Raw genomic sequence first — 69,145 nt, 5'->3', positions numbered from 1 at the left:
ATGTCCAGCTAACTCACTTACAGGCACATCAGGAAGAGGGACCTCTCAAGACTGTTTTCTCACCAAAACTCTGAGGTTCTGGTTTCATAACTGTATTAGTCCATTTTCACGCTGCTGATAAAGACATAGCCAAGACTGGACAATTTACAAAAGAAAGAGGTTTAATTGGACTTACAGTTCCACGTGGCTGGGGAAGCCTCACAATCATGGTGGAAGGCAAGGAGGAGCAAGTCACATCTCATATGGATGGCAGCAGGCAAAAAGTGAGAGAGTTTGTGCAGGAAAACTCCCCCTTATAATAACCATCAGCTCTCGTGAGACTATCATGATAACAGCATGAGAAAGACCTGCCCCCATGATTCAGTTACCTCCCACTAGGTCCCTCCCACAACACGTGGGAATTCAAGATGAGATTTGGGTGGGGACACAGCCAAACCATATCAATAACATTCACATTCTTCAGGACACCCAATCAAGCCCTCCACATGGACCTGTGGGCTGCAGACTCTTGCAGACAGATCAGGGAGGAGGGCAGAAAAGGCCTCTCAGCAATTGCAGTTCTTTGTGCCTGCATTTTCAATTCAGATGAATGCATTAGAAATGGTACTAAAATGTATTTGAAAAAAACAGAACCATCTAACATCATTGGTCAGAGCTCCAAATGGTTTATAAAGAGGGGGAAAAATATGCTGACTTCTGAAAAATGGGAAGGGGGTTACATTGGCTTGATTGAAACCAGTTGAAGGAGGTTGTTTTGTGTTTTTCCCCCAAGTTTTTCTTGACTAATGATTGTTCAGGTCTTTAAATCAGTGTTGTCCAACTGTCCCCAAAGACTACATAAGGCACAGTTGAAATCTGTATTGTCCCTTGCTGTTACTGCCTCTCCACTGCCCTTAACTCACAGGATGAGGTATTATAGGTTATAGAATCCCTTGCTTTTTATTCCTTTATCACAGATGGATGAAGTGCTCAAATCTGAATCATTAAACCGACTTCTTTTGTACCTCTCAGACTGTTCACTGATTTAACGTTGTTTTAATGTATTCATTAGATTCAAACATTTACTGAACACTCACCATGTGCCAGGCCCTCTTAAAGGCACGGGAGATGCTAAGGCAAATGAGACACAGATCCTGCCTCCAAGGGCTCCAGTGTAGTGGAAGGGCAGAGAAATAGTTACTAACATATGGCAATGGAGGAGGGCAAGGAATGGAGAAAGGCTTTAAAGGGTGCACCAGGGACCTGGAGGTGACCTTCCAAGAGGGAAGAAAAAGACAGGAGCATTAGGAGGGAGAAAATTTAATTGGGAAAAAGAAGCAGCCAGCAGGTTGTTTTGAGAGAATCAATCTTTTGCTGTATGGCTGAAGGCAGCTGGTGATGTTGGTATTGATGAATTGCATGACATAATTATTTGGCACAGAAAGAAAAAAAGAAGGGAAGAAAGGAAAGAAAGAAGGGGAGGGAGGGAGGAAGTCACCTTCTATACTTGAGAAAATATCATCAATGAATCCATCTGCTTCTGTTCCATAATTCCAACCCCTTCTCTCAGGAGGAGCTGAGTGATTGGTCTATTAGAGGTTCTCTTTGGCTTCCATAAAATCTAACAAAAATACCCCACCAAGTTTATTGCTCTCCTTGTTTCTCAGAAGACTGGAGAATGGACTTGCCTTGGACCAAACCCTCGAGTGCACTGACGTAGGAAAGGCAATGGAAATAGATGTCTTTTGTTACAAGGGTGATATTAAGATTGATAAAATTAAATATATATTATTATCTGGTTTGAACATATAGTTAATTAGCATGTAGCTTTGAATTTGTTATGTTGGTGGCCAAACCTGTTAGAAACAGGTTGGAATGCTATTCTAATTGCCTGATTCTAAAAGTAGGTTTCCAGAGATGGGTCCTAGCATATAGCTCCACAAATGTAGTACTGCCCACAAGGAAAATGGAGGTGAGGGGCAGGAGAAAGATGTAGTAGCTACTGAATTAAAGCTCAGTTTAAGGACTACTTTTCAAATGAATTGGGAGCCAGTAGTAAAGTGCATATGGTGGCCAACTGAACCAGAGGAAGGGGAACGGGGGGCAAGAATTCTTCCTGAGAGCACCTGTGCCCTTCCAGAGCTGCGTTCTTCTGAATTTTCTCCTCTCCTTTCAGTAACTAATTGGGCTTAATTAATAGGATTTGGTTGATTTTATCTGCAAATCTCCTTTGTACATATCTGAAGACCTAAACAGTGGTGGTAAAAAAATTGACTCAAACTTTTTCAGTCCAGAGACCAGATGACTGAAATCATGTCTTACTCATCTTTGCAACCTGAGCACCCAGAGTAGATACTCCATATGTTCATTATGTAAATTAATAAGCTTCTTTACTGTACCTCGTTTTACCCTAGAAAACCTATTTCTTCAACAAATGTTTACTAATTATCTACTTTTGCCGGGTGCTGAGTCAGGCACTAGGGATATGAGTGGGCAAGAGAGAAAAGACCCTTCCTCCTGGAGTTTGCTGCCCATAAGGAAAGACAATAATTAAATTAAGCATTACAATAAATTATGATATCATCACAATATGGCAAGTGAATGCTAATAGAGCCAATACCAAGGGGCCACATTTGTTGGAGAGGTGGCTCAAGGGACACCTCCTTGTGCAGGTGACTCAAATTAAGTTAGCACTCTCAGCTCTAGTGGTGCTGATAATCTATCTGGAGAAAAAAAGAATATCATGCATGCAAAAGTAAGAAAGAGTACAGTGTAGGACACTCTAGGTTCAGTGTTACATTATGGATTATAGAGGGTAGAAAGGGGTGATATCAAAAAGGGTTTATGTAGGCTCAGAAGTTTGCAGGAGGAAGGAGCACTTGGACTGTCCTTGGAAGATGGGTAGAAGAGTGGAATAGAACAAGGGAGGAAAGACAGAAATAAGAATCCCACACAACGGGGGAAGTGAAGCCTCAATGGGTAGTGGCAGGAGACAGGCTGAAATCATGCAAGACCTGGTAAGTCAGTGGAAATGAAAGTGTAAGTGCAGTTCTATTATCATTATTATTCTTAATAATGTGATAAAAGCCACTGTACACCAAGTCCTAGTCTGGGTTAGGTGCTGGGTAGAAAATGTTAAACAAAAGGTCTACAATTCATTCTTTTTTGCTACCAAAGGGAAGTCCATGGGAAAGAAGGAAGGAAGGTAACTTAATCAAATCTTCACATGAACATACTAATGACAGGCCTCCAGATAAACACATTAATGATATTTGCTAGTGCAGGGTCCTTATCTATAGAATTCTTTTTAAAGGAGGTACCTGATCTGCCTGGGTTGCTCATTTGTAACAAATCTGAATCTATGCCTGTATTGGGTATGGGTTCTGAGAAAAGGTCAGGTCAATTATATAACTATCTGAGTATAATATGAAGATATTTATTGATGGTTCTTTTCTGTGTAGGTGATGTGCCACATACATGGCTTGAAGATCTTCTGTGTTAATCTGGGGAAGAATATCTTGATGTGGCATGGAAGGACTCAGGACACTGCATGGGTCCTAAGCCACTCCCTGCTTCATTTGTAATTGCTTGTTTTATTGAAATTATTAGCAAAGTGTGATACTGGGTAAGATCTCTATTATGTGAATCCACTTTGATAATCTGATCTTTTTGTGTTATGTTAGGTACTTTACTTAATATATTCTCTCACATCAACCCTACAAGGTAAGTGCCCAGAGAAATGAGTTAATGTGTCTAATATCACAGTGAGGAAGCAGCAGACTCCTAATTTAAACCCAGGTCAAACTCTGTGCTCTTCCCGCTACTCCATATCACCCACTGATATGGTTTGCCTCTGTGTCCCCACCCAAATCTCATTTTGAGTTGTAATTCCCAGTGTTGGAGGAGTGAACTGATGGGAGGTGATTGGATCATGGGGGCAGATTTCCCCCTTGCTGTTCTCATGACAGTGAGTGAGTTCCCACAAGATCTGATGGGGTTTAAAAGTGTGTGTGTGGCACTTCCCCCTTTGCTGTCTCTCTCTCTCTCCTTCTCCTCCATGTTAAGATCTGCTTGCTTCCTCTTAGCCTTCTGCCATGATTGTAAGTTTCCTGAGGCCTCCCAGTCATGCTTCCTGTTAAAACTGCAGAACTGAGTCTGTTAAACCTCTTTTCTTCATAAATTACCCAGTTTCAGGTAGTTCTAGAGCAGTGTGAGAATGAGCTAATACACCCACTTTAAAAAACATGTATAAAACAGAATAGAGCCTTGGGCCCCAGGAAGGCCCTAAGGACCATCAAGACCCACACAAGCCCTTTGAGGACCACTTACCGAAAGAACAGCTTTAATGAGAAAAGGCTTTCTGGTATAAAACTTGGCCGGGTGTGGTGGCTTATGCCTGTAATCCCAGCACTGTGGGAGGCCGAGATGGGCAGATCACCTGAGGTCAGGATTTCGAGAACCCCCTGGACAACACGGTGAAACCAAGTCTCCACAAAAAATTACAAAAATTAGCTGGGTGTGGTGGTGCGTGCCTGTAGTTCTAGCTACTTGGGAGACTGAGGCAGGAGAATCACTTGAACCCTGGAGGCAGAGGTTGCAGTGAGTAGAGATCACACCACTGCACTCCAGCCTGGGTGACAGAGCGAGACCCTGTCTCAAAAACAAAATCAAAAACTTGATTTATGTGAGACCCAAAAGGTAGTTCTTTTGTCACATTTTCCATGGAAATTCATTTTCACCAGAGGCAAATGCTTATATCTCCACTGGGAGTCTGCAACTCATAGAGTTTGTGTACTATCAGGGGAATAATAATACATTCTTTGAATGCAGAGAGAATAGCCAAAAGACTGCACTTGATCAGAATCAGATGATATGAATTGAAGTTTCTAATTCTATTTTTAGCCCTAAAGCAAGCTGAGCCTTGTGGGAAGGTTTACCAATCCCTGATGGGTGGGATCAGCCATATTTCACAGGGGCTTCCATTTTATAAGGATATTTGTATGCATTCATTCATGGCTCTGAGTTTTTTTACATGGTCCTTTGCAAAGCATTAAGATCAGCTTCTTGTCAGGGAACTTGAGGATCCATGAAAAAAGTAAATAAATAAAAAACAAAAACTAGTGTGTGAGCATGAGGAAGGAGGTAGGTCATGCTAAGGAATACATCTCTTCTTTTCTGCAAATATAAGTGGTTTAATTCTAGTTGCCTTGGGTTAAGGAGTCCCATTCCTCGGGGACAGCTGCCTAGCACAGTGCCTTAGTTCCTGTTTAAAGTGCCACAGGACATGTATAGCTGAGATGTGACAGACTGCCCCTGCCTGGACCTCTCTCTCAGGGCTGCCAGCATCTTTAATGGACAGATGGAGCTGTCTTCCCTTTCTTGGCTGTGGCTGTCTGATCAACTTTGGAGATAGCAGTCAAACTTCTAGTTAATAAAAGTGCTTAATAAGTATTCAAATTGTAATATCCCCAGAAAGATGGTTACCTTGGTAGAAAAACCTTCTGATAAAAGAGTACCAGAATCTCTATTTCAAGAATCAAAGCGGCTGGGCATGGTGGCTCACGCCTGTAATCCTAGCATTTTGGGAGGCTGAGGCGGGTGGACCACATGGTCAAGAGATCGAGACCATTCTGGCTAACATGGTGAAACCCCATCTCTACTAAAAATACAAAAATTAGCTGAGAGTGGTAGCACACACCTGTAGTCCCAGCTACTCAGGAGGCTGAGGCAGGAGAATCGCTCGAACTCAGGAGGCAGAGGTTGCAGTGAGCTGAGATCGCGCCACTGCACTCCAGCCTGGCGATAGAGCAAGACTCCATTTCAAACAAACAAACAAACAAACAAAAAAAGAAAGCAGACACACATAGACTTGATATCTATCCCTACCAATAGCTTGAGGGACACTTTAACTTGTGTCTTTACAAGAAAAGTAAAAAGCTTAGCTGAGGATTACGAAACCTATAGAGCTGAGTTGAGAAAAACAAGGTTCTGGTGTAGACCTTGGGTTTCTCTTTGGACCGCCTGATCCTTTTCTTAGCCTATGCTGTTGGTATCCTTCTCCAGTCTCCACCGGATAGTGCTTGCTTGCTTCTGGGCCCTTATCATCTTCAGAGTCCTCCATCTTTGTTTATACTCTTACCCAATATTCCCTTTATATACAACCTCTCTCCATTACAAAGGAGAATCTGATTCTCTCCAATACATGGCAAAATACTGGCTATTTACTTCATTACTATCAGCTTATTTCCTGATGATCCTGTGTCTTCTCAAACCCAGTGCTAGATGTTCTTTTTTGGTTTTGCACCCTGCTCTTTGTATTCTTTCTTTTGCCTATCATACAGTGAAGAAAAAGGGAAGTAAACACCTTTGTCTTTTGGAGGCAAGAATAAACTCCAGCTGAATATAGACTCCTGGCAATGCATCACAAAGCTATTTCTGTACTACCATAGTCTGTCTACTGTAATGATCTTGGCTACAAGTAAACACAATACCCAACTAAAAGTGGCTGAAACAACGAGGGGTCTATTTTCTGAGGGTGGTTAATAGAGCACAAAAGTTGCTACAATTCTTGATGAATTGATCTGTTCTCCTTTAGTTTCTCACCGTGGGTGAAGATGGCCGCCTAAGCCATCTTTGGCTGAACATTATGTCTTCACACAACTACCTCCAAAGGAAGACAGGGAAAGAGTCCATCCCATTAGAATGCTCTTTCTCTTTTTTTAAAAATAGGGAGGAAAAGTTTTCTAAGAATATACCCCCTAGCAGATTTTTTCTTAGGTACCACGGGCCAGGAGAGGGCCCCGTGCCTGTGCTCTACCTTCAGTGAAGCTGGGAAAAGTGATGAAGTTGGGAAAAGTGAGTGATTGGCTTCTATGGTGGAAGTGGACTTTATGTGTAAAGAAGGAAGAGGAGAAAAGCTGTGGGGTAGTCAACCACAGCCATTGAATACCTTCCTGAAGTGCAGCAGTCCAGGAATAGATTATATTTAATCATTTCACATTGCCGTCACATGGACCACACCTACAGTTAATATGGAGTCGTAGAAGAAAAAGAGACCTCAAGAGTTCACCTCTACTCCTCTGTGGATAGATGGTTGGCTACCACAAGCTTTCTTTTTTAATTGTAAAATATACATAACAAAATGTAAAATTTTAACCATTTTTATGTGTACAGTTCAGTGGCATTGCATACATTTATATTGTTGTGAAACCATCACCTTCATTCATCTTCAGAACTAGTTCCTCTTCCCAAAATTAAACTCTGTATCCATTAAAGAATGGATACAGATCCCACTGTCCTCTCCTCCCAGCCCCTGGCAACCACCAGGGCTACTTTCAGTCTCTGTGAATTTGACTGCTCTAGATATCTCATATAAGTACAATCATATACTATCTGTTCATCTAGCTTAATTTAAAGATATTTGGTCACCCCTCTTGAAGTGCCCTTCATCTTCCTCCACCTTCTCTTCCTCCTCTCCTCTTCTCAAAATCCTTTCCATCCTTCAATGCTCAACACCAAGATTTTCAGTTCCTCCAGCCCATGAGGCTCTCTCCCTATTCTGGACTCAGAGTGTTCTGTGTACTTGACTTTCCCACTTTCTTGACCTTATGTACACTGTCTTATGCCGTATCTTGAGTTATTATCTTTTACTTTTAACTTTTATTTTAGGTTCAGAGGTACATGTGAAGGTTTATTACATAGGTAAACTCGTGGCATGGGGGTTTGTTGTATAGATTATTTCATCACCCAGGTATTAAGCCCAGTACCAAATAGTTATCTTTTCTGCTCCACTCCCTCCTCCCCCTCTCCACCTTCAAGTAGACCCCAGTGTCTGTTGTTTCCTTATTTGTGTTCATAACTTCTCATCATTTAGCTTCCACTTATAAGTGAGAACATGTGGTATTGGTGACTTTCTAGTCCTGCATTAGTTTGCTAAGGATAATAGCCTCCGGTTCTATCCATGTTCCTGCAAAAGACATGATCTCGTTATTTTTTTTGTGGCTGCATAGTATTCCATGGTGTATATGTTCCACATTTTCATTATACAGTCTGTCATTGAAGGGCATTTAGGTGGATTCCATTTAGATCTTTGCTATTGTGAATAGTGCTGCAATGAACATTCGTGTGCATATGTCTTTATGGTAGAATGATTTATAATCCTCTGGGTATATGCCCAGTAATGGGATTGCTAGAAAATGGTAGTTCTGCTTTTAGCTCTTTGAGGAATCACCATACTGCCTTCTACAATGGTTGAACTGATTTACACTTCCACCAACAGTGTATAAGTGTTCCATTTTCTCCGCAACCTTGCCTGCATCTGTTATTTGTTGACTTTTTAGTAATAACCATTCTGACTGGTGTAAGATAGTATCTCATTGTGTTTTTGATTTGCATTTCTTTAATGATCAGTGATATTGAGCTTTTTTCATATGCTTGTTGGTTGCATGCATGTCTTATTTTGAAAAGTGTCTGTTCATGTTCTTTGCCCACTTTTTAATGGGGTTGTTTGTTTTTCTCTTGTAAATTTAAGTTATAGATGCTGGATGTTAGACCTTTATCAGATGCATAGTTTGCAAATATTTTCTCTCATTCTGTAGGTTGTGTGTTTACTCTGTTGATAGTTTCTTTTGGTGTGCTGAAGCTCTTAAGTTTAATTAGATCCCACTTGTCAATTTTTGCTTTTGTTGTGATTGCTTTCTGTGTCTTTGTCATAAAATGTTTGCCCAATCCTGTGTTCAAGATGGTATTGCCTAGGTTGTATTCCAGTGTTTTTATAGTTTTGGGTTTTACATTTAAATATTTATTTCATCTTGAGTTAATTTTTGTATATGATGTAAGGAAGAGGTCCAGCTTCAGTCTTGTGCATATGGCTAGCTAGTTATCCCAGCACCATTTATTGAATAGGGAGTCTTTTCTCCATTGCTTGCTCTTGTCAGCTTTGTCGAAGATCAGATGGTCATAGGTGTGCAGCCTTTTTTCTGCCCTCACTATTCTATTCCATTAGTCTATGCTCCTGTTTTTATATGAGTACCATGCTGTTTTGGTTACTGCAGTCCTATAGCAATAGTTTGAAGTCAGGTAATGTGATGCCTCCAGCTTTGTTCTTTTTGTTTAGGATTGCCTTGGGTATTAGGGCTCTTTTTTGGTTCCATATGAATTTTAAAATAGTTTTTTCTAGTTCTGTGAAGAATGTCATGGGCAGATTGATAGAAATAGTATTGAATCTGTACATTGCTTCGGGCAGTATGGCCATTTTAATGATATTGATTCTTCCCATCCATGAGCATGGGATATTATTCCATTTGTTTGTGTCTTCTCTGATTTCTTGGAACAATGTTTTATAATTCTCATTGTAGAGATCTTTTACCTTCCTGGTTAGCTGTATTTCTAGGTATTTTATTCTTTTTGTGGCAATTGTGAATGGGATTGCCTTTCTGATTTGGCTCTTGTCTTGGCTATTGTTGGTGTATAGAAATGCCAGTGATTTTTGTACACTGACTTTGTATTCTGAAACTTTACTGAAGTTGTTTGTCAGCTGAAGGAGATTTTAGGCTGAGACTGTGGGGTTTCTAGATACAGAATCATGTCATCTGCAGAGATAGTTTGACTTCCTCTCCTCTTATTTAGATACCCTTTATTTCTTTCTCCTTCCTGATTGCTCTGGCCAGAACTTCTAATACCATGTTAAATGGGAGCAGTGAGAGATGGCATCCTTTTCTTGTGCTAGTTTTTAAGGGTGAATGCTTCCAGCTTTTGCCTATTGAGTATAATATTGATTGTGGGTTTGTCATAGATGGCTCTTATTATTTTGAGGCATGTTTCTTCAATACCTAGCTTATAGAGAGTTTTTAACATGAGAGGGTGTTGAATTTTATCAAAAACCTTTTCAGCAACTGTTGAGATAATCATGTGGTTTTGTCTTTAGTTCTACTGTTTATGTGATGAATCACACTTATTGATTTGTGTATGTCGAACCAACTTCACATCCCTGGGATGAAGCCAACTTGATTAGCTTTTTTTTGATGGGCTGCTGGATTGGACCAAATGGATCTTATAGACCTCTACAGAACTCTCCACCCCAAAACAACAGAATATATACATTCTTATAATCACCAAATAGCACATACTCCAAAATTGACCACATAATTGGACATAAAAAATCCTCAGCATATGCAAAAAAGAAAAAACTGAAACCATACCAAAAGCACTCTTAGACCACAGTGCAATAAAAATAGAAGTCAAGATGAAGGAAATCGCTCAAATATGTGCAATGACATGGAAATTAAGCAACATGCTCCTGAATGACTTTTGGATAAATAATGAAACTAAGGCAGAAGTCAAGTTCTTTGAAATTAATGAGAACAAAGATATAACATACCAGTATCTCCAGGACACACCTAAAGCAGTGTTAAGAGGGAAATTCATAGCAATAAATGCCACATCAAAAGATTAGAAATATCTCAAATTAGCAACCTAATAATCACAACTGAAAGAACTAGAGAAGCAAGAACAAATCAATCCCAGAGCTAGCAGAAGACAAGAAATCACCAAAATCGGAGCTGAACTGAAGGAAATTGAGACACCAAAAGCCATTTAAAAGATCAATGAATCCATGAGTTGTTTTTTGGAAAAAACATTAATAGTATAAATAGGCCACTAGCTAGACTAATTAAGAAGAAAAAGGAGAAGATCCAAATAAACACAATTAAAGGTGACAAAGGCAATGTTACCGCTGACCCCGCAGAAGTAAAAATGACCATCAGAAACTACTACAAACACCTCTGTGCACATAAACTAGAAAAGCTAGAAGAGGTAAATAAATTCCTGGACACATACACCCTCCCAAGATTAAACCAAGAAGAAATTGATTGTCTGAACAGACCAATAATGAGCTCTGAAATTGAATCAGTAATAAATAACCTCCCAACAACAACAAAAGCCCAGGACCTGATGATTTCACAGCCAAATTCTACCAGATGTACAAAGAAGAGCTGGTACCATTCTTACAGAAATTATTCCAAAAAATTGAGGAGCAGGGACTCCTTCCTAACTCATTCTGAGGCCAGCATCATCCAGATACCAAAACTTGGCAGAGATACAACAAAAAAAGAAACCTTCAGGCCGATATCCTTGATGAACATTGATGCAAAAATCCTCAACAAAATTCTTGGAAACCAAATCCAACAGCACATCAAAGGAGTTATTGTATTACCTATCCTTTGTGAGTACGTCTTATCTTTCCAACTAGATTGGGACCTCTTGGAGAGCATAGACTATATGCATCTTACTTTTCTTTCTGTCCTCCAAAACCCAAGCCTTCTACACAACGGTCACTCAGTAAATAGGTGTCAGGTTCCATTCTTTCTTTAGGAAATCTGCATAAATTACCTTTATAACGAAGATGTTTTGTCTTAAGTATGATCATGCTCTTTGGGGTCAAAATTTAAGTCATTTTATTTCTTCTTTGATCTTCCCTAAGATGGAGAACAAATGTTCAGTGTCCTCCTTAAACCTGTAAATATACTAGAGGTAGGTTAATGTGTCACTTTAGCTTTCAGTTTTCTGGATTAAGCCAAGATAATGGGGCAGAACCATTATACTTACACAACACCTTTTCCTGAGAAATTCATAATACTTCCTTTACATTAAGATCAGGTTTTTCCATGGTCACAAGTCAGCATAAGTTTGAGAATCCAGGGAAGATTATCTCTTCTGTAGAAAAAGTCTTGAGCCTCTGGCAAGCTTTTATTTTTTACAAAGACTCACTTGGAGGCTGCTTAATATCTACTGAAACCCTGATGACTGACATACACACATACCCGATGCACACTCTATCCAAGGATTGTAATTTTGTATATTTAAAATTTTAAATTTAACAAGGGGTAGATGTGGCTTAGTCTTTCAGTATTGCTGATTAAGTGACTAAAGATTTTAGCAACTAGGAATTTGTAATGATGAAATATTGTTCTGTTAATACTAGCAAATTTAACTAAAGCAATTCTAAGGAATGGTGATTATGGATATATTCTAACCCACTTTACCCTTTTCAAAATGTAGTGAAAGGCATGAAACTCAAACTGCTAGGGAGGGCATGAAGAAGTTGGGGCTGCAGGCTGTATGCTTTTGTAAACACGTCCAGCTCCCTGCTCTGATGATGTGTCTGCAGGGTCATTTGGAGGAGTTGATATGAGGGAGCAGATGAATCTTCTCACTTAAAATATCCTGTAATGTCAAGAAAATCTATTTGAACCCCAGAAAGTTTATAAGCTAGTTGGATGTGTTAATTAATATTGGCTTGTTGAACTGGCTTGTTGAGGGGTGTCAGGAACCCTTCTTTCTTTTTGAAGAACCATAGAAACAACACAATGGGGCCAGGCATGGTGGCTCACATCTGTAATCCCAGCACTTTGGGAGGCCGAGGCGGGTGGATCACCTTTGGTCAGGAGTTCGAGACCAGTCTGGCCAACATGGTGAAAACCCATCTCTACTAAAAATACAAAAAAATTAGCTAGGCGTGGTGGTGAGCGCCTGTAATCCCAGCTACTTGGGAGACCGAGGCAGGAGAATCACTCGAACCCGGGAGGTGGAGGTTGCAGTGAGCCGAGATCGTGCCATTGCACTCCAGCCTGGGCAACAAAAGAGAAACTCCATCTCAAAAAAAAAAAAAAAAAAAGAAAGGAAAAAAGAAATAACACATTGGTTGGGTGAGTGGAGGATTACACCCAAGGCACCTGGGAGGGAAACTCTGTTTATTTCTTGAGATTTGCCTTTGGTTTGATTGTGTTTTTAAAGGATTGGGAAAAATTAAGAAATATTAAACCTGCTTCAGATTGGTTTATCAAACACTCACATAGTAATATAATAATTGTAAGGACAATAATTTCTAGTTTGTGTAAAATAGTTTTTATTGGATTCCTAATGTCCAAGTTCGGAGGGGCTGGTAAGCATTCTGGTAGGAAAGAGTCATTTCATCAATTAGAAGAAAGAGCGTCTTGGGACATATGGCATTTGGAAGTGAAGTATTTGATCCTAGTGTTTTGGCTGGCCATAAAGGAAAGCTTGTATAAGCAAAAAAGAAAATATGTTTTCTTGGTGAGAAAACAGAGTAGAAGGGACATTTGCAGTAGGAAATAAGGATGGTAAGAAGAGGCCAGGCGCAGTGGCTCACGCCTATAATCCCAGCACTTTGGGAGGCCGAGGCTGGCAGATCACCTGAGGTCGGGAGTTTGAGACCAGCCTGACCAACATGGAGAAACTCCATCTGTACTAAAAATACAAAATTAGCCGGATGTGGTGGTGCATGCCTGTAATCTCAGCTACTCGGGAGGCTCAGGCAGGAGAAGCACTTGAACCCGGGAGGCAGAGGTTGCAGTGAGCTGAGATCGTGCCATTGCACTCCAGCCTGGGCAACAAAAGCAAAACTCCGTCTCAAAAAAAAAAAAAAAAGGTAAGAAGAAAAATAACATTTTATCTTTGATAAGAGAAAGTAGAGCGTTATGGTGTTTTTATTCTATTTTGAAGTTCTAGAAACAATGCAGCCTCCCGAGGGAACTGCAAATGGGCCAGGCACTTTCATAATATTTACACTCATTTGTTCATCCATTTGCTGTCCATTTATCATTCATCCAAAATCATTTATTAGGGACCTCTTCTATTTCATGCACTGGGGCTATGATGATAAATGAATTCTTCACTTGGAGGAACTACACTCTACTGGAGGGAGGCCTACATAAATGGGGTTTAGGGTAAACCTGACAGGTGTTCTACTAGATCTAATAACAGATTTCTGTGGACATACAGAGAAAAGATCGCCCCTCTGGGTTGCTGGAAAAGATTCACAGAAAGTGATATTTGAAGTGAGTTTTGAAGGATAAGTGCATTCATCAGGTTAAGCCGTTGAGAAAGGAAAGCCCACTAGGGGACAGGCCTGTGCAAAAGCACTGAAGTGTGACTGGGTATGCAGAGAACAGGGAAGGTGGTGAGGTGGTGGGTGGAGGACCGGGTACAGAACCGTGGGAGAGGTGATGGGGAAGAGTGAAACTGAAACTGTAGGGCACCAGGCCATCGCCCTCCATGCATCCAAACTCAAGTGCCAGAAGGCACAACCTCAACCCATGGGTGGCAGCCCTACTGCCAACACAGATACACACACACACACACACAGACACCACACACCCCACCACACACACATACCATGCACCCCCCATTCCACCCCACAACCCACCACACACAGAGACACACACACCCCATTTCACACCCCACCACTTACACATCCTGCCACCAAACACATACCCTCCACCACATACACACATCTCACGCACCCTACTCCATACCCCACCCCCGACACAACCCCACACGCCAGCACACCCCTTCACACCACCACACTCCCCACACCACTGCACACACACACCCTACCACACACACCACATACCCCCCACACACCTCCCACATATACCTCACCACATATATTCTACATCCACCTCACACACACTCTCTCCCCACCACACATACCCCACCCCCCACACACCCCACACATACCACCACATACCCCTCCACACATCCCACCACACACCCCTCAAATCCTGCCATACACACACACCCCGTCACACACCCCACCACATACACACACAGAGACACACCCTACCACCACACCCCGAACAATCCACCACGTACCCCACACCTCACACCTGACCACACGCACTCTCCCCTCACACACACCTCACCTCATCACACACACACACACCCCCCATACACCCCCCACCCCACATACAGAAACAGTTGTTTTGGCTGACCCCCTCCTGAGAAAGCAGAGTTGACTCTGGGCTGCATCCCACAGAGCACAGCCCAGGATCCTGGGAACACTGTAAGGGACGTTGGTAAGGGGGATCCAGCACTGGTTTTTAAACATGGGAGTGCTACACACATCGTCTGTGGACTGTGAGTACATTGTGTCAGGACTAGATCTAACTCATACTCTGTTCGTTCCTCTGTGCCTAGCACCATGCTGGCATATAGAAGGTCCTCCTTAAATACTTGCTGCATGAATAAATGAACTAAACAAATAAGGCAATGTGGAGAATGGACTAGTGTGGAAGGAAACTACTGTCAGTTCAGAGGCTCTCACAAGAATCTAGGTGACTGATCACAGTGGGATTGGAGAGGAAGAACCAGAATGTAGACCAGCACTCTCCAACAGAACTTTCCACATGATGGAAATGTTCTATTCTGCACTGTCCATTATGCAAACCACTAGCCACATATGGCTCTTGAGCACTTGAAATGTAGCTGGTGAGGCTGAAGGACTGAACTTTTAATTACTTTAAATTTTTTTTCTTTTTTTCTTTTTTTTTGAAACAGAATCTCGCTCTGTTGCCCAGGCTGGAGGGCAGTGGCGTGATCTCGGCTCACTGCAAGTTCCGCCTCCCAGGTTCACGCCATTCTCCTGCCTCAGCCTCCCGAGTAGCTGGGACTACAGGCGCCCGCCACCACACCTGGCTAATTTTTTGTATTTTTTTTTAGTAGAGACGGGGTTTCACCGTGTTGGCCAGGACCTCGTGATTCACCTGCCTTGGCCTCCCAAAGTGCTGGGATTATAGGCGTGAGCCACCGTGCCCGGCCTAATTACTTTAAATTTAAATAGCCACATGTGACTATTGGCTACCACATTGAACAGCACAGTTCCAGAGATTTTTGTGGCAGAATCAAACAAACTTGTAACAAACTGGATTTATTCATTAATTTAATCAATACATATTTATTGATTGTTTACTTTGTTCTGCAGTGAAAACATGTGTGGCAATAGGGTGTGACACGCCAGGGTGTTTAGACTTTGTGAGGTGCTTGGTAAAGGAGACCCAACACCAGTGTTTAAGCATGAGCAGAGCAGGTGATGTAATTTCCCTGTAGAGATGACATTCTTCTGGGGGAAGGAGGGAAGGAAGGAAGGAAGGAAGGAAGGAAGGGGAGGGGAGGGGAGGGGAGGGAGAGAGGGAGGAAAGGAAGGAAGGGAAGGAAGGAAGAAAGAAAGAGAGAAAAGAAAGTTCTACGAAGAAAATGAAAACAAGTGATATAATGAGTGGAGGAGAGTGGACAAGCTATTTTAGCAGGATTGGTCAAGGAAATCCTCTCTGAAAGGTGACAAGTTGAGAGTTGAATAATGCAGAAGTTATGTGGATTAAGAAAAACAAAAACAAACAAAACCTCAAAACAAGAACTAAAATAATCATTGATGAGTAAAAGCAATAAAATTCATCCTGAAGACACCTGGTGCAAGAAGGGACCTATTTCATCTGCAAGTCAAACTCACTCACTTCCTTTCTCCAGAAAGAAAACTGAAGCCTGGAGAGGTAAAGAGACTTACCTAAGCCCAGTTGGCAAAAGACTCTTAACCTCCTGACCTCCAACTCCACTCCCTACTGGGTAAGTGTCTCTTAGCATCTTGAATTTCATTTTTCTTATTAGTAAAATGAGTTATTGATAGAAATGAAAAATGTAACATAGATAAGGTGCTAAAAATAGTAGCTATTTTCATTTTTGGATTTTTTTCTAATCATTGTATAGTGTGCCTCTCAAATAATTAACTATGTTATTATTTTAATAATATAGAAGTATTAATATAATATATAATTATGTATAATTAATATAATAGAGAAATTTAGTAATTGGATAATACAAAAAGCCTAAGAGAGGCAATGAGCTTCAAGTCCTGATTTTTCTTAGTCATCATTGTCTGGGGTAAATCTTAGCATTGGGCCTATGCAGTCAACCTCCATTACCACCTGCCATTCACCTGGAGGCAGCTGCTGGAGCTCTTCGAATGCTGTCAGAGAAGGAATAACCATCCCCCACACTGCTAGCCTGGCAACCCCCTCCTTATTAAGTGGTGGTATGTATCACAGTTCTAGGATACTTCTGAGGAGAGGAATATGTGTCTGTTTTCTCAACAGACACAGCTGTCATCAAGCTCTTTATGGAAAGCTGCTGTAGACAGGGGCTGAAAAGAAGATGAAGGCTTTAACAGGTTGTGAAATTGCAGTGACAAAAAGAGAGCACTAAAAGCATATGGCACTGGAAAGGATTTTCTGCATCCAAATTGAGAATCAGACCTTCATTTGTTTACTCTTCATTTTACTCCCACCACACCTCTGCTGTTTGAGCTGGTATTTTTGTAAATATTCAGATAGGACAAACAAGGTGATAAACGAGGTCATGGCTTTGCCAGAGGGACAGACAGTGCTGGAATATAAATGTTGGGTCTCCTTGACTTCTCAATGTCATTTGCCTTTTCTAGCCACACCCTTGGGTCTCAACCCAGGGTCTTGGACTATGAGCCCATGCTCTAGCCATTCTGCCGTGTTGCATCTGAGTTTGGTGTCTTTGGAGCCACTGGTTCAATAATCCTTAGCTGATAGTTTGATCTGACTATTGTATGATCACCAGAGTAACACTGAAAATGAGGCATTGAACACCTATGGGTTGCATGTGAGTGACCTGAGAGCCATGTCTGAGGCTTACTGCCCACGGCTCATGACCTCACTGTTGCAACCTGACCTGGTCAGGGCCAGGACCCTCTCACCAGGCTGGAGCATCATCTCCTCCCATCATTCCTGAATATCACAAAGACCCATTAGGATAATGCCTCTGTGCCTTTCAGCCCTCCCATGCTCAGCAATGCACCTTCCAGTGAACATAGTGGCATACAAATAACTGCAGAGATAGAAGGATCCAAGTCCTTGGCCCAAATCTAGCAGGTCTAGATACCAGACCTTGCTCTACCACTTAGTTCACTGTATGAGCTTGGGTGAATTACTTTATTTATCTAGACGCCTATTTCTTCAAATGCAAATGTGGAATATTATCTACCTCATAGAGGTCCAAGAATCAAAAAAATTTATTGTATATGAAAATGCTTTGAAAAATAGAAAGCACCAATCAAGTAAGTACAGGTATTATTCAGTAGTCTACATACACTACAAGGAATTTTTTGTAGAAAAAAATAAAACTTAATAAATATTAAATTATATTAATATCACTTTCATCCATCTATCCATTCATCCATCCATCCATCCATTCATTCAGTAAAGTTGTATTAGACAACCAGTCTGGGGCAGGCACTGTATTGGTGCTAGGTAGATACATGATTGTGAACAGCAAATATATTATTCCTTGGGTTAATTAGGGTTCTCCAGAAAAAAAACTAAAGGGAAATATATATCTCAAAAAGAGATTTATTACAAGTAATTAGCTCATGTGATTATGAAGGTGGGAAAGTCCTGAGATATGTGGGATGAGTCAACAAGTTGGAGACCCAGGAGAACTGATGGTTTAGTTCCAGTCTGAGCTTGGTGATCTAAAAACCAGGATTGATGGTGTAGCTGAAGGCCAGCAAGCTCAAGATCCAGGAAGTGCCAATGTTTCAGTTTTGAGTCTGAAGGCAAGAATAAAAGCCAGTGACCCAGTTCAAAGGCAGTCAGGCAGGAAGAATTCTCTCTTACCTGGGGGAGTCAGCCTTTTGTTCTATGCAGGCCTGCACTTGGTTAGATGGGGACTGTCACATTAGGGAGTGCACTCTGCTTTACTCAGTCTGCCAATCTGAATGTTAATCTCATCTAAAACACCCTCACAGAAACACCCAGAGTAAGTTTCACCAAATATTTGGGCACCACTTGGCCCAATCAAGTTGGCAGATAAAAGTAATCATCACCTTCCTAACAGAGCTTACTGTCTATTTGGGAGAGAAGGACATAGTAAAGCAATAATCATGCAAACAAATTTATAATGACAAAGTGTGCTGAGTGCTATGAAGAAAAAAGTACAGGCTCCCAGGAGTGATGATAACACTGGAGGCATATAAACATGAAACTTTAGTTGACTTGACTGATGTGGGACAAGGGGAGTGCATAGGGGAATTCCTTCAGATAGGACAGCACTCAGCAAATGAAATATCCAAAAGGTCAGTGTGGCTGAAACACAGGAAAGAAGAGGGATTATGTTGCCAATATGAGCAGACAGAGGGAAGGTCACAGACAACTCTTAGGGTTGTCTATGAGAAGGCTGAAAAGTTTGAGGCTGGTGAAGGAAGTATGAAATAGAAGTTGCCAGACTGAGAGAATGACCTTATTCATTGACAATGTAATGTAATAATATGGTTGTGTGGTCTGTTTAAGTTGAGCTAGAATAAATTCATAAACATTGTAATCTGTCAGGTTGCATGATTTTTTTTTTTTTTCTGAGAAGGAGTCTCGCTCTGTCACCCAGGCTGGAGTGCAGTGGTGTGATCTCAGATCACTGCAAGCTCTGCCTCCCGGGTTCATGTCATTCTCCTGCCTCAGCCTCCCAAGTAGCTGGGACTACAGGCACCCGCCATCATGCCCGGCTTATTTTTGTATTTTTAGTAGAGACGGGGTTTCACCATGTTAGCCAGGATGGTCTCAATATCCTGACCTCGTGATCCACCTGCCTCGGCCTCCCAAAGTGCTGGGATTACAGGCGTGAGCCACCACGCTTGGCCAGGTTGCATGATTTTTATAGCCTTTTGTTTGACAATTTGATGCAGACATATAAATTAATTTTAACATTGATTGTTGTGACTTTCCACTTTATACTATTTTGCATGAATATTTCCACGTTTGTTTTTCATAATTTTGTTATTTTTAATAGCTGTGTAGTATTCCGTCATGGTTTCCATCATGTTATTTCTCGCCCTTCTACACACTCCTGTGGTTTTTAGCTCTGTACACTGTTTTTTTGAAAAATAGATCTGCTGAGAATATCTTTTGGAACAGTGTTGTTTCTTATGAGCTATTTTTTTAGGTTGCATCCCCTCATGGGTTGCTTCTCTGCATGTCACAGCTTCTCTGTAGCGCACAGCGTCTGTGGTGTGGTGCTTTGTTTGTCTTGTCTGGGTGTGAGAAATTCCCATGGCACCAGCTGCTGCTGGGGAGTTGGCTGGGGAGGAGTAGTGACAGGCAGGAAGAGGATGACCCTCATTAGGAGTTCAGAGAATGCAGGTTATTGTGTTACTGCACTGTATCCTCCAGGATGTGGCCTCTGTGAGTGGTTTGTTCTGCACTGAGAACCTCCATGGCCCTTAACCTAACAGGGAGCTCTCTGCCTTTGCCACCTTCCCCGAGGGCCTATTAAGTTCCTGGTAAGTGTTGTTCTATGTAGAACAAAGAATATGTAAGGTAGTGGCAATAATGTAAATTATTGTTCATAAGTCTCTGGACTGTAATTAAATGAAACATGATTATATCATCTAAGGCAAATGGTTCCCTAGGTGCCATTATTTGTTTATTCCTTTATTTAATATATTCATTCTTAATTTCTACATATTATTGAGAAATTAGTAAGGGACCAGCTCATCAAGCCAAGCAGGTATCAGGGAAACTCATATAACATCCCTTCTTTGCTTAATCATAGTGCACCCACTCATTTGACCCAGTGTATCTCTTAAGCATTTAGTATTTTTAACACTGGTCAAAAAGTTAATGGAACAAAACAGAGTAACTGAACTCATTTGAGTTGGGACAAGGATAAAGTTTAAATTCGGTTTTCTGGGGGAAAAATTCTATTACTTTTGTCAAACATAATATCATACAGTAGTAATTTAGTTTAATGTTCTTGGCAATTGGAAAATAAGTTCCAAAGGATTCCTCTATTTTATCAAAGCAAAGAAAGACAAGTACGGAACATAATAACCATTTTGTCCTCTTACCCACAAAGGGTATGTAGGAGAGGAGGCAGGCTCCTGCTAGAATCTTAGTCATTTTGGTCAGAACCATCATCACTGATGGCAGCAATATCTGTAGTTAATAACAGCAATGATAGTAACAGATAAAAACCATGGAGTGTTAACTGTATGCTAGGCACAGTGCTTTATATTGCATCATTACCTCCCTCCCATGAAGTGGGTTTTCTCAAAATCACAAAGCTGGTGAATGATGGACTCAAGATTCAAACAGTAGACCCAAAGCCGGTGCTCCTAATCTCTCTCTACCCTGGTAATACAATGGTTGGAAGCAGTGGGGTGGCAGGAAAAACCCACACCAAGGGATCTCAGCATTGCATTGCGAAGCACATGCCATGTTAGCTTTGAATCTGTTATGTAAATTGAATTAAGTCACATTATGATTATTATTATTTTGAGACAGGGTCTTGCTCTGTCGCCCAGCTGGAGTACAGTGACGCAATCTCAGCTCACTGCAACCTCCATCTCCTGAATTCAAGGAATTCTCCTGCCTCAGCCTCCTGAGTAGCTGGGATTACAGGCATGCACAACCACACCCAGCTAATTTTTGTATTTTTAGTAGAGACGGGGTTTCACCATGTTGGCCAGGCTGGTCTTGAACTCCTGACCTCAGGTGATCCACCTGCCTCAGCATCCCCAAGTGCTGGGATTACAGGCGTGAGCCACTGCGCCCAGCCCACATAAACTTCCTGATGTTCCATTTTCTATAAAACAGAAGAGACGCTTGTATTTTTTAACTCCCAATGTGGGTAATGCTAGATAAGTGTGGAAGTTCTTTGACAACCAGCCAGAAAGTCCTACAGATATCTAAGGATTCATTACTTTGTATTGTGGTTGCTATGATGATGATGTGGCAGGATTCTTGTACTTAAAATATGAGACATGCAACAGCTGCTCTGGGGTGAGGCTACTCCAATGGGCTAAATTCAAATGTCTCATGCAGTGGAGTTGCGTTTCAATGAGTCATCTGATATGCTGATGTGCCAGGGAATCAGATACTTCACAGTCAGAAGGCAGCAGGAATCATGTGTGTTGTGGATGTGATGTGACTGACGTGGTGACAGATACATTCAAAGCATCAGCAGGCTCTCTAAACAAAGCTCCTTCTAGGAAAACTGATCACTGTGGCAGCCTCCCTCCAATGACTGCAGGCTGGGAATTGACCATAACAGATCATGATGTAGGTTCTAGAACAAGACTGAGGGGTGGAACAGGAGTCAGGTGGTCTTCAGAGTGATTTTATTGACATTAGCCCAACCAAGGCTCCACCATGCTTTGGGCAATCAGCACATCTCAGAGCTTGGGGTTCTGGATGTTGGAATACATTGCATAACTGGTGCAGCAGCAGGACATGAAGGCCAAGGCAGAAATTTCATCCGTACTTTATGTAAACCCAGTAGACTGGTGGTCTCAAACTCCAGAGAAACTAAAATCCAACTGTTGGGTACTACGCTTACTATCTGGGTGATGGGATTATTCATATCCCAAACCTCAGCATCATGCAGTATACTCATGTAATAAACCTACACATGTACCCCTGAATCTAAATAAAAGTTGAAATTATTTAAAAAACAATTGTTCAAATTCAGATTTCTGGTCTTCATTCCCAGAGTTCGCTATTCCACCGGTTTGGGGTGGGGGCTAATAATCTACATTCAACAAGCCCTTTAAGTGATTTTGATGCGGATAATGTACAATTTCCATTTTCAGGAAATAAAATGTAGTATATACAGGAAGGACTCTGGATGAGAATGACCATAATAAAAACCAAAAAGCTAACATGTATTGAGTATTTACTATGAACTGGGCACTCTTCAAAGTGCTGTACAGAAATTAACTAATTCTTATGCCATCCCATGAGCTAACCACTAATATTTCCTCCATTTTACAAATAGAAGACACTGGCATCTGTGATTTCATGTCCTGGTTTCCTGGTAAAATGTGAAAGTTTGAATGTGTCAGAAGAATTTTGTAAGGAAGGGATAGATTGCTCAAATTCCACCTAGAGGAACAGCATATATTGCCATCACTCTAGTGTTATAATATAGCCTGATTCTAATATGAAAAATTCACAGCAGCCTGGTAGCTTAGGGTAGGGATGGAGCTTAGGAGAAATTGCCCACTGTAGCATCTATCTCACAGGGTACCAACATTGAGACTGGAAGACATGAACTCCAATTATTCCTTGCCCTCTGAATGCTGAAATTGCCCTTACCCCAACCTTGTTTTTGGCTGGGACCTGTTGAAATGCTGCAAGCCTCCAGCTTGCTAATCAGGTTTACAGAAAAAAAGAGATTTTAAGCCTCTACTAATTAAAGATATAATGCTAGCCATCTATCACCAGTTAACAATCTATGACCAGTTAGCTCATTTAATTAGAGCCCACTGAGAATAAGAGTGAACTAATCGAACCTAACATTTACTTTCTATTACAGAAGAATTTATTTGAATCTCTCTTTTCCTTGGCTAAGAAGAATGAAGAGGCAGAAGACTTGGGGGACCCCTTAACTGCGGATAATTACTGGGAAAAATCAGCCAGCACAAAGAGGAGGTAATATTTGGATGGTTAGTTAGAAATATTCTTTGCTGATTTATTATTCATGTACTATGATTTAAAGAACCTTGAAGTTGTCTGAACATTGTTTAAAATTTTGGAGGTTTAGAATTCCAGATTTATGTTTCTAAGTGCCTGACTGCTAAGATGTTCCATTGGGTTGTTCAGCTAGTATCCCTTCCCCAAAACATATCCCAAATCAATCCCATCATACTCCCCACCAAGTCTCTCTTCTCTGGATGACACTACTTCTGTTCCTGATCACACTGTTCTTCCAGGTCTGGTTCAGAAACACAGCCATCTTTGAATCCACTCACCCTAGAGAGTTGGTTGTAAGATAAATTCACATGTTTTCTCAGGTTAGCTTTTGCTCTTCCAGCAAGAAGAGCATCACTATCACCCACAGTTCAATCCTTTTCATCTCATGGGGTCTGAACCACATTCTGGAGCTTTCCTGACCAACATCTTCTCCGTTTGTCCTGCAGCTTCTTCTTCCTACAGTGGCTCTGCCATATTGAAATATAATTCTTTAGCTCAAACTCTCTGTGATTTTTATTGCCTCCTAAATAAAGTTGAAATTTACTAAACTCAAAATCTGGTGTACAAGTCCTTCTATAATCTTTTCCCATACTATTTGTCTAGCCTTGTTTTCTATTAAGTCTTTAAAAATAATTTTACTACTCACAGGGCTGATTTACCTATTAGATACAGGAAGTACAGCACCTAGATCCCACGATGCTTTTAGAGGTCCAGGATCTTTTAATTTATTTTTCAATCAAAAGAAAAAAGAACACAATCCAAATTGTATTGTATGCATAATTATATTAACACAGTTGTAAAACATAATTTTAATATTTTTTGGACAAAGATACCTATGAAAGCAAAAGTGTCAAGTCCCACGAAAGTCATGTGACTTTCCCCGAAATAGAAAATATAGATTTAATAAATGAACTTTGGTGAAAGATTTAAAGACAAGTAATAAGGTATGCACTCATTAAATGTAAAATAAGTAAATAAAATCATCAACCCTGTCTCAAAAAATGTTTAACTTTCATTTGTTCGTTAATAACTCAATTACTCACTCATTCAATCAACAAATATTAATTGCACTCTTACTATTTTTCAGGCACTAAACAATCAGTCCTGGTCTCTGTTATCAGAGACTTTTGATGCTACCATTGGCGTCAGACAAGCAGACAAACATCAACAAAATGATTATAAACTATGACACGCTATGATGGGAAAGAAGGAGGCTGACAGAGAGGACATTGGCAGGAAGGAGCCCTACTGTAGATGTGGTGGTCAGAGAAGGGCCTTTGTGAGAAGCTGACACATAATCTCACAGTTGAAGTTGTGAGAAGGAGCTGGTCCTCCAGAGAGAAGTAGGAAGAGCGCTCCAGCAGAATCTCTGGGTGAGACTTGGACATCTGTGTTGTTGCTCTACTTTCTGGGTACATCTGATGAAGGAGGAGCCCCTGCTGTTGGTCTCATCCACGAATACGGTTTAAGCTCTTCATTTCCGTTGTTTTGTTCGTGCTGCTCCCTTGCCCTAGAATTCCTTCTCTTCTGCCTCCCTTTCTCTATCTTTCAAGCCATACTCATCTTCTAAGACCCAGTTCAAATGCCACCACCAAGCCACTGTCTCTATGCCAACTCCTCTGGCCAGACGCCTGCTCTCCTTTAAAGTCCCCACTCTAATGCTTAGCATTTGTCATCCCATACCCTCTTCTTCCATATGTTTTATCTCCACTACTTGGTGGCAATTTCTTAAAGGTAAAGACTGTGTTTTGTATCTTAGCATTCCTTGAACAACCTCCACAGTGACCTTCACACATTAGAAATTTAGTAAAAATTTTCTGGATACATGAAAAATGAATGAGTCATGATTCCAAGGTAGACTATGTATTCACATCATATTCTTGCAATCTTTCCCTTATTTCCTTTGCAGACAAGTGCAGCTACGACTGCTGCTGGGACCGCGATACTGTGATGAGACTTTGCATATTTAAAAGGATGTCGAGAGAGGAGGAGGAATGATAAATGAACTTGGGAAGATGTGATGTCTTCTGTGATGACACTAATAGATGGAATACAGAATTCAGCTCCAATACTTAGGGTTGGAAACCAAACATAAACAAGCAAGCAAGGAAAATGAAAAGGAATGTGTGTGTGTGTGTGTGTGTGTGTAGGTGTGGTGAGAGTATATGAAATACATGAAAAGATAAAAAGTTAGATGCTGCTAAAGGGACAGACATGTAGGAATTTTACATTAGGGTTGTTCTGATTTTCATTTTCTTGCCTTTTAAAATTTAATGATAAACAAGTCTCCAGAGATTTTTACAGCCTGGGAGACCACTGGTAAGACAACAATATAGGTGGTCCTCCAGCAGGATCTAAATCAGAGCCTTCATAGTGGTCTGTCGGGCCAGGTGCAGCTGTAGACAATGCATCTTCAGGAGTGGGGTGAAGAAATTTAATGGACTAGTAATGCAACAGGAGGTAGAAGAAAAGTGTTCTCTCACTAAAGCATGGTGGGTGTTTTCAAAATGTTTAAAAAACATTTTTAGGCCGGGCACAGTGGCTCACACCTGTAATCTCAGAGCTTGGGGTGGCTGAGGACCCAAAAGGAGGATCCCTTGATGCCAGGAGTTGTAGACCAGCCTGGTCTAACACAGCAATACCCTGTCTCTAAAAAAAAAAAAAAAAAAAAATTAATTAGCCAGGCAGGTGACAAGTGCCTGTAGTCCCAGTTACTCAGGAGGCTAAGGCAGGAGGATCGCTTGAACCCAAGAATTTGAGGTTGTGGTAAGCTATGATTGTGCCATTGCACTCCAGCCTGGGTGACAGAGTAAGACCTCAATTCTTTTTTTTTTTTTTTTTTTTTTTTTTTTGAGGCAGAGCCTTGCTCTGTTGCCCAGGCTGGAGTGCAGTGGCGCAATCTCGGTTCACTGCAAGCTCCGCCTCCCGGGTTCACGCCATTCTCCTGCCTCAGCCTCCTGAGTAGCTGGGACTACAGGCACCCACCACCACGCCCAGCTAATTTTTGGTGTTTCTGGTAGAGATGGGGTTTCACCATGTTAGCCAGGATGGTCTTGATCTCCTGACCTCGTGATGCACCTGCCTCGGCCTCCCAAAACGCTGGGATTACAGGCGTGAGCCACCGCGCCCGGCCAGACCTCAATTCTTTAAAAACCAATTGTGTTATGCTTTCGGTTGCTGGGTTCTTAGAAGGAGGTTCTCAAGGTCGCAAGTCAGAGACATTCTGTTCTGTCTGTCAGAAATGCAAAATAATGGAGCAAAATTCCAAAGATAAAGTGAAAAATATGGCAATCAGGATAGCAAGAGCTGAGTGAATGGTGTGAGTTTGAGGAGGTGTTTTCGATTAACTTGTTTTAACATTGAGCTGTAAAAAGAAGTTAAGATAGGGAAGGATGGGGTGAAATATTGCCTGGTCTCCGACTGAAACACATGGGCCTGAGATATGGTGAAGTTTTACTAATGGGATGAAAAAGTGGAGTAGGCCTGGTGTGGAGGAGCACAGCATCCTGAGCCTTGGAAGTGATTCAGGTTAAAGGGCCTCTAGGGCTACACTCTCAGAGCCTTGGAAGAGCTACCTGGCTTGAGCTCTACTCATAGCTACTTTTCTATCCCCTGGTTGTCAGCTCTTCAGCCCTTTATTCATTCAAAAAATATTTATTGATGGCCTACTAAATGACAGGCCCTGGGTGAACAGCTGTGAAAAAAAAAACCGGCAAATGTCTCTGCCCTCCTGGGATTCATATACTAAAGGGTCAAGAATATAAGAATTTATTAAAAGAACAGTCCATGGAGGAAAAAATGAAGCACAAGTATAATGGATCTATTGACCTGTGTAATGACCCCGGATCAAGACCCTGACCACCCCATTTACTTGGTGCCTGTTATTGTAATGTCTTCCGCCATCTGTTATTACTACTTACCACCTCTCCTCTGAGACGTATGGTCCAAGCCACATACCCTCAAAAAAAAAATCTGTATTGAAGTATAATTTATGTACCATAAGGTTCACCTATTTTGAGTGTATAATTCAATGATTTTTAATAAATGTATAGAGTTGTATGGTCTTATTACAATCCAGACTTAGAACATTTCTGTCAGCCTGAAATGTTTCTTTGTGCCCATTTGCAATCAATTCTGCTTCTACTTTCAACCCCAGGCAACCACTGATCTGTTTTCCATATCTATAGATTGGCCTTTTCTGGACATTTTACATCAATGGAATCAAACAGCATAAGTTGCGCATTCCTAACCCCCAAATCCAAAATGGTCAAACTTGAAAATTTTCAAGCATGACATGACACCACAAATGAGGAAAGAAAAGATGCCTGACCTCCTTACATATGCACACCACAAGTGGAAAATTTCACACATGACCTCATTCACATGATGAGTTGCAGTCAGTCAAAATGCAGGCATGTAACACACAGTTTATTCAGCCTTCTCAAGACAAATAGACCCACCCAGCCCCCATCAGCTGCAATACATCTTTTCTACCCAATGCCCAGATTCCCCCATGCAAGCACACTCACAAAGGGTAATAAAAATGACACACGTGCAGGCCGGATGTGCCAATAGCAGGTTCCCCATGATGCCCCACGGGGAGTCAAGATGGCATGTATTACTCATTGTGTTTTTTTGCTTATTCTCTGCTCTGTGATATAAAGATATTGTTGAAAATGTCAAAAAGGTCTGCATATGGGTAATAGTAATAAGAAAAAGAGAACACATTTATGTTTGTCTGTAGAACAGATACTGAACAGCAGTCTAAGTGTGAAATGTCTTATGGAAGAGTATGGTGTTGGAATGATCACCATGTATGAAAATAAGGATAAACTGTGGAATTTTTATGCTTAAAGTGATGAGCAGAATTTGATTAAAAATAGGAAAACACTGCATAAAGCTTAAAATGAAGATCTCGATTGTGTATTGAAGGAGTGGATCCATCAGCGTTGCAGTGAACACATGCCACTTAATAGTATGCTGATGGTGAAGCAAGCAAAGATCTATCAGAGTGAACTGAAAATGGAATGGAACTGTGAATATTCAACAAGCTGGTTGCAGAAATTTAAGAAAAGACATGGCACTAAATTTTTAAAGATTTGTGGTGATAAAGTGTCTGCTGATCGTGAAGCAATGGAAAAATTTCTTGACAAATTTGCCAAAGTCATCACTGATTAAAATCTGACACCATAACAAGTCTATAATGCTGATGAAACATTACTCTTTTGGTGTTATTGTCCCAGAAAGACACTGACTATGACTTATGAGATGCCCCCTACAAGAATAATTGAGGATGCCAAGAACAGAATAGCTACTGGGATGTGCTAATGCAGCAGGCACATATTGGTATATACTTGCTGTGATAGTCAAAAGCTTACATCCTCGCTGTTTTCAAGAAGTGAGTTTCTTACCAGTCCATTATTATGCTAACAAAGAGGCATGTATCACCAGGAATATCTTTTCTGATTGGTTTCAAAATATTTTGTACCAGTAGCTTGTGCTCACTCTAGAGAAGTTGGACTGGATGATAACTGGAAGCTTTTGTTATTCTTTGACAACTGTTCTGCTCATCCTCCAGCTGCAATTCTATCAAAATAGTGTTTATGCCATGGACTTTCCCCCAAATGTGACATAATTCATTGATCATGTATCCTTAAATCAATGAAAAGTAAATATACAAAACTTTTTTTTGGAACAGCATGCTGGCAGCAGTGAACAGAGGTGTGAGTATGGAAGCTTTCCAAAAGAAGTTCAGGATGAATGATGCTGTGTGTGCTGTTGCCAATGCTTGGAATCCAGTGACTAAATACACAGTTGTATATTTCTGGCACAACCTCTGGCCTGCAATGATGTTCAGTAATGATGATGAACCAGATGGTGACTTTGAAGGATTCCACCTGTCAATTGAGAAAAAAAAGATATTTGACCTCCTTACATATTCAAAAAATATATCTTCAGAGGCTGTCAGTAAGTTGGAAGAAGTAGATATTGAAGATGTTTTAACATTGATAATAAGCCTCTGGTTGTTCATTCACTGATTGATGGTGAAATAGCTGAAATGGTTCTGAATTGAGGTGATGGCGATAATAACGACAATGATGACATTGTTAACACTGCACAAAAAGTATCTGTAAAGGACATGGTGAAAATGTGTGATGGGTTTATTGAAGGACTAGGGCAGTGTGGATTTGCAATGGAACAAGAAATCATGTAGTATGTAAAAAAAGAGATTTTTAAGACAAAAAGCAACACTGTTAATGAGGCAGATGACTTGAGGAAACATTTTAAAAATCTATCCAGCAGAACGCCTCCTCATTGCTAGGGGACCCATTTCCTGGTCCTTCAACTGCTTCTGATGTTTTTTCTCATCTAAAAAAAAAAAAAAAAAAACCCATACAGAGTACAGTAACCTTTTAGTCAGAACACAGCACTGCAGGTGGAGACTGAAAGCCTGTTGTTCGTTGCTGCTGTTGTCTGACAGCTGATACAGGGATTCTGGTGATGCTACTGTGCTGCTTAATTACACATGTTTTTTTAAGGTATTAAAGATAAATAATATTTTTTACTGTTAAGTACTTATGTGTGAATAAGTATAGGAACATGATTGCTTATTGGTAGCATTTACATTTAGAGTCAGGAAATGTGGTGATGCCAAACAACCACAGATTGTCCATATGGGTGGGTGGCTGAGATAGTGACACCTGTGCTTTCCGATGATTCAATGTACCTTTAAGCTATGTGTATAAGGTGTATATGAAACATAAATGAATTTCATGTTTAAACTTGGGTCCCACCCCCAAGATATCTCATTTTGTATATGCACATGTTCCAAAATCTGAAAAAAAATCTGAAATCTGAAACACTTCTGGTTGCAGGCATTTTGGTTTAAGGATACTCAACCTGTATGTATGTTTTTGTAGGTGGCTTCTTTCACCTAGAATAATGTTTTGTTTTGTTTTGTTTTGTTTTGTTTTGACAGGGAGTCTCGCTCTGTCGCCCAGATTGGAATGCAGGTGCAATCTCGGCTCATTGCAACCTCCGCCTCCCGGGTTCAAGCGATTTTCCTGCCTCAGCCTGCCGAGTAGCTGGGATTACAGGTGCATGCCACGATGCCGGGTTTAATTTTTTGTATTTTTAGTAGAGACGGTGTTTCACAATGTTAGCCAGGATGGTCTTGATCTCCTGACCTTGTGATCTACCAGCCTCAGCCTCCCAAAGTGCTGGAATTACAGGCGTGAACCACTGCGCCTGGCCTAGAATAATGTTTTTAAGGTCTATCTATGTTGTAGCATATATCAATAGTTTGCTACGTTTCATTGTTTCAATAGTATTCAGTTGAATGGATGTAGTATATTTTATTTATTCTTTCATTAGTTGATGGACACCTGGATTGTTTTCAGTTTGGGGATATTATGACCATTAATACATAAGTCTTTGTATGGAAAGAAGTTTGTATTTCTCTTGTGTAAATATCTACATGTGGAATTGCTGGGTTGTATAGTAAATACGTGTTTAACTTTATGAGAAGCTGCCACACTATTTTCCAAAGTGGCTCTACCATTTTCCATTCCCACACGTATGAGAGTTCTAATTTCTCCACATCTTCACCAATACTGATTATCGTCTGTCTTTTAATTATTGCCACTCTAGTAAGAGTGTAGTAGTATCTTAGTTTGATTTTGAATTTTATTTCCGTAATGACTAGTGATGTGAGCATTTTTTCATGTGTTTACTAGTTATTTCTGTATTTCATTTGGAGAAATGCCTTTTCAACTTTTTTGGCCATTCTTTTGTTTTTGTTGTTGTTTTTTGTTTGTTTGTTTTTGTTTGTTTGTTTTTTGAGACAGGGTCTCACTCTGTTGCCCAGGCTGGAGTGGTGGTGCGATCATAGCTCACTGAACCTTGAACTCCTGGGCTCAAACAATCTCTCGCCTCAATCTCCTGAGTCACTAGGACTACAGGTGCCTGCCACCATGCCCGGTAATTAAAAAAGATTTTTTTTTGAGATAGGGTCTTGTTATGTTGTCTAGGCTGGTCTCAAACTTCAGGCCTCAAGTGATCCTCCCACCTTAGCCTCCCAAAGCACTGGCATTACAGGCATGAGCCACCATGAGCATGAGCCACCAACCTTTTGGCCATTTTTAAATTAGGCTGCTTGTCTTCTTGTTATTGAGTTATATTAGTTATTTATGTATTCCGGATACAAATTCCTTTATCAGATGTATGATTCATAAACTTTTCTCCCAGTTTTTGCCTTGCCCTTTCATTGTCTAATGATTTTTTAGAAGAGCAAAAACGTTAATTTTGTTTAAGTTTTTTCTTTTGTGGATTATGCTTTTGTTGTCATATCTAAGAATTCTTTGCCTAATCAATGTCACTATTTTTCCCCTGTTTTCTTCTAAAAGTTTTATAATTTTACTTAGACATTAAGTCAATGATCCATTTTGAGTTAATTTTTGTGTATACTATGAGGTGTCTATGTTCTTTTTTCTTTATGTTTTGTACATGAATATCCAACTGTCTCACAAACATTAGTTGAAAACACTGTCCTTTCCCGAATTGAATTGCCTTACACTTGTCAAAAATCAACTGACCATAAATGGAAGAATTTATTTCTGGACTCTCAATTCTATTCTATTGATCTATGTACCTATCCTATGCCAATACTATATTGTCTCGATTATTGTACCTTTATTATAACTTCGAAATTGGGGAGTGTAAGTTCTCCAGCTTTGTTCTTTTTTCAAGATTATTACAGCTATTCTAGGTTCTTTGCATTTTCATACGCATTTTAGAATGAGCTTATCAATGTCTACCAAAGAAATTGATCTGCTAGAAATTTTATAGGGATTGTGTTGAATCTATACTTCATTCTGGGGAGAATTGCTATCTTAAAAAGATTGAATCTCCAATTTATGAACATGAAATATAACTCCATGTATTTAGCAATGTTTTATAGTTTTCATTGTATAAATCTTGTCCTTGTATTTCTTTTGTTAAATTGATTTCTAAGTATTTTATTCTTTTGATGCTATGAAATATTCTTAATTTCCTTTTTTGGTTGTTTCTTTGCTAAAACGATTGACCCTTGAACAACACAAGGGATTAGGGGTGCCAACTCCTGTAAATTCAAAAATTGGCACATAACTTTTGACTCCCTTAAAACATAACTACTAACAGCTCACTGTTGACTAGAGCCTTACTGACATAAACAGTTGATTAACACATATTTTATGTTATATGTGTTAGATACTGTATTCTTGAAAGTAAGCTAGAGAAAATAAAATGTTACTAAGAAAATAAAAAGGAAGAGAAAAATGTATTTACTATTCATTAAGCAAGTGAATCATCTTAAAAGTCTTTATCCTTGTCATTTTCATGAGTATGCTGAGGAGGAATAGGAAGAGGAGGAGTTGGTCTCACTGTCTCAGGGGTGGCAGAGACAGAAGAAAACCCACATCTAAGTGGACCCTTGTAGAAATCTGTGTTATTCAAGGATCAACAGTACATGAAATACAACTGACTTTTGTAGATTGGTCCTGTATCCTGCAGACTTGCTAAATTTATTAGTGCTAATAGATTTTTTAAATGTGTGGATTTATTAGGATTTCTTTTTTACATACAAGATTATGTTGTCTGTGAATAAAGGCAGTTTTACTTCTTCCATCCAATTAGAATAACTTAAATTTTTTTTCTTGCCTTATTAAACTGGCTGAAACTTTGGTAAAATGTTTAGTAAAAGGAACAAGAGTAGAGAACATTGCCTAATTCCCAATTTTAGCAAAGAAAACACTGAATCTTTTATTATTAAGTATGATATTTGCTATAGTTTGTTTATAGATTCCCTTTACAAGTTAAAGAAGTTCCCTTGTATTCCTATTTTGTTGATAGTTTTTATTACTGATAGGTGCTGGATTTTTAAAATGTTTTTTCTACATCTATTGAGATGATTACATGGGTTTTCTTAATTCCATCAATATGGTATATTACACTATTGATTTTTGAATACTAAACAACTTGAATTCTTTGCATAAATTCCACTTAGTGATGGCATAGAATTCTCTTTATATCTTTCTAGATCCAGCTTCTTAAAATTTTAAGGATTTTTGCATTTATGTTCACAATGGATATCAGTTTGTGGTTTTCTTTTCTTGAGATGTCTTTGTTTGACTTTTGTATCAGGGTAATACTGGGTTCATATAATGTATTTGGAAGTGTTTCCCTTTACTCTTTTCTAAAAGTGTGAAGTATTAGAATTATTTATTTTTTAAATATATGTTAGAATTCACCATTGAAGTCATTTGGAGTATTTCTTTGTGGAAAGATTTTAAATTACCAGTTCAATGTCTTTGCTTGCTATAATCTATTGATATTTTCCAACTTTTCTTGAGTCAGTTTAGGTAATTTGTGTCTTTCTATAAATGTGTTCGTTTCACGTAAACTGTCCAATTTGTTGGTACAAAGTTGTTCATAATATTCACCTATAATCCTTTAATTTTAAGGTTGGTAGTGATTGCCCCACTTTTTTTCCTGATATTGGTAATTTGTGTCTTCTTTTGTTTTTTGATCAGTCTAGCTAAAGATTTGTCAATTTTGTTTATTTTTTTCAAGGAATCACCTTTTCGTTTCATAGATTTTTCTCTATTATTTTTCTTTTTTCTATGTCATTGTTTTCTTTTTTTAAAAATTTTATTATTATTATACTTTAAGTTTTAGGGTACATGTGCACAATGTGCAGGTTTGTTACATATGTATACATGTGCCATGTTGGTGTGCTGCACCCATTAACTCGTCATTTAGCATTAGGTATATCTTCTAATGCTATCCCTCCCCCCTCCTCCCACCCCACAACTGTCCCCGGAGTGTGATGTTCCCCTTCCTGTGTCCATGTGTTCTCATTGTTCAATTCCCACCTATGAGTGAGAACATGCAGTGTTTGGTTTTTTGTCCTTGTGATAGTTTGCTGAGAATGATGATTTCCAGTTTCATCCATGTCCCTACAAAGGACATGAACTCATCATTTTTTATGGCTGCATAGTATTCCATGGTGTATATGTGCCACATTTTCTTAATCCAGTCTATCGTTGTTGGACATTTGGGTTGGTTCCAAGTCTTTGCTATTGTGAATAGTGCCGCAATAAACATACGTGTGCATGTGTCTTTATAGCAGCATGATTTATAATCCTTTGGGTATATACCCAGTAATGGGATTGCTGGGTCAAATGGTATTTCTAGTTCTAGTTCCCTTAGGATTCGCCACACTGACTTCCACAATGGTTGAACTAGTTTACAGTCCCACAAACAGTGTAAAAGTGTTCCTATTTCTCCACATCCTCTCCAGCACCTGTTGTTTCCTGACTTTTTAATGATTGCCATTCTAACTGGTGTGAGATGGTATCTCACTGTGGTTTTGATTTGCATTTCTCTGATGGCCAGTGATGATGAGCATTTTTTCATGTGTTTTTTGGCTGCATAAATGTCTTCTTTTGAGAAGTGTCTGTTCATATCCTTTGCCCACTTGTTGATGGGGTTATTTGATTTTTTCTTGTAAATTTGTTTGCGTTCATTGTAGATTCTGGATATTAACCCTTTGTCAGATGAGTAGGTTGCGAAAATTTTCTCCCATTTTGTAGATTGCCTGTTCACTCTGATGGTAGTTTCTTTTGCTGTGCAGAAGCTCTTTAGTTTAATTAGATCCCATTTGTCAGTTTTGGCTTTTGTTGCCATTGCTTTTGGTGTTTTAGACATGAAGTCCTTGCCCATGCCTATGTCCTGAATGGTATTGCCTAGGTTTTCTTCTAGGGTTTTTATGGTTTTAGGTCTAACATGTAAGTCTTTAATCCATCTTGAATTAATTTTTGTATAAGGTGTAAGGAAGGGATCCAGTTTCAGCTTTCTACATATGGCTAGCCAGTTTTCCCAGCACCATTTATTAAATAGGGAATCCTTACCCCATTGCTTGTTTTTGTCAGGTTTGTCAAAGATCATATGGTTGTAGATATGCAGCATTATTTCTGAGGGCTCTGTTCTGTTCCATTGATCTATATCTCTGTTTTGGTACCAGTACCATGCTGTTTTGGTTACTGTAGCCTTGTAGTATAGTTTGAAGTCAGGTAGCGTGATGCCTCTGGCTTTGTTCTTTTGGCTTAGGATTAACTTGGTGATGCGGGCTCTCTTTTGGTTCCATATGAACTTTAAAGTAGTTTTTTCCAATTCTGTGAAGAAAGTCATTGGTAGCTTGATGGGGATGGCATTGAATCTATAAATTACCTTGGGCAGTATGGCCATTTTCACAACATTGATTCTTCCTACCCACGAGCATGGAATGTTCTTCCATTTGTTTGTATCCTCTTTTATTTCATTGAGCAGTGGTTTGTAGTTCTCCTTGAAGACATCCTTCATGTCCCTTAAAGTTGGATTCCTAGGTATTTTATTCTCTTTGAAGCAATTGTGAATGGGAGTTCACTCATGATTTGGCTCTCTGTCTGTTATTGGTGTATAAGAATGCTTGTGATTTTTGTACATTGATTTTGTATCCTGAGACTTTGCTGAAGTTGCTTATCAGCTTAAGGAGATTTTGGGCTGAGACGATGGGGTTTTCTAGATATACAATCATATCATCTGCAAACAGGGACAATTTGACTTCCTCTTTTCCTAATTGAATACCCTTTATTTCCTTCTCCTTCCTAATTGCCCTGGCCAGAACTTCCAACACTATCTTGAATAGGAGTGTTGAGAGAGGGCATCCCTGTCTTGTGCCAGTTTTCAAAGGGAATGCTTCCAGTTTTTGCCCATTCAGTATGATATTGGTTGTGGGTTTGTCATAGATAGCTCTTATTATTTTGCGATACGTCCCATCAATACCTAATTTACTGAGAGTTTTTAGCATGAAGGGTTGTTGAATTTTGTCAAAGGCCTTTTCTGCATCTATTGAGATAATCATGTGGTTTCTGTCTTTGGTTCTGTTTATATGCTAGATTACATTTATTGATTTGCATATGTTGAACCAGCCTTGCATCCCAGGGATGAAGCCCACTTGATCACGGTGGATAAGCTTTTTGATGTGCTGCTGGATTCGGTTTGCCAGTATTTTATTGAGGATTTTTGCATTAATGTTCATCAAGGATATTGGTCTAAAATTCTCTTTTTTTGTTGTGTCTCTGCCAGGCTTTGGTATCAGGATGATGCTGGCCTCATAAAATGAGTTAGGGAGGATTCCCTCTTTTTCTATTGATTGGAATAGTTTCAGAAGGAATGGTAGCAACTCCTCCTTGTAGCTCTCGTACAATTTGGCTGTGAATCCATCTGGTCCTGGACTTTTTTTGGTTGGTAAGCTATTGATTATTGCCTCAATTTCAGAGCCCGTTATTGGTCTATTCAGAGATTCAACTTCTTCCTGGTTTAGTCTTAGGAGGGTGTATGTGTCGAGGAATTTATCCATTTCTTCTAGATTTTCTAGTTTATTTGCGTAGAGGTGTTTGTAGTTTTCTCTGATGGTAGTTTGCATTTCTGTGGGATCGGTGGTGATATCCCCTTTATCATTTTTTATTGCATCTATTTGATTCTTCTCTCTTTTCTTCTTTATTAGTCTTGCTAGCGGTCTATCAATTTTGTTGATCTTTTCAAAAAACCAGCTCCTGGATTCATTAATTTTTTGAAGTGCTTTTGTGTCTCGATTTCCTTCAGTTCTGCTCTGATTTTAGTTATTTCTTGCCTTCTGCTAGCTTTTGAATGTGTTTGCTCTTGCTTTTCTAGTTCTTTTAATTGTGATGTTAGGGTGTCATTTTTGGATCTTTCCTGCTTTCTCTTGTGGGCATTTAGTGCTATACATTTCCCTGTACACACTGCTTTGAATGTGTCCCAGAGATTCTGGTATGTTTTGTCTTTGTTCTCATTGGTTTCAAAGAACATCTTTATTTCTGCCTTCATTTTGTTATGTACCCAGTAGTCATTCAGGAGCAGGTTGTTCAGTTTCCATGTAGTTGAGTGGTTTTGAGTGAGTTTCTTAATCCTGAGTTCTAGTTTGATTGCACTGTGGTCTGAGAGACAGTTTGTTATAATTTCTGTTCTTTTACATTTGCTGAGGAGTGCTTTACTTCCAACTATGTGGTCAATTTTGGAATAGGTGTGGTGCTGAAAAAAATGTACATTCTGTTGATTTGGGGTAGAGAGTTCTGTAGATGTCTATTTGGTCCACTTGGTGCAGAGCTGAGTTCAATTCCTGGGTATCCTTGTTAACTTTCTGTCTCGTTGATCTGTCTAATGTTGACAGTGGGGTGTTAAAGTCTCATATTATTATTGTGTGGGAGTCTAAGTCTCTTTGTAGGTCACTGAGGACTTGCTTTATGAATCTGGGTGCTCCTGTATTGGGTGCATATATATTTAGGATAGTTAGCTCTTCTTGTTGAATTGATCCCTTTACCATTAGGTAATGGCCTTCTTTGTCTCTTTTGATCTTTGTTGGTTTAAAGTCTGTTTTATCAGGGACTAGGATTGCAACCCCTGCCTTTTTTTGTTTTCCATTTGCTTGGTAGATCTTCCTCCATCCCTTTATTTTGAGCCTATGTGTGTCTCTGCATGTGAGATGGGTTTCCTGAATACAGCACACTGATGGGTCTTGACTCTTTATCCAATTTGCCAGTCTGTGTCTTTTAATTGGAGCATTTAGCCCATTTACATTTAAAATTAATATTGTTATGTGTGAATTTGGTCCTGTCCTTATGATGTTAGCTGGTTATTTTGCTCGTTAGTTGATGCAGTTTCTTCTTAGCCTTGATGGTCTTTACATTTTGGCATGTTTTTGCAGTGGTTGGTACTGGTTGTTCCTTTCCATGTTTAGTTCTTCCTTCAGGAGCTCTTTTAGGGCAGGCCTGGTGGTGACAAAAATCTCTCAGTATTTGCTTGTCTGTAAAGTATTTTATTTCTCCTTCACTTATGAAGCTTAGTTTGGCTGGATATGAAATTCTGGGTTGAAAATTCTTTTCTTTAAGAATGTTGAATATTGGCCCCCACTCTCTTTTGGCTTGTGGAGTTTCTTCCAAGAGATCCGCTGTTAGTCTGATGGGCTTCCCTTTGTGGGTAACCCGACCTTTCTCTCTGGCTGCCCTTAACATTTTTTCCTTCAACTTTGGTGAATCTGACAATTATGTGTCTTGGAGTTGCTCTTCTCAAGGAGTATCTTTGTGGCATTCTCTGTATTTCCTGAATTTGAATGTTGGCCTGCCTTACTAGATTGGGGAAGTTCTCCTGGATAATATCCTGCAGAGTGTTTTCCAACTTGGTTCCATTCTCCCCATCACTTTCAGGTACACCAATCAGATGTAGATTTGGTCTTTTCACATAGTCCCATATTTCTTGGAGGCTTTGTTCATTTCTTTTTATTCTTTTTTCTCTAAACTTCCCTTCTCGCTTCATTTCATTCATTTCGTCTTCCATCACTGATACCCTTTCTTTCAGTTGATCGCATCGGCTCCTGAGGCTTCTGCATTCTTCACATAGTTCTCGAGCCTTGGCTTTCAGCTCCATCAGCTCCTTTAAGGACTTCTCGGCATTGGTTATTCTAGGTATCCATTCATCTAATTTTTTTGCAAGGTTTTTAACTTCTTTGCCATTGGTTTGAATTTCCTCCTGTAGCTCAGAGTAGTTTGATCGTCTGAAGCCTTCTTCTCTCAACTCATCAAAGTCATTCTCTGTCCAGCTTTGTTCCGTTGCTGGTCAGGAGCTGTGTTCCTTTGGAGGAGGAGAGGCGCTCTGGTTTTTAGAGTTTCCTGTTTTTCTTTTCTGTTTTTTCCCCATCTTTGTGGTTTTATCTACTTTTGGTCTTTGATGATGGTGACGTACAGATGGGTTTTTGGTGTGGATGTCCTTTCTGTTTGTTAGTTTTCCTTCTAATAGACAGGACCCTCAGCTGCAGGTCTGTTGGAGTTTGCTAGAGGTCCACTCCAGACCCTGTTTGCCTGGGTATCAGCAGCAGTGGCTGCAGAACAGCGGTGGCTGTAGAACAGCGGTGGGTGTAGAACAGTGAATATTGGTGATCTGCAAATGCTGCTGCCTGATTGTTCCTCTGGAAGTTTTGTCTCAGAGGAGTACCTGGCCATGTGAGGTGTCAGTCTGCCCCTACTGGGGGGTGCCTCCCAGTTAAGCTGCTCATGGGTCAGGGACCCACTTGAGGAGGCAGTCTGCCTGTTATCAGATCTCCAGCTGTGTGCTGGGAGAACCACTACTCTCTTCAAAGCTGTCAGACAGGGACATTTAAGTCTGCAGAGGTTACTGCTGTCTTTTTGTTTGTCTGTGCCCTGCCCCCAGAGGTGGAGCCTACAGAGGCAGACGGGCCTCCTTGAGCTGTGGTGGGCTCCACCCAGTTGGAGCTTCCAGGCTGCTTTGTTTACCTAATCAAGCCTGGGCAATGGCAGGCGCCCCTCCCCTAGCCTCGCTGCTGCCTTGCAGTTTGATTTCAGACTGCTGTGCTAGCAATCAGCGAGACTCCCTGGGCATAGGACCTTCTGAGCCAGGTGCAGGATATAATCTCCTGGTGTGCCGTTTTTTAAGTCTGTTGGAAAAACGCAGTATTAGGGTGGAAGTGACCCGATTTTCCAGGTGCCGTCTGTCACCCCTTTCTTTGACTAGGATTGGGAACTCCCTGACCCCTTGCACTTCCCGAGTGAGGCAATGCCTCACCCTGCTTCGGCTCGCACCCGGTGCGCTGCACCCACTGTCCTGCACCCACTGTCTGGCACTCCCTAGTGAGATGAACCCGGCACCTCAGGTGGAAATGCAGAAATCACCCGTCTTCTGTGTCTCTCAAGCTGGGAGCTGTAGACCAGAGCTGTTCCTATTCGGCCATCTTGGCTCCACCTCTATCTCATTGTTTTCTAGTTTTGTCTTTATTATTTCCTTTCTTCTGCTTGCTTTGGGTTTAGTTAGCTTCTCTATTTCTAGTTTCCTATAGTGGGTGTTTAGGTTATTGATTTAATATCTCTCTTCTGTCCTAATGTAGGCATGTATAACTCTATATTTCCTGAACTTTAATCACTGCTGTAGCTGTATCCTACAATTTTTCGTATGTTGAATATTTGTTTTTGTTTAGCTCAAAAATTTAAAAATTTTCCTACCGTTTTATTTGACAAATAGTTTAGATAGAAGTGTTTTAATTTTTAAGTATTTTGTGATTCCTTAAACTTCCTTCTGTTGTTGTCTAATTTAATTGCATTGTTTTTGAAGAACATACTTTTGATTATTTCAAACCTTCAAAATTTACTGAAACTTGTTTTTATGGCCTAGCATATGGTCTATTCTGGAGAATGTTCTATGTATGCTTGAAAGAATGTCTATTCTGGTGTCCTTGAGTGGAATGTTTCATAAATATCAGTGAGGTCAAGTGGTAAGTTTAAGTCTTCTATATCCTTGCTGCTTTTCTGTCTAGTTGTTCTATCAATTATTGAGAGTGGAGTATAAAAATCTCCATCCACCATTTTTGAGCACTGTCATTTCTTGCTTGGGTTATTGAAATAGCTTGGCACTCCTTATCCACCATGCCTACTTTACTTTTTCCCGTAGGATTTATCTTCACCTGACTTAGTATATATTTTATTTATATTCTAGAATATAAAGGTCCCATGCTGTCAGGCAGTTTTTATCACTGATGTATGCCTGGCACCAAGAACAGTACCTGACACATACTTGTCACTCAAAAATATAATATTTTTTTTAATGTATGCACTCATCACCAAACAAATGGCACCTTCTAGTTTCTCGGGTGAGTGTGAGACTCCTCATCCCACTATCTGGAATAATCTGAAGTGGGTCGATACCAGTGGAATCCTGAGAAATTCAGGGCAAAGGGTGGGAGATATAAGGGGGTAACTACTGCTACTGCTTTTGGCCACAGGGAGAAACTTTCCCTTTCTCCTTGTGTTTTTTGTTTGAGTTTATCTCTCCTTGAATTTTTATTTTATTTTATTTTATTTTGGTGTCAACCTCATGGGCTCAAGCTATCCTCCCATCTCAGCCTCCTGAGTAGCTGAGGCTACAGGCATGCACCACCTTGCCCAGCTAACCTTTTGCTTTTCCTTTTTTTTTCTTTTTTAAACTTTTTTTTTCTTTTTTTCCTTTTTTCTTTTTTTTTTTTAGAGATTGGGTCTGACTCTGTTGCCCAGTCTGGTCTTGAGCTCCTGGACCCAAGTGATCCTCCACCTCAGCCTCCCAAAGTGCTGGGATTACAGGCATGTGCCACCACACCTGGCCTCCTTGCTCTTTGCATTTTCTAGTTATCAAAGTGGTAGGCACTTCAAGACCAGAACTGGATATAGGTATCAAGGAAATATGCCACTGTGCTTGATTTTGTTCCAGACTATTTGGCTGCCTTCTCCAGGCAAAGGCATCAGGTGACCCTGTACATCTTAGTAGGTATTAAATCACAAGTGGGGAAGGAAAAGATGGGTTAAAACTTCAGAGCAATACACAAAAATGTTTTCCCCTGCATCTGTACTTTTCCTCCTGAACCTGAGACAATTTGCCATAGGTGACTGGTTCAGGATTAGGTGCTCAGGACCTCGGCCAAGTATTGTTCCATTTTAGCATGATTGACACTATCTGCTTAGATACATGTCTTGGTGTAGCTTTGAAATTTAATGCATATCCTGCTTTGGAGGGCTGTAATATACAACAACTTCAGAAAAAACCAGCATGCACTATTTATTATTGAGTGCTTGGCATATGATAGCAAGATACTTTTCATGTGTCTGGCATATCAGTTACTTTACATAATCTATATGCTTAATCAATTAAAAATGAAAGAAAAGATTAACTGATATTTTTCTTTTACTTATGAAAATTAGGCCTAAGTTTTACAAACTTTTCTCATATGGTCTGTATAACCAACTGGAACTCAGGGAAGAGGTCTGGGCTGGAGAAAACAGTTTGGGCACCATGAATAAATCTATGGTCATTAAAGCTGGGAGATGGGTCACGCTTTCTACAGAATGAGAAGGGGAAAGCATCTGGATAAAACTTTGAGGAACAGTGATGTTTAATGAGTAGAAGATGATGAGCCTGAAAAGGCAGAGAAGGAGCACACAGAAAGGTAGGAGGAAAATGAGGAGAATATTGTATCCAGGAAGGTATGCATCATCTTTCTGAAAACTTGCAATTGTCCTTGCTTTGGAGGAGTCTCGCTACTGGTAAAGCACTTATCATTTAATAATAAATTCTCATTGTGTGAATGATCCTGCAATTGTTCTTGACTCTAGATAAATAGTTCTCATGCAGAGATACTTATAACACTTGGTAACATGAAGACTTTTGTGTTAATAAGACTCTGTGCTGGGTGCAGTGGCTCACACCTGTAATTCCAGCACTTTGGGAGGCTGAGGTGGCGGGACACCTTAAGGCCAGAAGTTCAAGACCAGCATGGGCAACACAGCTAGACCCTGTCTCTATAAAATTAGCCAGGCATGGTGGTGTCTGCTTGTAGTCCCAGCTACCTGGGAGGCTGAGATGGGAGGATCTTTGAGCACAGGAGTTTGAAGCTGCAGTGAGCTATGATCACACCACTGCACTCCAGCCTAGGTGACAGAGCAAGACACTGTCTAAGAGAAAGAAAGAAAAGAAAAGAATGAAAGAAAGAAAGAAAGAGAAAGGAAGGAAGGAAGGAAAAGAAAGATGCTGTATTTTCATCAAAATAATTTCACTCCAGAGCTGAGCATGGTGGCTCGCACCTATAATCCCAGCTACTCAGGAGGCTGAGGTAAGAGGATTGCTTGAGGCCAGGAGTTCAAGACCAGCCTGGGAAACATAGGAAGACCTCATCTCTAAAAAAGTTTTTTAAAAATTAGCCAGACATGATGGTGTCTACCTGTAGTCCCAGCTACTCAGGAGGCTGAGGCAAGAGGATGGCTTGAGTCCAGGAGTTCAAGACTACAGTGAGCTATGATCATGCCACTGCCCTCCAGCCTGGGTGGCAGACTCAATCTCTTTAAAAAATTACTTTACCTCAATCCTTGTGCACCCTGCAAGTATGATATACTCTCTCAATGACTCCAGAATCCATCCGTGACCTTTTGGCATTCTAGCGGCAATTTGAATAACGTCAGTGAAACATGGCAATAGCACTGTACAAATAAATTGAATTTATTATTACGGCTCTCCCATGATGAAATTATTTATTTTTGTGTTTAATTTTTTCGTTTTAAGAGAGAAAAGTCTTTCTGTTACCCAGGCTGGAGTGCAGTGGAATAATCATAGCTCACTGAAGCCCTCAACTCCTGGGCTCAAGTGATCCTCCTACCTCAACCTACTGAGTAGCTGCGACTACAGGTGCACGCTACCATGCCTGGCTCATTTAAACAATGTTTCTGTAGAGATGAGGTCTCACTTCGCCGCCCAGGCTGCGAACTCCTGGCCTCAAGCCATCCTCTAGCACTGGCTTCCCAAAGTGCTTGGATTACAAGCATGAGCCACCATGCCCAGCCAGTCTTCAATATTTGTGGCAGTAAATAACCAATGAATTTTTATTTTAATGCTTTAGTCTCAATAACAAATTTATTTGTAAGAGTGCTATTTTATATGATTTATACATTCACTCATTCATCCATCAAACATATATTAAGTACCTACTGTATGCCAGACACTGGAAATGTTAAGATGCATGAGGCATGGTTCTCAAGTTTAGGTGTGCACTGAAATCATATGGCAAACTTGTTAAAAATACTTATGACCCCATCCCACTTTTTGTATTCAGTAGATCCAGGGTGGGTTTCAGAAATCTATTTATAGCAAGCTTTCCATGTGATTCTGATGCACAACAAGATCTTGGAACCATTGCTCTACATAAAAATATTTAGTGAAAAAATAAAATGTAATAAAGTATAAGAGGTGTCAGAAGTATACACAGGGTAGAGTATATATTACATTTTATAACATTTGTCTCTTACTATAGTAGTAGACTATACACTCAACAATATTATTGCAATTTTTGACTGTAATAGAATATTTTATTAGGGTTTTAAAGCCCTAGCAGTATAATTTACTTTCATTACACTGCAGACATTTTTAATGTCCTTAAAAATGATCATAAAGGTAAGAGAATGCTATAAAAATTCAAATGTTATTATATCTATGCTTATAACTTACTTTAGTAAGACTGAGAAAAGCATCTGGTGGTTCCTACTTAAAACTCTGGAAAGCTTTACTGTGTCATTATAGGAGTAGTTATCTTATAAATGAAAGTGTTCTTTTCTCTCTTTTTTCTTTGTCTACAAGGCTCTTTTGCAGCCTGTTGATACAAAGCTTCAAACAGCATTCGAGGAATATTCATAGCAGTTTCCTACTAAGACTTCAGCAATGATGCAAAATGCAAAACTCTTGAGTCTTGCATTGTGGGAAACAAGTTTTCTTTTAAAAAATTATTGCTTTCTTCTTAAAAGGAGACACTCGTTCACCATGGCATTGACAAGGAAACTTAGGCTGTAAGAAACAGATCAACCAAAGTCCCATTGTAGGGAAGCTATGATATGCTTTGATTATAAGACTTTACAAGAAGAGATGTCTATAGATAGAAGCAACTATTTAGCAAGTCCAACTCAAAGACCGAGTGAAAACAGCAACGGAAATGTGAAAAAAGTTCTGGAATTTCTTCAAAATGTCTTTTCAAAATGTCACTTGCTTTCAAATTAACACTTCAGGAAGTGTATCGAAGAGTACTAGCTTATCCAAATTGCTGTTTCTCCTCTCCTTCTTGGGCACATACAGAAAGGAAACTTCCCAGCCTCCTTTGTGTCACTTGTGGTCATGTGACTAAGTGCTAGCCAATGGAATATGAGTAGAAGCGATGTCTGCCACTTCTAGATTTGACCTAAAAAATCTTCCCACTGTGGTTCTCAATGTGCCTTCTCCATTTGCTACTGGATGATGACTCCCAGGCAACCTGGAAGCCACAGGTTGAAATGGCAGGGCCTCTGTCAGCCTGGGTCTTTGAATAACTGTATGGAGCAGAGACACCGCACCCCGTCTCCTCCCCATCCCAGTGCCAATAGACTTTGCTTGAGAGAGAAATAAACTTTTACTCTGTTGAGCGTCTGAAATGCTGGGGTGTTTTTTTTTGTAAAGCAGTTAGCTAACTTTAATACAAGATGTAAGAATCTAGGCAAATCTATACCATGAGACCATGCACTGACCTGTCATTTATGAAGCCAGAGCCCTGAACATAGTTCTGTAATTCTCCTGCAGAGGTTGCCTATACCACAATCCCCTACTGAAAAGTTGTCTAGAAAGGATTCCTCTGACTCCAGGAGCAGGACTCAGGCTGTCAAGAGTTTTCTAGTTCTCCACGAATGGTTTAAAAGCCAAAGTTTGGCCAGGCATGGTGACTCACGCCTGCAATCCCAGCACTTTGGGAGGCTAAGGTGGGCAGATCACTTGAGGCCAGGAGTTTGAGACTAGCCTGACCAACATGTTGAAATCCCGTCTCTACTGAAAATACAAAAATTAGCTGGGTGTGGCAGCACATACCTGTAGCCCCAGCTACTCAGGAGGCTGAGGCACGAGAATCACTTGAACCCAGGAGGTGGAGGTTGCAGTGAGCCGAGATTGCACTACTGCACTCCAGTCTGGGCAACAAAGTGAGACTCTGTCTCAAAAAAATAAATAAATAAATAAAATAAAATAAAAGCCAACATTTCTCTTAGCCTTTACGGCATGGTCCTAGCACCGTATGAAGCATAAAATAAACACTCAGAAATTCTAACTCAAGAATCTGGAGAGAACAAAGTTGGATAGAAGGAAGCCAGAGGCATAGCTGCAAAGGAGCATGACATGTAACACGGACAGAGTCACAGCATAAGGCCACCTTCTAGGCCCTGCACTGTGTACTTGCCACAGACTGGCAGACTGTCATTAAGGTTTAAGAGAGAATTCTCTAGGTCTTTAAGATGTTTATCCAAATTATTCCTCTCAGCCTTAAAATCCTTCAGTCATTTTGGATACCTCTCTCTCTCCTTTCTTTGGATACCTCTCTCTCTCCTTTCTAGTCCATTAAGTAAAATAGCTCCTACCCATGCAATAGTTATTCTGATCAGGCACTGTGCATGGCTTTACATATGTTGTGTTATATAATCTTCACATTAAGTACATAATATTATTATCCCTATTCTGCAGATGAAAAAACTGAGGCACCAAAAAGTTAAGTAGCTTGACCAAGCTCATACAGCTAGTGAGGGGAAAACCCAGAGCTGAAATCTAAGCACTTGGACTCCCTGCCAAATCATCTGCCCTTAACCATTGTACTATACTGTTTCCAGCAGTAAAATTCAGCAGATTTTTGCTCATGTAAGAGACCTCTCAGGAGAGGGTTGATCCTTCAAAAGGGCCAATAGATAGAATCCAGTTCATTGGCCCTTCATATTTGCATCCTTTTTGTTTTTTATTTTGTCCCTCGTGGGATTTGGGAAGCTCTCAGCATGATGCTGGTGTTCACCCTCGGAGGTACCTCCCTTCTCTAAATCTTAGCAGTTCCCTAGCATGGTGAGATCCTGGGGCTGCTGCCACAATCCTCTGGAAAAGAAAAGCTTGCTTCTTGGCTCCAGTACATTCTTAATGCTGAGGAGAAGAGCTGTTCTGTGGGGCCAATCTGTCACTGCATCTATATTTAGCGCCATCTGCCAGGAATATTTCAAACTGCCTATTTTAGCACATGCTGTTTCGTGCAAATGCGACTGCTCCACCACTAGTTCGTGGGAAACCAAGGGCACTAAGTGGATTTTCTGTTTTTTTACGTTAAGTGTTGCAAGTTGGCCCTTCAGTCAACCTTCAAATGAGATATGGGAGAGAAGGGAGGTGGAGTTTTCCCAGGGTGTTAGTCCCAGGAGCCCACACATTCAGCTGCTCAAAAGTAACCCAAGGATGGCAGCTGTAGAGGAGGCGGAGGTGGCTCTGGGGGTTCAGGGGGAAGGGCAAGGGAATATAAAAGCCCAGGACTCCTATCCAGCAGCCCCAAGGCAAAGTGATGGCCTTATCCACTTCAGTGTTCTCCACTCCAACTCCGAGATCATTGTCCAGACTCTTGCAGCCTTAACATACCCCCAGGAGAGCCTTCTTGACCCATCTCAGTGAAAAACAAGGGCTCCCATTTACTGAGGACTTTCCTTGTGCCAATTTTCAGTGCTTGCTTTGATATGCATATTTGTTTCTGGCATACAACCTCTCTATGGGGGAGGCTCTATTACTAGTTCTACTCACAGATAAGGCAATTGAGTCTTAGTGAGGGTCAGGAACTTGCCCAAGGGCACATTGCTTGTAAGTGGTGGAGTCAGAATTCAAACCCAGCCCCAGCTAAGACCAGGTCTTATGATCTTAAACACTGTGTACTGACCAATTCTATACATCCTCCCATCCAGTATCCCTGTTTTCTTCCCCCGGGTATAGACACACACTATATTTTTTGCATATATTTCAATTTCCAACTTATTCTCCAGACTTGATGGTTAACTGCATTTGAAGAGCTCTGACCATAGGTTTGCTATCCAGCCCCCAGTCAGCAATGATGCTAACTCCCTAAGAAGCCCTCCTAGATTGGCCCCAGCAATAGCCCAGTGAGGGAGAGTGGCTTCTAGGTTTGCCCCAACTCTTGAGGAAGAACTGGTGGGTAGGAACAACCAAGCAGCCTTATGACAGGTTGTTATAGCTGTAGAGGTGAGTCTGACTGGAAAGGTACAGATTCTGGCTTTATAGATGGTAAGGACTGCCCGGAAAAGGAATTGCCACCAGGGACTGGCATGGGGCTGGGCTGAGAAGACTGACAGTGGAGTGGGGCTCAATAACACAGCTGTCCCGTATGACTTATTAATCTTAAGAGCGACTGACTCTAGGCAAATTCTAAATTGTGATCATAGGAAAATCTCAAAATATATATGTATTTTTTATAGACACAATTCCCAAGGATAACCAATTTTCATTAAATCACCCTGGGATAAAGGCTAGAAGAGATGGCTCCATGTTTGCTATGGTTTGGGAAATTTGGAACTGAGTCCTTGGGCTGTCCAGGGACTGAAGAATATGAGTGGCATAGAATAGAGGCTAGATGTTAGATCTTTTAATAGCCAACTTCATATCCCATCTGTTTCAGTTATTTATTCCTGCATAACAAGCCACACTTAAACTTAGTGGTTTAAAACAAAAGCAATCACTGTATTATCATCTCTGGAGTTGAGGGGTTGACTGGCCTCAGCTAGGTGGTTCTCACTGGGGTTTCTCCTGAATTACAGTCAGATAATGCATGGGCTTGAAGTCATCTCAAAGACCTTCTCACATACATTAAAATAGGTGCTGGCTGTCAGCTGGGACCTCAGGTTGGCTGTCTGTCAGGACACCTACATACGGTCTCTCCATATGGCCTGGACTTCCCTGCAGCATGGGAGCTGCATTCCCAGAGGGAGAGGCCTGAGAAAATGCGGCAAATGCTATATAGCCTTTTGTGATCTACCCTTAGAAGTTACATAGTGTCACAGCACAGTCACACCGTCACAGGTCAGCACCCACGCAAGAGGGAACACCGATATTCTTCTTAAGTGGAAAGGCATTAACATTAATTTGTAAGAAGGTCATGTGGTATGGGATATAAGATTGTGGTGATCATCTTTGAAAAATGCAATCTGCCATACCAATTACATAGGGCCAGGGGAAGAACCTGGATTTGGTGAACAAATTGGGGTGGCAAAGTAGCTGGCATTTGAATACAAGAGGGGTGGCCGGGCAGCAGAGGACCAAGCCTCCACGCACGTCCTTCATAGTTTCAACTAATGCTTACTGGGTACTTAACATTTGCCAGAAATTGGGGCTGTAATAGCAGTGAGCAAGAGACAAGGTGCCTGCCTTCATGCAGGTTACAGTCTGGTGGGGAGACAGCAAACAATGGCTCAAATAAACACAGAAGCTCCATAAAGAAATATAACAGTTGGGTAAGGGGAGTGACACTATTAGGGAGAGGGGTTTCTATTTTAGATAAAGTGCTTAGGGAAGACCTTGCAGAAATGGGAACATTTGAGCAGAGACCTGAATGAGGTGAGGGAGCGAAACAAGCAAACCTCTGGAAGAAGGGCATTCCAGGCTGAGGGAAGAGCAGGAACAGTCTCAGGGATAAGCTTGGCATGTTCAAAAAATAACAAGAAGCCCAGTGTGGCAAGTGAGGAAGGACTGAGTGGAAGAAGGATAGGAAATGACGACGAGAAGTTACCAAGAGTAGTTAATGCTTAACTGGGGGCAAAATCCATTTCAAAACATTGCTTCTGTTGATATTTGTTTTCCTGGTCTTAGGATGGAAGAACAACTCCTCCTCTTCCAAATGTAAATGACTATGTTTCCATTTGGGGCAGAGCTGACTGAATACAGATTTCAGAAGGCATCTCTGACACGCATGTAGAGGCATCTGGCCACCTTGGGGTACCTTCCCACCATGTACCACAGTCAATCTGGTCTTTGTCAGGGCATCTTTCTCTTCAGAAAGTAACTATGACAACGGAGTTGGATGCTGCGAGTCTGCGGCAGCCCTCTATTTGCACACAACATGTGACGCTATCAGAACACAGAATTGTGAATCAGTGCAGTGTCAGCTTTTCTCTTTGTAGTGAACAAGTTATCTGCTCTTTGATTCAATTAATGTTTTATTATTGGTTTTGTTTTTACTATGACTGTTCCATAACAAGATGATCAATATGTTCTATAGCGTCGTTTCCCAGACACATCAGAGCAGAGCCCCGTATCAGTTTTCTATTGCTGCTGCAACAAATTACCACAAACATAACAGCTAAATTACACAAATTTATCTTACAGTTCTGGAGGTCAGAAGTTTGATACGGGTCTCACTAGGCTAAAATCAAGGTATTCACAGGGCTGTGTTCCTTTCTTGAGGCTCAAAGAGAAGGATCGGCTTCCTTTGTAGTTCAGGTTGTTGGGAGAATTCAGTTCCTTGCCATTACAGGACTGAGGGCTCCATTCCCTGCTGGCTGTCAGCTGAGGGCCCTCTCCAGCTTCTGGAGGCTGCCCACATTCCTTGGCTCACAGCCCCTTCCTCCATCAGCAAAGCTAGCAATAGCGGGTCAAATCCCTCTCATATTTTGAATCTCTCCTCCTTCTGTCTTATCTCCCTCTAACCACAACCAGGAAAGATTTTCAGCTTTTAAGGACTTATGTGTTTAGATTGGGCCCACCTGGATAATCCAGGATACTCTCCCCTTCTCAAAGGTTCCTAACCTGAGTCACCTCTGCAAAGTCGCTTTTACCATGTAAGTGAACATTGTCATGGGTTCCAGAGATTACATGTGGACTTTGGTGGCAGGTGAATTATTCTGTCTACAGCAACCCTTATTTCCTGACTACATTAAACTACAGTTTAATGGAATACAGTTTGGGAAGCACTGCCCGAGAGGTATCAATTCTAGACAGGTAAGAAACTAATTCTTTATGGGTAATGACCCAAGCATAGGTGAGCACAGGGCCAGGTGGAGGATGGATTCCTCCATGTGGTTCGGGAGTGGGGTGCAGGAAATAAGGATAAAGCATAATGGATTTCAGTGACAGATTTCACCTTCTTGCCAAGCCACAAGTATAAATCAGGTAGATTTCCTAATTGGGCTTGTCTGTCAAGAACTTCTAATTGTCGTGCCTGAAAGGAAAGGGGTGGACAACTATGGCACTAGGTGATTTTCACAGTCATCTCATATAAGGGTCATGCTAACTTGTGAAGGCAAACCCTGCACTTGAACCTCAGTGTGGTGGGTTCATTTGGTGTCCCACTCAGATCCCCTTTATCAGGCTGGTGTGCTCATCCTACAGGGTGGTAAGCTGACAGCTCACAGATTCTCCCTTCTCTGGAAATTATCCTTAAAGCCCTTGGGAGCTGCCTTAGCTAGGAAGTTATCCCCCCAATCACCCCTCACCTCCAATATACACACATACATACATACACACTCCGCAGAAAGTCTGTGACATCATTTATGCTCCAAAGTCCTCTGGGGATCACATTTGAGAACACATTCTTGTTTCACTCTTCCCCCTTCACTTTCCTGCTTCCCCTCCTCCATTACAAGTTCTTCTTGACTAAATCAATACATCTCGTGTCCTCAAAACCCTGCCTCAGGTTCTGCTTCCAAAGAACCAACGTAACTTGCCACGGCTCCCTAATTCCAAAGACCTTGCTCTTTGTAGCTACCTAGCCTAGAATCAGACAAGCACTAAGAAAAAGACTGGAGAAAATATCCCTGACACACCTGGGACATGCTGTCTTCTAGGTATGTCACTGAATAAATCAAAGGAAGTTTGTTTATTTGCAAAAGTTGGGTGGGAGTTTGGTGTATGATTCTAAAGACTTAGGTTGTGGAAAAGAACAGGAAGTGAGAGTTGAGAGTTAAAGTTGAATACAATGGTCCACTCCACTATAAGCTCCCTGGGGACAGGAGCCATGTCCATGTTGTTCTCTACTGCATCCCTGTGCTTAGCACAACAGCTGGCACGTGGTACCTCTGCAACTTGTGGAATAAGTAGGTGAAAAAAGTAGAGAAAAGCAATAGGGGGTCAGGTTTCTGTGAGTCAGGAGGTTCAACTGGGAGAAAGCTGGGGAAACAGAGTCTGTTCTCAATAGTACAGGCTGCTTTGCACCCTTCCAAGATCTTCTGTGATAGCCTCACTTCTGGAATGTTTCCAGGAATCGGCTCATGTAGGCCCTCCTCTGGAAAATGGCAGCATTTCTAATAAGCCTGTCTCCTTCTACACACGGGAAAGAATCCAGCAGCCTTGTCCTAAACCAAGAACATATCTTGCCTGTTAGAGGTCTAGTGGATCCCTAGATTAGACTTTCATTATTTTTATTTATTAACAGGTTATTTAAATTTGTACAGTATAAAACCAGGTATTAGCTCATTTTACTTTAGTGTTTATATACAACTAACATATTTATGTTTTAAATACCAAAAAGTCACAAAACCGGTAAAATTGTAATTAATAACATTCATGAAAGGTGACCTAATATTGTTTGTGTAAAATGAAATCTCTACCACATGTAGTGTGGTACTGACTCTCCAAGCCCACGCGCTTTTGAAATCAGCCCGTTCATATTACCGTGTACCTGATTCAAACATCTTCTCTGATCTCTCAATTTCTCTCTATTCAAATGACTTCTAAACCTTCCTTTGTATAAAATGGACCCTGCTGTGCAAACGCATTTTTGTGTTAAGTCCACCTTTTTTCATTCCTCACTAGCTTTGAAAATAAATAGCTTTACTTAGCATTAATTTATGACACATTGTGTTATACATATAAATACATAGAGGCTTAAATCATGCAGTGCCTGGATTATAAATTGGACATTCAGATAACTTAGAATATGTAAACTTGTAAGTACATATATATTATATTTATATGTATGGATATACAGTTGACCCTTGAACAACTTGGGTGTTGCGGGCACCAACCCACATGCAGTGGAAAATCTGCGTATAACTTTTGATTCCCCCAGATCTTAACGACTAATAGACTACCGTTGACCAAAAGCCTTACTGATAACATAAACAACCGATAAACACATATTTTGTAAGTTGTATATATTATATACTGTATTCTTACAATAAAGTAAGCTAGAGAAAAGAAGATGTTTATAAGAAAATCATAAAGAAGAGAAAATATATTTACTATTCATTGAGTAGAAGTGGATCATCATAAAGGTCTTCATCCTTGTCGTCTTCTAACTGAGTAGGCTGAGGAAGAGAAGGAAAGGAGGGGTTGGTCTTGCTGTCTGAGGGGTGATCAAGGCAGAAGAAAATATACATATAAATAAATCTGCACAGTTCAAATCCGTGTGGTTCAAGGGTCAACTGTGTATGCATCTATGTAGATGAGATAATCATCAAAGTCTAGTTTTAAAATGAAAAATTACATCATTCTTTTAGAAAACTCCTGGAACCTTGAGGAACACTGCTTTAGGCATACCCTGGTCTAGAATGCCACCTGTCTATACAGTTGTCCCTCAGTATCTGAAGTGGATCAGCTCCAGGACCCCCACAGATGCCAAATTCCACAGATGCTCAAGTCCCTTATATAAAATGGCATAGTATTTGCATATAACCTACACATATCTTCCTGTATACTTCAAATAATCTCTAGATTACTTATAATCCCTAATAGAATGTAAATGCTATGCAAATAGTTGTTATACTGCATTATTTTTAGTTGTACCTTTTTCTATTGTTGTATTGCTATTTAAATGTTTTCAAATATTTTCCAATTTTCCAAGATTGGCTGAATCTGCACATGTGGAAACAGCACAGGCAAAGGCTGACAGTATGCAGCTTCATTTCTCTTTCTGTCATGCCCATGCATTGAGTCAAAAATTAAAATTATTTCTCTTTACCTCTCCACTTGCATATTCAACCATTATACATAGTTGTTCATCTATTTTAGAACAACCAGCCACATTTATTGCATGCCTATCATACCTACATCTTGATTTCACAAGAACACTGCAAAATAGTATTATTAATATTAATATGTTATGATTTACATTTTAAAAATGAGAAATCTGGAGATCAGCGTGTTCAGGGGACTTGCCCAAGAACACGCTCATGTCAAAGGCTGGGCTTTGACTCAATTCTGTCTGATCTTAGATCCCATAATTGTGCCCTTTGCTATAGCCCCAAGGTACTGAAAGGTGCATCGCACATAGTGGGTGCTCAATAAACATTTTTTGAATGAATATGAGAACAATGAACTGTTTCCATTCCATCAGTCTGCCTGTACTCCCAGCCTGTTGGCACTGTTTCCTCTCTAGGCATGCAAAGCCTAGGGGAGTACAAACTAAGGTTTGACTCACCCTGGTATCCCACAGCACGCCTGGCACATAGTAGGTTCTCAAATACGCATTAATTTGAATTGACTTGAACTCCTCCCAAGGCCCCGCTTGGAAACTTTTTTGAAGGTTAATTTAGAATGAGAAAAGAGAACTTGAGGAAGAGAGTGTGCTAGTGATGATACAAGCCCCCAGCTAGCCTTGGTAACTGGAATGGGAAGCATTGGCCACCTCCTCCTGAGACTGGGCTCCAAGCCCTGCTTGGTAATGCAGGCAAAAGCATGTGATTCAGACAGCAGCAAAGCCACAGAACGGCACGCCAAGTTCAGAGTCATTGAAGCAAGTAGTGTAAGTGACAAAATTTAAAAGACAGAGACCTCTCTGTAGAAGAAGCCAGGGTACCCAGAATTGACAGCATTGAAAGCTGGGCTTAGGTGGAAATGACAAGAATCTCTGCCCTACCCCTAGCAGGAGGTCCTCGGTGAGTAGCTTATAAAATGCCCTTTTAAGTCCCTGAAGGAGCCCACTGCTGGATCAGTCAAGGCTGGGAAGGTCCTCGTGATCATGATTGAGGTTCTCACAGTCTTCCTGCCAAGGCTGCTCCTCGGGGCAGACAAAATGTACCGGGAGCTCCGCGGGTCATTCGTGTTTACATTTTTTCCCTCTTTACTGCTCTTGATGTTCACTCTTCCAAAATTACCAAGCTCTCACTCTAGCCTAGTTCAACAGAAACGTTTCTCTCCTTCCAGACTGTTTAGAGCTTCCTCTCCAGCCAGCAAAAGGCCCAGCCCATTACTGGTGCACAGGGGCACTGACCAGCAGCAGCTTGGCTTGGCCTGTTTGATGGGGCTTGGCCTCATTGCCCTTCTGAAGGAGGCCCAAATGCCCATGTCTATTCCATCCCCAGATGCCAGCGAAATTGCAAGGTGTTTTCAGTGATAGGGCACCTTGCAAAAGTGGGAGCATCTTTGCATACATCACCTGAAATGGGGTCAAGGAAGAAAAGATTCATGCAAGACCCATCAGGGACAGACACTGGTACCCAGTGGATATCAGCTCATAGCAATTCTGTGTGCACTTTGCAGATCAGGAAACTGAGGTTCTCCTGAGACACAGGTAGAGAGTTGAAAATCAGGGGGTCAGTTCCCCAAGGTCCCAGCTTCCTTATCCTTTACACTCAAATGCACTGCAAGGGCCTCTCTCTCCCCGACCCCACCTCTCAGAAGGGAATTTGTTCTCTCCTTTTTCCTCCTCCCTCAACCACTGATTCAGGAAGAAACTAATAAACTCATGATTTGTAAAGTTTTGTTCCTCAGCTCTTCTCAGATACGCTTCAGTTGAAAACACAGTGTTCATTCATTCCAGATTTCCCAAGACACTTCCAATTTCATGCAATGTTATAATTGTAATAAATTCATTTACTTCAATTTGTGACGAAGTATAATTTCATTTCATATCATTTTAAGGTATTGCATGTACACAAATTCAGAAACTGGAAAAAATATGTTTTGTTAAATGCCATGCCCTGATTTTTGAATTGGAAAATATAAAATGTGTTCCATCTCTGCTGTGCATGCACATAGCATAACATGATCACAGGAAATTCTTCACCTTAGTTCTTCTTTTGTCTGGCTTTTTTTTTTTTTTTTTTTTTTTTTTTTTTTTGAGAGGAGGTTCTCTGTTCCAGGCATAGGGAGAACTGTTGTATATCCCTCATTGCAGGCACAGCCCCAGAATCTTCCAGCCCTTTCTCCAAACAGATTCTTCACCATGTGGTCTCAGTTTCCCTGCCCGAAAAAGTCAAGATATGTTTCTCAATCTTGTAGCAACAGCTGCTCCCACCCCAAGGATTCCCCTACTCAAACCCGAGTGAAGAATGAAGCTGGTTTCTGTTTTAGGAACCAAAGTCCTGCCCCTCCTCAGGGACCCCCCTTTGGACTGGCTCCCTTCCTTCTGTTTGGATAGCCCACTCTTTCCAAACCACTGAGTCATTTCCTCTCCGGGACTTTCTCATTAAAATCTTCCTGTTTGCTATAGTTCTGGAGCCCCTGTCTGAGTTACCGTTTCCTTCCCCATCCCCACTGAGCTGATTAATTAATAGCCCAGCACCGCCCTGCAATCTCTCCCATTGCGGCGTTCCTTCCCACTCTCATGTCGGCTGGAATCTCTACACTTTGTACACATTTGTACAAAGCCTCGGAGTTCCTAAAGCTGTGAGGGGAATGGAGGATACCACTCCTCTCCGGCAAGGTATTGCTTGAAAGATAAATTGGGAAGATGAGTGCCTAGAAACGGGCAGCAGAGAAAAAAAACCTGCCTACCAACAGCTTGTCCCAGAGCCCCCGGGCACAGCAAGTGCAGCAGTTGGGATACAGGCTCTAATTAATGCGCTAGGAGCTGCTCGACCCTGAGCAGCCCCTTCCTCTCCCAGAAGACAGCTGCGGTCTCTTCGAAGCCCCGGTTTGGAGGGTTGTGTGCACATCTGAGACCTGCTGACCCTGACAACAGGCAACAGATTGCAGCACCAAGGCAGAACTCCATGGGACGGAAAGACAGAAGACACCGGGGCTCTTTCGTTCAGTGACAGCGTGAAGAGGACTGTCACAGTCAACATGGCACCTTCATTCTTCTATTGGGCTTTTTTTTTTTTTTGGCGGGGTCGGGGAGGCAATTCTGTGTTCCCAGCACACAGAGAACTGTTGTATCTTTCTCATTGCAGGCACAGCTCCAGAATATTCCAGCCCCTTCTCTAAATAGATTCTTCATCAAATGAAACATCCTGGGCTGAACTGAGGGCAGTGCCATTTTTGCCCAGTGGGTATTTGGTAAATGTTCATGGAAGCAAGTCAAACTGAAGTTCAAAAAGTACATGATTTGCATTCGTTGAAGTACAAAAAAAGGTATAACAATAGAGATGGACTGCAAACTCATCCACTGACCCAACACCTTCCATTATCTATTCATGTTATCCCATTGCTTCTCATTGTGAAAAGCCCCCGGGAGATAGTTTGGGGGTGACGGGTCATTGGCTGTCCCTTAAATCCCATCATGTTGGCAATCCCCTTCCCCAGTAACATATGAGGTTCACATGATCTCAGAGCTGCACGTATGGCTCTACAGTAATCCCCAAAGCAGCACACTCCACTTGGAAAAGTTGCTTTCAAAGTGTACTTATAATTGCTAATCATCACTGTAGTCTGGCAGCTTCCATGGAAGCGTGACTGGCACGTTCTGGGGCTGGCCCCTTGCCCTCTGATTCACAGGACACCTGTCTCAGTCCTCCCCAAACCCCATCCTGCTTCCTCTGCTCTCCACCTCATTCCCACCTCTGCACAAGCCTGGATCCTGTGGCACAAGTGATCCTTCCTTCTCCTCCTAGATTTCCAATCTCTCCATTCCCTGGGACTTTCTGCAAATTGCTAAACTCTTCCCCATTTCCAAATAACTCGTTCCTCCTCGTGCTTCCCAGGGTCCTCCTTTTCATTTCCTCCCAGGGGGTACCACTCATAGCGTATCCCGGTAGTGATCCAGGGGTTTTCATTCACAAAGAATACAACCTGAATGGCGACGGCTCTCCTTGTGAAAAGATGGGCACACCTGCCCCCTCCACAACAACCTGTGTCTCTCCTTCCCTCCATTACCAACTTCTTACAAGAGCAGCCTGTAGTTCCTCACCCCTCCCTGGGCAAAAGTCTTCATGCATTTCCCACTGTGAGGTCAGAGGTCTAGTGTTAATTAACCCTCATCCTGCCTACCTGTCTGCAGCGTTTGGGACCTGACCATTCCTGTTTCTGGGAACACTCTCCTCCTCTGGCTTTCCTGCTTCTTCTGTTCCCTCATGGCTCCTCCTCAGTCTCTGACCAGCTCTCCTTCCAGTCTTCTCTCTGAAATCTTGATGTTGCTAAAAGCTGTTTCCTCAGCCACCTTCTTGTTTTTCACATGCTCTTCCCTGGGCAACGTCATTTACTCCCTTGGCTTTGATTAAACTTACACACTTAAACTGCTAACCTTTCTGCTTACTAAATTAAAAACCTCTTATAATTACAAAGCAGCCCATGTATAGATAAACAAAAATAAGAAAATAAAAATACACTATTCCCACCATCCAGAGCATACCACTGTTAATATCCTATTGTACATCCTTCCAAAATTTTTAGGCATGCATATATATGCAGACATATCTTTTTTTTACAAACTGAGAAAAATACCGTTTTATGAATTGTTACATACTGTTTTTATAAAACTTTCCATGTCAATATATGTCACTATATTTTACCTAATATCCAGTCTATATCTGATGATCTAAATCATTCCCGAAACGTCTTTTGTAGTTCGTTTGTCCAATCAGGAACCCATTCAGGCCTACACATTGCATGGATATTTCTTAAGCCCTTTTCCAAGCATAAACATGACATTAGCCTTGTTAAATGAATTTGGCCATTTAGCCTAAGGAACAACCCATTTTCTGGATTTGACAAGCTGCTTTCTTGTGGGTTCATTTAGCTTGTTTCTCTGACCTTCTTATTTCTTATAAACTGAAAGTCAAATGTGGCCAGGCGTGGTGGCTCTTGCCTGTAATCCCAGCACTTTAGGGAGCTGAGGCAGGAGGATCACTTGAGCCCAGGAGATCGAGACCAGCCTGGTCAATATAGTGAGACCTCATCTCTTAAACAACAAAACAAAAGAGAAAGTAAAAGGCAAAAGCATGGTGGATTCAATTTAAACCTTGTTAGCTAGATTATATCATAGGAGATATGTACTTCTTATTGTATTTTGTCATGATATATATATTTCCTGGTTCGCCCACTGTTAGAGATTCTAGTAGTGACCAGTGAATTAAGGCAAACAACAATTTTCTTCCAAGGCAGCATTATGTTTTCCCTCCTGTGACTACAAGGTAATCTGTGTGGTGTTATCTGGGCAATGCACAAATGTTCAGTTCCCCCTCAACAATGTGCTAATGCTTTAATACCAGTTTATCCTTGTTGCTGAAGTCAATACTTTTAAGAAGGCATTTGTAACCACCCACTGGGTTCATTTTTCATGGTGCCCAGATAGAGCCAATTTATCAAGATAGGGGAACTGCAATAGAAAAAGAGTTAAATACACTTCAAGCTTGCTAAATGGAAGACTGCAGTTTTATTATTACTCAAATCAGCCAGCCCAAAAATTCAGAGGCTAGAGGTTTTTAAAGATAGTTTGGTGAACAAGGGGCTAGGGAATGGGGAATGCTGGTTGGTTGGGTTGAGGATGAAATTATAGGGAGTTGAAGTTGTCTTCTTGCACTGAGTCGATTCCTGGGTAGAGGCCACAGGACCAGATGTGCCAGTTTACCAGTCTGGGTAGTGCCAGCTTATCCATCAGAATTCAGGGTCTGAAAAATATCTCAAGCACCAATCTTATGTTCTACAATATTATCTATAGGATACAATATTATCTATAGGAGAGCAACTGGGGAGGTTAGGAATCTTGTGGCCTCTGGCTGCATGGCTTCTAAACCATAATTTCTAATCTTGTGATTAATTTGTTAGTCCCACAAAGGCAGTCTTGTCCCCAGGCAAGAAGGAGGTTTGTTTTGGGAAAGGGCTGTTGTCATCTTTTTAGTTTTAATAGTTCTAAACTATAAACTAAATGCCTCCCAAAGTTAGTTTTGCCTATGCCCAGGAATGAACAAGGGCAGCTTGAAGGTTAAAGGCAAGATGGAGTTGGTTAGGTCCCTTTCAATGTCATCAATTTCTCACTGTTAGAATTTTTCCAAAGGTGGTTTCAGTTTAGAGCAATTTTCAGCCAGAGTTTCTGGTTTAAGAATATTTTTATAAAAGAGCTATTTACTCAGGTATGGGCAGGGCTAAGGCAACCATCTAGGGATCGTGAAGTTCCCAGGGGCTAGTGTCAGTGGGCGGCTATCGCTAGCCCTCATCTGAGGGGGCAGGAGAAAGGAATGTTCCTCCTGGTGCCTGGGGCTAGCTACAACCCTGGGACAGGAGCTGCCCAACAGAAGCTGTGGCTGTTAACAGAGGAATTCAGTTATAACCCAAATCATGACCAGGCAGGGCACTTTAATGAGGTAAAACTTTTCTGATGACTGTTTTCTGTTTCTTGCGTGAAAGACAATTGCAGGACAGGGTAGATTATACATCAGGTATTGGAGACAACTACAATATACCCTTTTAATGTCTGTCTGTGGACCAAGTTTACTGTTTGCATTCGTAGCCATGGGAAAGAACAGGGGAAACAAGGTGGACACAACTCTCAGGGGAAAATTGGCCCCTGGTTGCCAAAGCACAGGTGGGGGTAGTGTGATGTGATGACGTTTGCAATGGATAATTTGTATTAGTTAACAGCTCTGGGTCAAAGCTGTTTTGTCTCCATGCAAGAAGTAATGAAAAAAAACAATGTTAGTTCCAAGGAAACATATCCTCATCCGTGAATAATTATTTGCTTTGACTCCAGGACACCTTTCATTTAAAGGTGTAAAGGCACAGAGAGAGGGAAGTGAATAATCACTAACTAACCTTTTATCACCATAGGAGAGGACCTGCTCCTGGTGCTAAGTATTATGAAACTTCAAAGGGAGTGATTGTCAGGTGCCCATAGTTCAGATTATTTTCCTCAGCATGGGAATAAAACACTGCTGCTTCTCACTCACTACAGGTAAAAGAAATAGAACTGATAACGTGTATTATATAATTCTACCAAGCCTTGGAGCCAGAAAACACATTGGTTTCCTCTGTCTCTGGGGAAGCGTTTCTTATTACACTTTCTTCTAGTTGACAAGCAATTTGGGAGTATCCCTCAATTACATGGGATGCCCCAGTGTGGGACTGAGAAGATTAGATTGTAGGCTGCTCTATTACTTACTAACTGGGTGGTCTTGAGTATGTTATTTAATCTTCCCAAACCACTGTTTACATCCATAAAACAGTGATAATCTTCATTCCCCTGGCTATAGGAGAACGAGCTTTGATGAGGCAAAGTGGATAAGAATGGGTTCTGGAGTCAGAAAGAGTTCAAAATCTAGGTTATGCTTCTTACCGATTGAGTGAAATGGGGCAAAGTCACCTAACCTCTAAGCCTTAGTTTCTCCATCTGTAAAATAAAGTAATAGAAATAGAAACAAAACAGAAACACGAGATAGAAACAATGTTGTATTATTTTAAAGATTAAATGCTAAAACGCACTTAACACAGTGCTGGCAATAAATAAGAACTCAATAGTTTGCTATTATTATCAGCTGCCCTGTGGTAGACAGAATTCTAAAACAGCCCCTATATTCCTACTCATGATGCACATGCCCTGTATAGTTCTATTCAGTGTGAATGGAACCTGTGAATATAATGACATATTACTCTTGTGAGGAAAATTATCTTGGGTTGACTTGACCTTTCAGGTGAGTCTTTTTTTTTTTTGAGATGGAATCTCACTCTGTTTCCCAGGCTGGAGTACAGTGGTATGATCTCAGCTCACTGCAACCTCTGCCTCTCGGGTTCAAGTGATTCTCCTGCCTCAGCCTCCTGAGTAGCTGGGATTACAGGCACCTGCCACCATGCCCGGCTAATTTTTGTATCTTTTGTAGAGATGAGGTTTCACCATGTTGGTCAGGCTGGTCTGGAACTCCTGACCTCATGTGATCCACCTGCCTCAGCCTCCCAAAGTGCTGGGATTACGGCGTGAGCCACCGCGTCCAGCCTCAGGTGAGTCTTTTAAAAGCAGAGAGCTTTCTTCACTTGGTGCTGGGAAGAAGTCAGAGAGGTGCACTCTCGCTAGCCTGGAGAAAATCAAACATCCCTGCCATGGCAGCCTATGGGGACCACGTGGCATGGAATGTCAGTGGTCTCTGTGAGCTAAGCACAGTCCCCAGCAGGCAGCTAGCAGGCAAAGGGGAACTCATTCCTACAACCCCAAATAATTGAATTTTGCCAATAACCTGAATGAGCTTGGTAGAGGACCTCCAGTCTCAGATAAGAACTACAGCATAGCTGATATCTTGATTGCAGCCTTGTGAGACCCTGAGCGGAGGAGTCAGCTAACCTGTGCTCAGACTCCTGATCCACGGAACTGGAAGGTAATAAATGTCTTGTTTTAATTCACTGTAGGTGGTAATTTGTTTGAAGCAATAGAAGACTAATACACTATTCATAGTTAATCAACACTGTTTCTGTGGCTTTTGCTGGGTCCATTTCTGTTCCTAATTGCTGTTGTCTAATGCAATACTTGGTTGCATAAATCATGACAGTGCAAGAATGACAAGAGGTGCTGTTCTCCAACACAACCCCTTTAGATTGTCAATACTCTGTCCGACTGTCTTCTCCTGCTAATGGGCTGGTGATGATCATGGGGGAGGAGCGGTTTATAGACCTTTGTGGCTTCAGAAAGGAATAAAAATATCGTCGGAGCTGAGTCTTTCCTGGAAGACGCAACTCATTATGCAAAAGCCCTTTCTTCATAGTTGTTTCCTGTTTGACACTACAAATCTCTCAATTACAAAGGGCTGATATGAACTTCAGGCCAAACTTAGCCAGATGATCTGTTGAATAGCTTTAGGTCTTCACTGAGCTTGCAGTATATTGGAAAAAGGAGACATCAAACAAGTAATTGCACAAACCCAGAATTATCAACTGCATTGTGTGCCTTAAACAGAAAGCACAGACTCTCAGAGAAACTTGAGCCTGTGGATTCAGGGGAGACTTTTCTGCATAAGAATGGAAGGATGAGTAGGAGTTGACTAGGCCGAGGGATGATTAAGAGTACATCTCTCAGGAAGAGGGGATGGCTTGTGAAAAGGCCCTGAGGCAGGAAGAGGCATGACTATTTCAGGAAACCTGAAGACTGGAGAACGAGCAAAGAGAGTGAGGAGAAGAACCTGTGGGGCCATGCTAAGGATTTTGGTCTCTCCGGTTTGCCCTTTCAGAAAATCATCCAGGTTGCAATGGAGAAAAAGAAATTGTAGGGAGCAAGGACTGATGGCAGGAATACTAGTTAGGAGGTAATTGCAACCATGCAGACAGGAGCTCATGGCAGCTATGACTAGGATCATGGTGGTGGAGAAGGAGAGAAGTTATATAGATCAAGCAGATATAATGTTTTATTTTTGCTTTTACCAATTTTTTTTAAAATTGAGGAAAACATTTTCTCATCACTTCTACTATTCTGTGGAGAATTCACATATTTATTCAACAAATATGTACTGTGTGTCTTTGATGTGCCAGATACCATTTTGGGCATAGGAATATAGTCTTGAATAAAATAGACAAAAATCTCTGCTCCCAAGGAGTTTACAAGGGAGTTAGACAACAAACAAGGAAAAAAATATATATATATGTGACAGCAATAAATGCTGAAAAGAAAGTTGAAAGTTGACAAGGGGGAATATTAAGTGTTCAAAGAAGGTTGCATTATATGTTATGTCCTGACAAGATCTCACTAAGATGATGACATTTGAGAAAAGATTTGAAGTTGGTTAGGGATCAAGGCATGCAGCTATTGGAGGTAGGAAGATTGAGAGGAAGTATTCTAGTCAGAGGGAACAGCCAGTGCAAAGACTCTGAGGTAGAGAAGTGACTGGTGTTTTCCAGAAGGCTGGAGAATAATGGGCAAACTAACGCATCAGTCATCAATTTTGCAGTAATGCTGAGTAACAAGCAAACTCAAAATTTCAGTGGTATACAATAATAAGCATTTAGGTTTTCCCCTCAGTCTCAAGATCAGCTAGATGGTTTTGCTGATCTAGGCTGATCTTGGTGGGGCTTACTCATGCTTTCACAGTCAGCTGCAAGCCAGCACAGCTTTGCTGATCTTATCTGAGCTCTCTTACATATCTGAGAGTTTTGACAAGATGACCGGGTTGATTTAGGTCTGCTTCCATATCTCTGTTTCTCATATCCTCCAGTAGCAAAAGAGAGTCAGAGAGAGAAAGGGAGGGAGAGAGGCTAGAGAGAGAGAGCGTGAGAGAGAGAACACACATAAGCCCTCTTAAGGCCTAAGTTCAGAATGGAAACTGTCACTTCTGCCACATTCTATTGGCCAAAGCAATTGATAAGACAAGTTTAGTTTCAAGGGATGGAGAAATAAACTCCACTTCATAGGAAGAGCTTCAGAGTCACATTGCAAAAGGTGTGAATATAGTGAAGGGTGGAGAATTAGGACCAGATTTGCCATCAGTCTGCCACATTGAGTTAGTAGGAGATACAGTCAGAGAGATAATGGGGATCTAGAAAATGTGGGGCCTTGTAGGCCAGGGTAAGACCTTTGGCTTTTACTCTAAGATGAGAAGCCATTGGAGAGTTTCCAGGAGAGGAGCAACACAATCCAACTCTATTTTAATGAAATCACCCTGGCTGTCAGATTACGAATAGACTGAAGTGGGGCAGGAGACCAGTGAGAAAGACATTCCAGTGATCCAGGCAAGAAATGAGGGTGGCTGGGCCAGGAAACATAGTTAATAGAAGTGCTGAAAACTAGTCAGATTCTAGACATATTTTGAAGGTGGAGTTGTCAGGATTCGCTTACAATGCAAATGTGGGATGTTAGAGTAAAAGAGGAGAAATTTTGGAGACAGCAACTAGAAAAGCTGTGTTACAATGTACTGAGATGATTAAAGCTATGGGAGGAGGAGGCTGCAGGGGGAAATATTCTTGAAAAATCCCCAACTACTTGCCAGGTTTTTACTATCTTTGAATGCCATCAACTTGACAGGAAGATTTGACTGAAGTCAGCCAGGGACTCTCCCACAGTCCTTTCTACCAGCTTAGACTTGGGTTCTCACAGATCCAGAGATAACCTCCACTGTAACATACTGCGCAGCCTGCTTCATGTGTACAGCCAGCATCCCTGTCATTAGCTGTGACATCAGCTCCGACTGGTTGCAGCACCCACTCTTGTTTCATCATCCATTCTGATTGGTCAGAACCTTATTTAATTATTGTTCTCCATAGCAGAGCCAAAAGAAACACAATGTGAATGGAAGTGCCCCTCTTTCTAAAAGGCAAAGACCATGTCTTATCCAACTTTGAACTTCTAGATGAAAGAAAGTGACTAAGTCTACTTAGATTCTCTCCATTCATAGCAAAAGCATCTCAAGTTGCATACTCTACTAAGGACTGATGTAACATTTTTTTACTCTGAAGAAAAGGCACACTGAAAGATAAAAATGATTCCAGGCATGATTATTATAATTCACCAAATATTCTGTGCAGAATTAAAAAAAAATCCCTGTATTTGAATAGGTAAGGTAAAAGTTAACTATTGAAAAGGAGGAATATTTGTGTTCCTTTTGACTCCTTAAATTCTCATCTTGGCTCATGGAGGAGGGGATTGACACCAAAATTTCAGTCCTATCTTAACATGAGAGGAAGTGCAGGGAGGGAGGCTCTGTTACAGTAGGTAGCTAGTCAGACATAAGCATGGCAGGAAAGGGCTCCCCTTGCCCCACCAGGAAAGTCAGGCGACCATCAGGTGATGGTTAGGTGGTTGTTACAATATTTCTCTAAACATAACATTAATAATTGGTTGTAGCCAGCCCAGGGAAAGGCAGTCTCCCAATAGATAGAAAACACCTGAAACCGGTGATCAGCAGCTTCCTGATAAGATCTCAGGAGTTGGGCGGGTGGGCTCTAGCATGTGCACTAAGGCAAAATGGCGCAACTTAACTGGTATATGACCTTCTAAGGACATGCAACTGGTAAGGGAAGAACGCCTCAAGTGAGCATGTGTACAACTCCAGTACAAACACTGTGCATGCTCCCCTCCCAAATGCTAGCAGGCTGTTGCACATACGGACAGCCCCTCCCAAGGGAAGAATCCGGGAGTAGGAATGCAAGACCCTGGGAGCATGCCAACATAAAAACCCTAAGTCAAAAGGTCCAACTGTGCACTTGATCTCTCAATTCGCCCCCTTGGGCCTCTTCCAAGTGTACTTTACTTCCTTTCGTTCATGCTCTAAAGCTTGTTTTTTTTTTTTTTTTGTTTGTTTGTTTTTTTTTTTTTTGAGACGGAATCTCACTCTGTTGCCCAGGCTGGAGTGCAGTGGCGTGATCTCGGCTCACTGCAAGCTCCGCCTCCCGGGTTCACGCCATTCTCCTGCCTCAGCCTCCCGAGTAACTGGGACTACAGTTGCCCGCCATCATGCCCGGCTAATTTTTTGTATTTTTAGTACAGACGGGGTTTCACTGTGTTAGCCAGGATGGTCTCCATCTCCTGACCTCATGATCCGCCCACCTCGGCCTTCCAAAGTGCTGGGATTACAGGCGTGAGCCACCGTGCCTGGCCTCAAGCTTTTTAATAAACCTTCACTCCTGCTCTAAAACTTGCTTCAGTGTCTCCCTCTGCCTTATACCCCTCTGTGGAGTTCTTTCTTCTGGGGAGTCAAGAAGTGAGGCTGCTACAGACCCATATGGATTTGTCTGCCTCCCTCAGACAAAAATGGCAACTCTGGGCTGGGCGTGGTGGCTCATGCCTATAATCCTAGCACTTTGGGAGGCCGAGGCGAGTGGATCACTTGAGCTCAGGAGTTTGAGACCGGCCTGGGCAACATAGTGAAAACCTTATCTCTACCAAAAAATACAAAAATTACTTGGGCGTGGTGGCATGTACCTGGAGTCCCAGCTACTAGCTGAGAGGTGAGAGAATTGCTTGAGACCAGGAGGGCAAGGCTGCAGTGAGCTGAGATCTCACCACTGCACTCTAGCCTGGGGGACAGAGTGAGACCTTGCCTCAAAAAAACAAGCAAACAAGCAAACAAATGGCAAGTCTGATTGGCAAATGTGTAATATTTACTAGGACATGCTTTATTAATGGGTAGGAATTGACTCTGCAGAGTGAAACCAGCCCAATGCATTCCCTTCACTGGGAGCATGCTGCCAAGGTGTGGGCCTTCACTCTGTCCCATTGTGGTTCATTTATGAAGCAGCGTTAGTCCTTGCAACTGGCTATAGCCGGTGAATTTGGTTGGGCTCTGCGTACCTAACTCTTCTCTCAGATACATGAGGTGAGCAGTTCCCAAAGTCTAGTTTTGGTGAAGAGTAGGAGGCCTCATTTGACCTCAGCCATGCTCTCTTGCATGCAGAATCACTTGGCCAGTGCCCCATCTAGCTCCCTTGTGTGAGCTCCCCATCAGTCAGAGATGACAGGGATGAGTCATCTCTGAAGAACTTGAAGCCCTAACATCAGCATCAAGCCCAACTGAGATATTTAAAGAACTAGGATTTTCTCTCATGTTAATCCTCAGCATAATCTCCCTTCTCCTTTTTTTTCTACTTCTAGAATAGTCCTTCTTTATCCCTTTATTTCCTTTTCTGAGGCATATTTAATAGAATGTGAAATTGCATATTTATTAATGATGGCTTTTTTGGTTTCAAGTAACAGAAACACACTTGAGCTCTCCAAAAGCAAAGAGATATAATTTAGTTTAAGAAATAGGCCTGTCTCAAAACTCAAGGGCAAATAAATAGCTGAACTTCAGAAATAAATCAGAGCCTCCAGCGTAGTCAGGACCCACCCTCCCATCTCTAGGGTAGGTGAGTGACCACACATGCCAGTATGTGCCGGCCTATCCTTGTTGACATCTGTCACCCTGCCCCTTTCACTTTTGTGTCAGTCTTTGTCCATGAGGGGGCAGAAACCACAGTGACTTAAACAGAGAAAGTTTAATATAAATTTTTTAAAATTATGATAAAAAAGCAATTATAATATATAAGATAACTCTATGTGGTACCCTAAGGCTGAGTACCCAAGAGAGTACCCAAGGAGGGATGAACATAAAACATAAAACAGGATGAACATAAAACAGGATGAGCCCTTCCCCAAGGCTCAGATTGCAACCACTGGATGGCAGAGAAGTTTGCTGATTTGCCCAGGCCAGAGCTGGTCTGCAGCCACTGGGCAAGCAGGAAGCAACCCTCTGGGGCACAGGTGGCACATTACAAAAACTGCAGCCAATGGCTTGGCACGTGAGCATGCAGAGGGAGTAGGGACACCATTGCAGACAAGGAGGTCTGGAGCCTGCAGTGTCTGTGGTAAGAAGGCCATGGGAAAGTGGGCATTAGGCCAGGACAGAGCTGCAAGGACATCAAGGAATCATGAGTTCTGGGTCTGTGGCTGGAATTAGAACACCACTGATGTTCCCACACCCACACTGCTGCCTGATGGTGCAGCCACCACTAACACCAGGAAGGCTCCTTTCTCCTGTAATGTCCCATCAGGGCCCTCTACTGAGAAAGCTTCACGTGGTGAATGATCAAATCATTTTTTCTCTGTAAAGAAGATATGCCCAATGGAATTCTGTCCATTATTGCAGAGCAGGTATTGAAGGGTGAATTTGAATCTGAAAGTCAGTAAATTATTAGCACAACTCTCAACAGTACCCTGGTAAGAATGATTAATTCCCAGAAGAGTGAAATCCATAGGGAAAGGAAATAGAATAATAGTTGCCAGGGGCTGTGGGGCTGTGGGAATGGAGTTACCCGTTAATGCTTATAGAGTTTCAGTTTGGGAAAAGGAAGACATTTTGGAGATAGACTGTAGTGATGGTTGCACAAAAACGTGAACATAATGCCACTGAATTGCATGCTCAAAAAGGGTTAAATTGTAAATTTTATATTTGGTGTATTTTACCACAATTTTAAAAATGATGAATTCCTGGTCACCCTATTCATCTCTCATCTCTGCTCTTCTCTGAACATCTACTTCCTTTTTCATTTCCGTTTCTTAGACCACACACTAAAAAATATAGCCACCAACAGCTCCTGGAGTTACCTCTCCTTTGCTTAAGAAACCAGACGGATGGCCGGGGGCAGTGGCTCATGCCTGTAATCCCAGCACTTTGGGATGCCGAGGTGGGCAGATCATGAGGTCAGGAGATCGAGACCATCCTGGCTAACATGGTGAAACCCCATCTGTACTGGAAATACAAAAAATTAGCCGGGCATGGTGGCGGGTGCCTGTAGTCCCAGCTACTTAGGAGGCTGAGGCAGGAGAATGGCATGAACCCAGGAGGCGGAGC

The 69,145-nt window shown here is 41.3% G+C and overlaps 1 long non-coding RNA gene across 1 annotated transcript; it reads left to right on the top strand.

Moving 5' to 3' along the window:
- Positions 1–9,693: 9,693 nt before the first annotated feature.
- On the top strand, positions 9,694–34,247 carry LOC117976536 (uncharacterized). The gene is made up of 4 exons (XR_004667225.3): positions 9,694–16,398; positions 23,164–23,279; positions 24,409–24,694; positions 25,231–34,247. It is a non-coding gene; the product is annotated as an uncharacterized LOC117976536 (long non-coding RNA).
- Positions 34,248–69,145: the final 34,898 nt, after the last annotated feature.

The sequence above is a fragment of the Pan paniscus genome, chromosome 1 (assembly GCF_029289425.2).
Source record: "Pan paniscus chromosome 1, NHGRI_mPanPan1-v2.0_pri, whole genome shotgun sequence".
Classification (NCBI taxonomy): domain Eukaryota; kingdom Metazoa; phylum Chordata; class Mammalia; order Primates; family Hominidae; genus Pan; species Pan paniscus.
The sequence above is the reverse complement of the archived record's forward strand: the minus strand, read 5'-3'. Positions and strand labels throughout refer to the sequence as shown.